This window comes from Bubalus bubalis, chromosome 16 (genome assembly GCF_019923935.1).
Source record: "Bubalus bubalis isolate 160015118507 breed Murrah chromosome 16, NDDB_SH_1, whole genome shotgun sequence".
NCBI classification, from domain to species: Eukaryota; Metazoa; Chordata; class Mammalia; order Artiodactyla; family Bovidae; genus Bubalus; species Bubalus bubalis.
In genome coordinates, this window is record NC_059172.1 from 34,847,707 (window position 1) to 34,919,795 (window position 72,089).

General features: G+C 38.5%; 3 protein-coding genes, 1 non-coding gene and 1 pseudogene across 4 annotated transcripts; 2 read left to right on the forward strand and 3 right to left on the reverse strand.

The window, feature by feature from the left end:
• Positions 1-21,516: 21,516 nt before the first annotated feature.
• Positions 21,517-22,521, forward strand: LOC112579457 (olfactory receptor 51T1-like). Its single transcript, XM_025265902.3, has one exon. It carries the CDS (start codon positions 21,538-21,540, stop codon positions 22,519-22,521), a length of 984 nt encoding a protein of 327 aa, XP_025121687.3. The 5' UTR covers positions 21,517-21,537.
• Positions 22,522-32,243: 9,722 nt separating this feature from the next.
• LOC102395170 lies at positions 32,244-33,180 on the reverse strand (annotated as a pseudogene).
• A 4,503-nt stretch (positions 33,181-37,683) lies between these two features.
• On the reverse strand, positions 37,684-37,790 carry LOC112579781. The gene has a single exon (XR_003104114.1). It is a non-coding gene; the product is annotated as a U6 spliceosomal RNA (small nuclear RNA).
• A 10,137-nt stretch (positions 37,791-47,927) lies between these two features.
• LOC112579458 (olfactory receptor 51A7) lies at positions 47,928-48,866 on the forward strand. Its single transcript, XM_025265903.2, has one exon. The coding sequence runs from the start codon at positions 47,928-47,930 to the stop codon at positions 48,864-48,866; it is 939 nt and encodes a 312-aa protein (XP_025121688.2).
• A 5,176-nt stretch (positions 48,867-54,042) lies between these two features.
• On the reverse strand, positions 54,043-54,984 carry LOC112579459 (olfactory receptor 51G2-like). The gene has a single exon (XM_044928972.2). It carries the CDS (start codon positions 54,982-54,984, stop codon positions 54,043-54,045), a length of 942 nt encoding a protein of 313 aa, XP_044784907.2.
• Between the last annotated feature and the right edge of the window lie 17,105 nt (positions 54,985-72,089).

Consider the following 72,089-nt stretch of genomic DNA (forward strand, 5'->3'; position numbering starts at 1 on the left):
TTGCCCCATGGGCATGGCTTAGTTTCATTGAGTTAGACAAGGCTGTGGTCCTAGTGCGATTAGATTGACTAGTTTTCTGTGAGTATGGTTTCAGTGTGTCTGCCCTCTGATGCCTTCTTGCAACACCTACCATCTTACTTGGGTTTCTCTTACCTTGGACGTGAGGTATCTCTTCACGGCTGCTCCAGCAAAGCACAGCCGCTGCTCCTTACCTTGGACGAGGGGTATCTCCTCACCGCAGCCCCTCCTGACCTTCAACGTGGGATAGCTCCTCTAGGACCTCCTGAGCCCGTGCAGCCACTGCTTCTTGGACGTGGGGTTGGTCCTACTGGCCGCCGCCCCTGGCCTCATTCGCGGGTATCTCCTCTCAGTCACTGCCCCTGACCTCTGACGTGGGGTAGCTCCTCCCGGCCGCCGCCCCTGACCTCGGACTTGGGTAGTTCTTCTCCGCTGTTTCTGTGCCATCACAGCCTGGAACTCTAGGCCACTGCCCCTGACCTTGGACGTGGGGTAACTCCTCTCAGCCGCGCTTAGTGCACCGGTTGCAGCCGCCACCACTGTGCTTATTGCCTTTGTGTGGTCAGTCATTAAAATGTCCACAAGCCCTTTCCACCACTTCTTAATGTCTCTTTTCATACCATTTCTTTACCTTCATAGGCATATTTACATTTTTTAAAAAATTTTATTGGAGAGTAGTTGATTTACAAAGTTGTGTTAATTTCTGCTATATAGCAAAGTGAATCAGTTATATAACACATATATCCACTCTATAACCATATAGATCATTATAGAGTATTGAGTAGAGTTTCCAGTGGTGTACAGTAAGTCCTTATTAGTTATCTCTTTTATAAATTATGACCAACCTAGATAGCATATTCAAAAGCAGAGACATTACTTTGCCAACAAATGTTCATCTAGTCAAGGCTATGGTTTTTCCTGTGGTCATGTGTGGATATGAGAGCTGGACTGTGAAGAAGGCTGAGCACTGAAGAATTGATGCTTTTGAACTGTGGTGTTGGAGAATACTCTTGAGAGTCCCTTGGACTGCAAGGAGATCCAACCAGTCCATTCTGAAGGAGATTAGCCCTGGGATTTCTTTGGAAGGACTGATGCTAAAGCTGAAACTCCAGTACTTTGGCCACCTCATGTGAAGAGTTGACTCATTAGAAAAGACTCTGATGCTGGGAGGGATTGGGGGCAAGAGGAGAAGGGGATGACAGAGGATAAGATGGCTGGATGGCATCACTGACTCAATGGATGTGAGTCTGAGTGAACTCTGGGAGTTGGCGATGGACAGGGAGGCCTGGCATGCTGCGATTCATGGGGTCTCAAAGAGTCGGACATGACTGAGTGACTTATCTGATCTGATCTGATATGTCAGTCCTAATTTCTCAGTTCATCCCTCACCTCCACTTCCTCCTGATAACCATAAGTTTGTTTTCTACATCTGCGGTTTTATTTCTGTTTTGTAAATATGGTCATTTATAGCTTTTTAAGATTCTACATATAAGCTCTCTATCATACAGTACTTGTCTTTCTCTGTCTGACTTAATGAGTATGCTAATCTCTGGGTCTGTTCATGTTGTTGCAAATAGCATTATTTCATTTTCTTTTTTTTTTTTTTTTGTGGCTGAGAAATATCCCATGGTATTTATGTACTACATCTTTATCCATTTCTCTGTCAATGGACATTTAATTGCTTCCATGTCTTGGCTGTTGTAAATGGTGCTCTACTGAACATTGGGATGTGTGTATCTTTTTGGATTATGGTTTTCTCTGGATATATGTCCTGGAGTGGGATTGCTGGATCATATGGTAGTTTCACAGATATAGATCTTTTGTGCTTTGTTTTGAATATTTTTATGGAAGCCCAGAGTGTTACACAATAGAGTATTACTCAGCCATTAAAAAGAATACATTTGAATCAGTTCTAATGAGGTGGATGAAACTGGAGCCTATTATACAGAGTGAAGTAAGCCAGAAAGAAAAACACCAATACAGTATACTAATGCATATATATGGAATTTAGAAAGATGGTAATGATAACCCTGTATGCGAGACAGCAAAAGAGACACAGATGTATAGAACAGTCTTTTGGACTCTGTGGGAGAGAGAGAGGGTGGGATGATTTGGGAGAATGGCATTGAAACATTTATAATATCATATATGAAACGAATCACCAGTCCAGGTTCAATGCAGGGTACAGGATGCTTGGGGCTGGTGCACTGGGATGACCCAGAGGGATGGTACAGGGAGGGAGGTTCAGGAAGGGGAACATGTGTATACCTGTGGCGGATTCATGTTGATGTATGGCAAAACCAATACAATATTGTAAAGTAATTAACCTCCAATTAAAATAAATAAATTTATATTAAAAAATAAATAAAATAAAATTCAAAAAAAATCACAAAATATGGGAAAAAAATTCTGAGGAGTCTCTACTCTAGAACAAGCTGAATATTCTCTAGAACAAATAAAATTTCCTATTCCTCTTCAGTCAAAAGTATATGCTAAACTATTTGTTATGATTTAAAGGTTAAAATGGTTTTCATAGAATTTTCCTAAATAAAGCAGACTAATGTGCTTCTGCCATATTTACATTTTTAACAGCAGAAAACAAAAGCCAGATATAAACAATTCTTATGAAGATACTTATTTTCAGGTATGATAGAGAATGTATGGAAGAAGTTTATCTACTTATTTTTAATTTGGGTTTTTAATTTTAAATTGGGTTTAAATTTAATTTGGGTTTAAATGTTTAATTTAAACCTATTAAGAAATATGTGTATTATAATCTTCAGGAGACTAACTTTATCATAAATGTGAAGGGTTGGTGTTTTATAACAGATATTTCTGTATATTTTTTAATATGAGTATGTGACTACATATAGAAATCTATAATTTTCTGTATATTTATATTTTACATAATCCTTTATGTGAACTATATACATGTATGTATGTCCATATGCCTATGTAGATATATATTACTATATATACATAGTATATATATATATATATAGTATACATATATATATATATATATAAAGATTTACATTTCTTTAAGCATCCCTTGCCATTATGTGTAAGGAGTTAAAGGATGAAATCCTTGTCCTCAAGGAGTTTCTAATCTGTGAGAATATTTAATGCTTCCCAATCTCTCTTGAAGTGCTGTTAGAGACAGAAATAGACATATACAAAATGCTTGATCTGAGTGTTTAATGGATGACTTGAGCTCCTCTGCAAACATCAGGACTTGCCTCATCCATATCTACAGAAACTGATGTCCCCTTTAGAATAGCTTCATTCAGGAATGCCCCCATATTATTCTTTTTTTTTTTTCTCTTATTATTTTTTTTAAATTTTATTTTATTTTTTAAACTTTACATAATTGTATTAGTTTTGCCAAATATCAAAATGAATCCTCCACAGGTATACATGTGTTCCCCATCCTGAACCCTCCTCCCTCCTCCCTCCCCATTCCATCCCTCTGGGTCGTCCCAGTGCACTAGCCCCAAGCATCCAGTATCGTGCATCAAACCTGGACTGGCAACTCGTTTCATACATGATATTTTACATGTTTCAATGCCATTCTCCCAAATCTTCCCACCCTCTCCCTCTCTCTCAGAGTCCATAAGACTGTTCTATACATCAGTGTCTCTTTTGCTGTCTCGTACACAAGGTTATTGTTACCATCTTTCTAAATTCCATATATATGCGTTAGTATACTGTATTGGTGTTTTTCTTTCTGGCTTACTTCACTCTGTATAATAGCCTCCAGTTTCATCCACCTCATTAGAACCCATATTATTCTAACAGAATTTCCTAATATCTGGAGTTCTACTTTATGAAGGGTATGCCTTTCCAGACCCAAAATGGTAAAATTCAGCAGAAAGAGTAGAGTCTGTGAAATCAGATGCACCTTGCTTGAAATCACCATTTTAATCTTCTGGAAGTTTGATCTTAGAGAAAGTCATTAATTTTCTTATTCAATCAACATTTCCTTGTTATCTATTACTAAACAACATCTACTGTTTAAGTCCAGCTGTTCCCTCTCCTCTCCATCTGCATTGATGAGCCCAATACACTTAGAGGAGATCATATAACCATTTTGAGTACTGTATTCTTACTTTAAATGTATCACCAAAGACCTCATGTACTCCCTCAGAGCTTTCAAATTATCATTTTTTTTTTATGTCTCTTCTTCTACTCCATTACATCTTTCCAAATTCTTATTCTTTGTTGATGACTTTATTACCTACATCATCAAGAAAGTTGAATTATCAGAAAACAGTATCCAGTGCCCTGACCACATTTACTCGTCTATTAACAGGGTCAAATATATGCTGATTTCTTTGTTACCTTGTATAAATTAGATGAATTATTCATCCTCCTTTCTAAAACCAATCATTCCATTTTTGTACTAGATCCTGTCCTTATCATTTACTCAGCAACATCATTTAGACACTTCTTTGTATCACCTTTTTATCATAAAGTTTTTACTCTCTGGTTGGTTATTTTTATCAATATCCTACATGATGTGATATTTTTCATCAGAAAGAAAGTGTTCCACTGGTATTGTCTCATTTCTTTGCTTCCCTTTAATGTAAAATCTCTAGAGAAAAAAATTAAGAAAAGATGGATTTCTGCCTACTTTAAAAGGAAGAGGTTGGTGAATACTCTCTTCAGAGGAAAAAAAAGAAATGCATAAACCTGGATAAATTATTTTTTAAAATGTAACAACAAAAGTTTCTAAGGCCAAAGTCAAACAACAGATTGAGAAACATATTTGAAAATCTTTTACAGCTTCATGTAAGGACACATTCCTTCACAACTGATTTAATAAGCAAATTTTTAAAAAGTAGTTTTACCAGGTTGGAGCTGGCTCAAAGCCAACTGCTATGGTCTCAGAGAGTAGAGTCAACTTGAGATGGAGGGAAAAAAATCCGAGGCTTTGTCAGCTATCAGCAAACCTGGCAGCAAACCTGGGCCAAAAGTGAGGCCCAGCTGCTTACGACTCTGAAACCAATAAAGTCTTGTACCAGCTTACTATTAGCAAAACTTTCATTCATCTAATTAAATTCAATCTAATTTTAATCCTGACAATGTACAAAATTCTTTTCTCAAATTTCCTTTTTCACAGACTTTTTCTCACTTTCTGGATCCAAATTAATTTGTCCCTTATTATCCTCATATACATAAGCAACCAGCTCTAGGACAAAATTATTTTCCTTTTTTTTTCCTCAACAAAAATATTGCCAGTCTTTATACTTTCTCTCACTGGCAACACATATCCTAATGCTTAACATACTGAAATGTTTCCCCTATCATTTAAGTAGGTTTAATTACATATTCTAATTTTTAACTTTTAAAGAACCTTAACAAAACCAAGAAACAAGTAACAACTGTTATATCAGTATTTTCTCATTGGTAAACTTAAGAACATATTCCATAGTCTCTAAAAGCATACACTTTTCTCATACCACAATTTCCCTTTGATGTAGTACAAGATGTGTGTTTAATGAACCCAAATATATTTTAAAGTTCTACTAATTAACCCAATGCTGAGGCTTCAAGCAAACCGGATTGTCGTGTATTTCAAGGACATGGTTAAGAGTTTACTTCAAGCTTTCTCTTAGGCATATTTTTGTTCTCACAGGGTTAGATTCTGAAAATAGTATTTTGTCAAGCTAGCTTTCTCTAACTGTGTATGCAAAAACTATAAGTTTTTAAATTTCAAAAGAGCTTCACCTTAACCAAGTTTCTTTGGAGTCTAAAGGATACTGTTGCTATACAATGTTTAATTTATTCATGATTTCATGGTTAATTTTTTTCTAATGAATTGACCCGGTAGTTCCCATTTTACAAAAGACAGCAATGACACCAGTCACACAAATGGAATATATACTTACACACCAGAAGACAGAACTGTCACAAGTCCCCCAGGAAGATGACCAAATAAACACTTGCCCAACACAAACAGTTCCTGACATGACACACGTCAGATCAATTGGCAAAATGCCCAAGTAACACTCAGCGTTCACAAACTGACCCTCAATGGTAGACTCATGTCAGATCAATTGGCAAAAATGTCCAAATAGTACTCCATGCTCACAGATGGTCCTTGACATCAGATACACATCAGAACCAATTGACAAAATGCCCAAATGACACTCTGTGCTCACAAACTGTCTTCGGTGTCAGATACATGTCAGAATCAACTGGCAAAATGCCCAAATGACACTCTGTGCTCACAAACTGTCTTCGGTGTCAGATACATGTCAGAACCAACTGGCAAAATGCCCAAATAACACTTCATGCTCAAAAGAGAAGTTTGCCTGGGTCCACACTGGGAGACTTACTGAGTCTTGGAGCTTCTCAGATGTCCAGATGTTCTTTCTGTTTCATCAAGGAAAAATGTAAGTTGGCAGCCAAAGATTCTGCTGGAAAGTGAAAGTAAAGTGAGATTTGAAAACTGGTTGATATGAATGTAGAATTATTCAGCACACTGGTAAACAGTCTGACATCTTTAAAATTAGACAAACACCTGTCACACTATCCGGTAATTCCTTTCCCTGATATGTACCCAAACATGCCAACACAAAGACTGTCCATCAATGTTTGTAGTGGCATTATTATAAATGTTTACAGTCAAACGCTGTAAACAATCCAAATATATATCAACTAGTGACTGGATAAATAAACATGCTTTATTTGTACAGTGACATACTGTTCATTAAAGGAAAGGAATGAATTATGAATATATTCAGCAACAGGAGTAAAACTCGTAACATTGCATTACGTGAAAGATATTGATAATATTACGTGATAATATATTGTATTAATATGTCTCCATTTACATGAAATTTCTAGTAAAGGCAAATTATATAGATAGAAAGTGTATCAGTGGTTTCCTGGAGCTAGAGACAGGCCCAGGACTGACAAACCACCATCAGGAAATATTTTTATGTGATTAAAATCTTAAAATCAGTTTGGTATGATAGTTTCACAGTTGTATAGATTTACTGAAACTATTCAAATTGTATATCTAAAATGGATAAATTCTATGGTCCCTAAGTTATACCACAACAAAACAAACAAGTAAGCAAATTAAAAAAATCAGTAATTAGGAGGCTATTGCTATACTACAGATGAGGGGTCATGGTGACTTTACTAAAATGATAGAGGTGAAGAGGAAGAGAATTTGAAGTATGTGGAAAATATTTTGGTTTGGACTTAATAGGAATTGGCAATGATAGAAGGAAGAAGGGGAAAAAATCTGTAGTTTTGATTTAAGCAGCTTAGTGAATTGTATGGTTAGTCTGATTTCTTGAAATTAACCAGCAAAAAAGTTTACAGTATTCATCATGCTAATTTTTAGCTTCCTATTTGATATCCAAGTGGAATTATCAAGTAGAAAGCTGATCCTGGAGATTAAGGCAGAACTAAATCAGTGTATAGATGGTATGTGAAACAATGGGACTTGATAATATCCTTCAGTAGAAGAATGGACCTAATAAGAGATACATTAACATTTAGTGATGTAGGAAGAAGATAAGCCATCAAAGGATACTGAAGAGTGGACAGAGTGAAGTAAGCCAGAAAGAAAAACACCAATACAGTATACTAACACATATATATGGAATTTAGAAAGATGGTAACAATAACCCTGTGTACGAGACAGCAAAAGAGACACTGATGTATAGAACAGTCTTATGGACTCTGTGGGAGAGGGAGAGGGTGGGAAGATTTGGGAGAATAGCATTGAAACATGTAAAATATCATGTATGAAATGAGTTGCCAGTCCAGGTTCGATGCACGATACTGGATGCTTGGGGCTGGTGCACTGGGACAACCCAGAGGGATGGAATGGGGAGGTAGGAGGGAGGAGGGTTCAAGATGGGGAACACATGTATACCTGTGGCGGATTCATTTTGATATTTGGCAAAACTAATACAATTATGTAAAGTTTAAAAATAAAATAAAATAAAATAAAAAGCTGAAGAAAAACATGGTGTCACACATAAAAAAGAAAACAAACAATGAGAAAAACAGAAAAGAAAGCAATTCAACATCCAGGCAATTTTCCACTGTATTGAATTTTGCTGAAAAGGAAAGTAAGATGAGGAATGTTTGGCAATAAGCAGACCATTGGTGACATACACAAAGATAATGTCAGAGGAGTGGGAAAGAACTGCCAGTGAAGCTGACTGTAGAGAAAATGGGAAGCAAGTGGGAAGAGGGACCACAGATCACAGCATTGAAAGGCTTTACAATAATGAAGCAGAAAAAAGAAACAAGATACTATGTGGATACAAGACTGAGCTCCACATTTTCTTTTAGTTTCTTTCCCTTTCTCTCTTCTTTCCTTCCTTCCTCTCTCTCCCTGCATCCCACCCTCCCTCCCTTCTTTTTTTTTTTTTTTTGACTGAATTGTAAAGATTAGGCAGTAAAGTATATCTGTAATTTGATACAGTTGGTGAAGTACCATTCATATGAGATTCATATTGATTTTGTATTTGAATGTTTGTCATCACAGGTTTGCACTAGGGAAAATTAGGTCCAATATGCCCAGAAGCCTGGGTCTGTATGGTCTATGCCCCTGGTGACATCTTTAGCAAAACTGATACTCTTGTCTCCAGAGGATCAGCCCAGAGGGGATTCCAGACTAGATGCTGCTAGTTTATAATCCCAGTTTTACTGCTGTGGCTATCAGTCAGCAGCAGAAGTGATTCTCATTTCCTAGACTGGATTTTCAGTAAGTTGGAGACCAAGACTTGGGTGATACTTTTTCTAGGATGCTGTCACAGAATGCAGGGACTGTAGTATATACAGTTTTTAGGGGAAAAAAAAAAAAAGGTCAGTGAACTCCCAGATGTTCAAGCTGGTTTTAGAAAAGGCAGAGGAACCAGAGATCAAATTGCCAACATCTGCTGGATCATTGATAAAGCAAGAAAGTTCCAGAAAAACATCTATTTCTGCTTTATTGTCTATGCCAAAGCCTTTGACTGTGTGGACCATAATAAACTGTGGAAGATTCTGAAAGAGATGGGAATACCAGACCACCTGACCTGCCTCTTGAGAAACGTGTATGCAGGTCAGGAAGCAACAGTTAGAACTGGACATGGAACAACAGACTGGTTCCAAATACAAAAAGGAGTTCATCAAGGCTGTATATTGTCACCCTCCTTATTTAACTTCTATGCAGAGTACATCATGAGAAACGCTGGGCTGGAAGAGCACAAGCTGGAGTCAAGATTGCCTGGAGAAATATCAATAACCTCAGATATGCAGATGACACCACCCTTAGTGCAGAGAGTGAAGAGGAACTAAAGAGCCTCTTGATGAAAGTGAAAGAGGAGAGTGAAAAAGTTGGCTTAAAGCTCAACATTCAGAAAACTAAGATCATGGCATCCTGTCTCGTAACTTCATGGGAAATAGATGGGGAAACAGTGTCAGACTTTATTTTTTGGGGGGCTCCAAAATCACTGCAGATGGTGACTGCAGCCATGAAATTAAAAGATGCTTACTCTTTGGAAGGAAAGTTATGACTAACCTAAACAGCATATTCAAAAGCAGAGACATTACTTTGCCAACAAAGGTCCGTCTAGTCAAGGCTATGGTTTTTTCCAGTGGTCATGTATGGATGTGAGAGTTGGACTGTGAAGAAAGCTGAGCACTGAAGAATTGATGGTTTTGAACTGTGGTGTTGGAGAAGCCTCTTGAGAGTCCCTTGGGCTGCAAGAGATCCACCTAGTCCATTCTAAAGATCAGCCCTAGGTATTCTTTGGAAGAAATGGTGCTAAAGCTGAAACTGCCATACTTTGGCTACCTCAAATGAAGAGTTGACTCATTGGAAAAGACCCTGATTCTGGGAGGGCTTGGGGGCAGGAGGAGAAGGCGATGACAGAGGATGAGATGGCTGGATGGCATCACCGACTTGATGTACATAAGTTTGAGGAACTCCGGGAGTTGGTGATGGACAGGGAGGCCTGGCGTGCTGTGATTCATGGGGTCGCAAAGAGTCGGACATGACTGAGCGACTGAACTGAACTGATATATATATATTTTCTTAGTAGAGAAATCCGAGAGGGCAAGGGCACTCCGCTCCAGTACTCTTGCTTGGAAAATCCCATGGGTGGAGGAGCCTGGTAGGCTGCAGTCCACGGGGTCGCTGAGTCGGACCTGACTGAGCGACTTCACTTTCACTTTTCACTTTCCTGCATTGGAGAAGGAAATGGCAACCCACTCCAGTGTTCTTGCCTGGAGAATCCCAGGGACAGGGGAGCCTGGTGGGCTGCCGTCTATGGGGTCGCACAGAGTCGGACACGACTGAAGTGACTTAGCAGCAGCAGCAGCAGTAGAGAAATAATACTTCTAACTATAAATAAGAGAATTAGGTGGAGAGTGTGTCATTTTACCGAAGGCCAATTAGAGAAGTAACAAGATCCCCCAAAATTTTGCCCTTCCCTCCTAAGTTCCAGCTCAAGGCCAATAGCAAATACATTTCTTCTCAAAGTGAAAGATTGGTCTATGGTTCCTCAGAAGACAAATCCAAGGGAACAGAACTCTGTTTCAGCCTGCAGCTTAGACACTTTAAGAGTATAGATTTCTCAGTCAGTCCTTCAGGGAATAGTTCTCCCTGACTGCCTGGTGGTAAAGAACATTGAATGCTACTTCAGTGTTCTTCAATGTTGTGAGTAGAAAAGGGAAAAATCTCATTTTCTACTTCTCCTCCACCTCCCCACATACTCTTCTTAAGCCATAAAGTTTCTGTCCTTTTGCTGTGAGGGAAGTTTACGTTTGATCTTCTCCACTGTCACTAGTACTGATGGAGACAGAGTTAATTTGAGTCCAGCTGAGGCTACATAGGTGAACAAGGTGAACAAGGTGACCCATCTGTAAAGCTTGTTTTTATTCAACCCAGGCACACATTCTACTCCTCTTTCTGATCTTGTTTTTCATGTGTTTTTTGCTAAGGGTCTTGGAAGGCAAAAAAAAAAAAAAAATCTCATTTTGAGCCTCTGATTATTATGACTTGTCTAGAACTTAGTAGGCATTCAACAAAGTCATTTATCAGTAAATTAGTTAAACATGAAAGCTTTCCTGGGTTCATCAGATCTTAAGGAATCAACAGGCTTACGTGCAAACCTCATCTTGAATTCTGGATGGCCTGTGTTAATCTCTGGGATGAATCTCCTCAGACGGTCAGTGCAGTGTTTGTTCTGTACTCCTAGTCCCTCAGAATCAATGTTCCTTAGTCCTCTCTTCCTCTTACTGATTTTCACTACCTATGATTTCTACTAGTGTATTATCCCTTCATCTCTATATTATCTAGGATCTGTTTCCAATAAATTCTTCACAATAAGCATCCATGATTAATGAAGAGTCACTGAGCACAGATCAGTAGAGTTCATGATCTTGAGCACTGCAACAATCGCTGCATGCAAGCCACTGATATTAAGTGATGGAATAAATTCACTGATGGATACAAAGATTTAGATAACATAGAATTTGATTAAAATATATCAGTAATATATAGATAGGTAGATATATCTATCAGTGTGTAAATAAATTCCATAGCCTATTGATATTTTTGAGATTAATTTTCATAGGTAGCCAAATATGACAAAGTTCAGAGAAAAAAAGATGCTCATTAATTATAGCTAAATTTTGAGTGTTAATTTGGTGCTTAACAAAATGCCCAATATCCCCAGTGAATACTCTTTTAACTATCCCACTCATTTTTAAAAGGTGAGGAATAAATCACAAAGATTCTTAAGTAACTTGTCTAAGGAAAAAGATCTATGATTCAAACACAGGTGGTTTCTCTCCAGAATCTTGAGTTTTAGTGGTACCTTCCTATTTAATTTCCGCAAAAAAGAGACAAAGACAGAGAGATAGGTAAAGAGAGGCAGAGGTTATGCAGTATGAAAGACTCTTAAATCCACTGGAGCTAAGATTTGGCAAGAAGTCAGCTAGAATGTTGGTATTCTCTAAATTTGCAGTCTGCATCGCTAATTTTTCAAATCTTAATAGAATTTCTTGGAATGATGAAAACATTCTACATCTGTACTTTCCAAATACAGCACTCATTGGCAACATGTAGCTACTGAATGCTTGAAACACAGTGAGGGCAACTAAGGTACTGATGATGTAATTAGCTTAATTAATATAAAGATAAATGGGCACAGGTATGTAGTGGCTTGGAGAAGGCAATGGCACCCCACTCCAGTACTCTTGCCTGGAAAATCCCATGGATGGAGGAGCCTGGTAGGCTGCAGTCCATGGGGTCGCTAAGAGTGGGACACGACTGAGCGACTTCACTTTCACTTTTCACTTTCATGCATTGGAGAAGGAAACGGCAACCCACTCCAGTGTTCTTGCCTGGAGAATCCCAGGGATGGGGGATCCTGGTAGGCTACTGTCTATGGGGTCACACAGAGTTGGACATGACTGAAGTGACTTAGCATAGCATAGCATCTAGTGGCTACCAGAGTGGATAGTGCAGCACTAAGCTATTGACTCTCAAGAAACTTGGAGCAACTCTTTCCTGTCTGCATTTATTCCCAAGCATCCAGAGTTTTCTACCCTTTGTGTCCAACCCTCGACTTTGTCTAGTGACTTTGCTCTTTCTGTGACTCGGCCTTCTGTTCCATTTTCTTTAATATGGATACTGAGATGGGCTGCAATAATATGTGAATTCACTTAATTTCTATGCAGAATTTTGCTTGTATTCATGTATGTGTATATATGAACACTTTTATTTTAGAAACTCATTATGAGATGCTCAGTAAGAGCATCACGGTTAAGAGCCATTATAGCACTGTTTTTTCCTTCAATCCTGAATTCTTATCATTTGTGGCTAGACTGACCCCCCAAAAGTGATATCTCAGCTGTGCATTTGGATACATCCTCTAAAGATAACAAGTAATTGAAATAGAAGATATTTAATTGTATGACACCAAGATTTTAATACTGATCTTTGTTACTGCAACTGTTAGGCACTAACATCTAGAATGATTTATAAGTTCATCTAGGTCTTACTCAGAATTACAATAGGAAATAGAGCTGCTGGAAACTCAAGGAGATTACTAAAGTAGCTGCAAGTACTAGGAATGCATAGAATGAGAGATCTCTATGAAAGAACAGGAAAACTAAGTCCAATTGTGTTCTCAACACCAAGGCCAATGACTTCATCAATCTGAGTAATGTTTGAATCTGTCTTTTGGGAGATTCTCCAGAGCTGGATTTCACCTGACTGGATCAGTTGTTAGTTGTAAAACTCATCGCAAGTTCTATCTGGCATTCTGTTCTTTCAGGTGTAACACAGAAATGGATCTCAGAATTCTTTTCTGGGTATACCTTAGGACAAAGAAGTCTAATTTCCATGGTGCACTGGGATGACCCAGAGGGATGGTATGGGGAGGGAGGAGGGAGGGGGGTTCAGGATGGGGAACACGTGTACACCCGTGGCGGATTCATGTTCATGTATGGCAAAACCAATACAATATTGTAAAATAATTAACCTCCAATTAAAATAAATTTATATTAAAAATAATTTCCATGAAGAAAAAGGACAGGGTCTGAATAAATGAGACTGAATGGGAAGATTGGGAATATTTCTGAAAAGGGGTTAAAGCAACTCTCCTCTGGCTCCTCTGGATATTAGTTTTCTTCTTCTCCCACAACAAATTACCATGAATGTAGTGACTCAGCATACATATATTTATTATCTTACAGTTCTGCATGTCAGAGAACCACACGGTTCTCACTGGGCTAAAATCAAGGTCTCACCAAGTCTGCATTCCTTTCAGAGGACTCCAGGGAAAATTCTACTCCCTTGCCTTTTCCAGCATCTAGGGGCTAGTCACATTCCTTGGCTCTTGGTCCTCCTCCTTCATTTCCACAAGTCCTGCTGAGTCTTTCTCAAGTTGTTGTCTCTCTGGTTTTCTGCAGCTGGGGAATTTTCTTCACTTTTGAGGACTCATATGATCAGATTTGACCTATCTGGGTAATCCAGGGTGAACTTCCTTCGGAAGCTGTTAACTTTAATGACATCTTCAAAGTTTCTTTTGCCATGCAAGCCACTTTGTTCACAGGTTTCAGGAATTAGGAAGTGAACATCTTTAGAGACTGTTATTCTGTCTATCATAGTGGGTCCTTATAAAATTCCGAGGAAAGCCAAATAATTCCTTCCTTCATCACCTGCTGTAATCTCAGGTCCTTTTAGTACCCATACACTCCTAGGAATGCAGATAGTCAGAAGTTTAGTCCTTGAAGACTATCTTTCTTATTCTGTCCCACGTCATGCAAGTAGAAAACTTGAGTCTCAATGAGGATTTTGTCTAAATCATAACAATTTAAGATTATAATTAAGATACATACAGGTCTTCATATATGTGTTCATGAACACTCCTTATGTCTTGTTTGTGCCTGATATTTCTTTTCTGGTTATTTGCATCAGTTTTTATGACCAAGATAAATATATAGCATCATTTTTTCCTTAGGAAGGAAGCAAGCAACTACTCCATATTTCTAGGTGAATTGTATTCCAATTAGCTTAGGTGTTGATTAAAGTTTTTAGTTGTTCTCCTAGATATTTTAGCATATGGTCGTCAGTAATACAATTGCTTCACGGGGGTGGGGATATCAGTTTCTGTATCAGACGGTGAACAGAAAATATTTGTCGCTGCCTCTCATGGTTACCATCTCAAAACTTATTGTCAGTGATTCTAATTGAAGCTGATTGGCTTAATGAGTTCTTTTCTTTTTGCCTAGTCAAACCTTTGATCCACAATGCTGTCATTCAACCAAACTATTAACAACCATCAGGCCTTTACCCTTACTGGGATTCCAGGAATGCCAGAGAAGGACTTCTGGTTGGCCCTGTCCCTCTGTCTTCTTTACAGTTTCACATTCCTGGGTAATGTCACCATCCTAGCTATCATCAAAGTTGAACAACATCTCCATGAGCCCTTGTATTATTTTCTGGCAATGCTAGTTGCCACTGATGTCAGCCTTTCATTGTCTTCCACGCCCACCACGATCAGTGTTCACTGGCTCAGCTGGTGCTCAGTAACCCTTGATGTCTGCGTCACTGAAATGTTCTTCATTCACACCCTTGGGGGAGGGGAATCAGGTGTCCTGGTGGCCATGGCCTTTGATCGCTTAAGTTTTCACAGATGCATAGCCATGCAACCACCACTGATACCTAGATACAGAAAGATTATATCATTCTCTCAAATTACCTCATGCTGCCCCTTTAGTCAACCCCTTTATCTATGCCCAACCCTGACAAGCTCTAATTTGTTTCCATGCATATAATTCTTGTTTTTCCAGAATGCCATGGGCCCTTCAGCACATAATCTTCCATGTCTGGCTTCATAGTGTAATGCATTTGAGATTCACTCATGTTGTTGTGGGTCTTTGTAGTTTATTTCTCTTTATTGCTGACTAGTATTCCATTGCATGCCAATCTTTAACAACTTATTTAAGAAAAATTCTCAGATTGTTTTTGCTCCATTGCAAACATGCTGACATATATTGTTGAATATAGGATATGTCTTCTTTTGTCTTTAGTGTTTATTTATATGTTCTGTAAATATATTTCATAACATGGGGTCGCACAGAGTCGGACACGACTGAAGCAACTTAACAGTAGCAGCAGCATACAATGGGTTTGAAGCAGGAGAGAAATATATTAAAAATAAAATAGCAAGTAAAAAGTATGATGAATTCAGTGAGCTAGAATAATAGGGAACTCTGTATAAATTTTTGATATAAATTTCAGCTTTATTTCTATCCAGAAGACTTTTCTGACATGCCCTTTATTATGTTAGAGTTTCTCACAGTATATGTGTTCTAATTACCTAATAGCATTGTGTCCCTGCTATTCTACATACTTCATAAGAACCATATCATGAGAGACCCTTTTTATACTACATCTGTCTATCTCAAGTATGTACTTAATATAGTTCATAAGATATGTTCTTTGTGAATTAATGAATGAGTGAAAACTCTATTTTATTAAGATTGATTTCATGCTGCCTAACTTCTCCGTCTCATTTAATTTTAGTAACTCTCATTTGAAATTTCCAGAGTCACTCATTTTTGCTGAGAAGAGCCAGTGGGAAAGGATGGTATTTACATATAAATCTAAACATTACTTGCTGTATAAAAAGTTTATGCTATAACTTAATCTCTCTAGATATACATTGGGATAGGTGTCTGCAACTTTGCCAAGTGCGTCTGGCTATGATATAATGAGACATGGTTGGAAAAATGTTTCAAGAAGGATAAAAAGTCAAGAATGATTAGATATGGCGCACACATGCTAAGTTGCTTCAGTTGTGTCTGACTCTTGGGGACCCTATGGACTGTAGCCCACAAGGCTCCACTGTCCATGGATTGTCCAGGCAACAAGTGGGTGGCCAAGCCCTCCTACAGGGCATCTTTCTGACCCAAGGATCGAACCCATGTCTCTTAAGTATCCTACATTGTCACGTTCTTTACCACTAGCACCACCTGGGAAGCCCGTTAGATATGGTAAGAATTATTAATATACTGCCTACTATGGAGAGACAGATTTTTGTCAAAATGAGGCTAAAATGAACTATAAGCACATAGTTGAGAATCAAGCAATCTATAGAACGGATAGATCGAGAACCATCTATTACAATCACATTTTCTGAAATATCAGTGGAAACGGTTGACCAGAGAAGACAGTATAACATATTATTTAAGATTAACAGCTTTAGAGTAAGATAGACATGGGAGAGGGCAATGGCAACCCACTCCAGTACTCTTGCCTGGAGGATCCCATGGATGGAGGAGCCTGGTAGGCTGCAGTCCATGGGGTCGCTAAGAGTCGGACACGACTGAGCGACTTCACTTTCACTTTTCACTCTCACGCATTGGAGGAGGAAATGGCAACCCACTCCAGTGTTCTTGCCTGGAGAATCCCAGGAATGGCGGGGCCTGGTGGGCTACCGTCTATGGGGTCACACAGAGTCGGACATGACTGCAGAGACTTAGCAGCAGCAGCAGACATGGGTGAATACCGGTTCTGTAACTAGCTAACTTTTCAAGTTATTCAAAACCTCTTTGAGTTTCAATTTCATCAACTGTGGAATAATGGAGAATAATACCTAACCCATAAGCAAGATAATAAATAAATACAACAATGTGTTTCAAGTGTTAGCATTATTTTTGGCAAGTGTGATGAGCTCACCAAATGCTAGTTTAATTATGCCTAGAATGGTAGGTGGGCTGCAGATGTAATTCAGATAATAAGATGGCTTCTTAGAAAGGGATCCTGAGTAAGAGGAGGAACACAGGAATGACAAGGAGGACAACAAGATTTGTTAGAAAGAGTACATATTGGAGCTGAGAACATAGGGATTACTCTCTCTGCACTCTCTTGAGCCTGCTCTGACATCAGGGAGCATCCCGGGCTAAGAATCTGTAGCCTAAGGCAGGGTGAAGAGGAATGGTTGCAGTTTTCTGACCCAGGCAGGCAGATTTTGAAGACACCCATTACTGTCAGCCCCCAGGGCCAGGGCTGTGCTTACAGCCCCTGATATATGGAATTTGCCTGGGCCTGGGAGCAGGGTTGGAAGCATGTCAGGGAGATGTGTCTGAGCTGTTGGAGAGGAACATAGTTTTATGGGCGCCATAACTCTTGATCCAACCAGTTCGTTCATCAGCCCTCTGTTGCCTGGTGACTCTACTAATCTTCCTATAAAGCCCCCACTCTTGGGAGCTGGCTTAGTCCCTGCTCCGTGGTGGGACTTAAGAGAAGTTGGTGCTATTTCCTGATGACTTGAGCAGGTAAGAATACATTAGTGGGTTGGAACAGAAGGGAAGGGATTAAAAAGTGAGAAATGCTAGGAGAAAGAGGGAAAGAGAAGATCAGTGAAGTGATGGAAACTATAAAATAAGGTAGGATGAAGAAACAGAGGGGTGTGATGGAGCCTTGAAGAAATTGCAACAGGAAAATGAAGGACATGAGGGAATGGGAGGAAAAAAGAGAAAAAGGGATAGAACTCATAACTCTCTGCCTGTGGTCACGATCATTTAGAAATCAGTCAACAATAATTAAAGATTTGTGTTATTGCATATCCTTGTTTACTAAGAGAAGAAAATCAGGCATTTCCAAACCTTTAAGAAACTCACACTCGAGGCAAAAAAAGGTGATGGTGCTTGCATATGTAACTTACCAATTGATATCAACCATACCTCATTATTGAGTCAAATGTAAGATCCAACCATCAAGTGGTACAGAGAAGTGGAGGCGAAGTTTCAGGTTAATATGGCCTGGATCTGTCGTGACAGGGTTCCAGATTGTGGAAAGAATAGATTTCAGTGTTGAGAAATGAAGGGAAGAAGGTGGGGATTGGTCTATACTTTACTGATGCCAGTAAGCAGTGATGCTGTCCTTTGGATCACTGCATTATTTAGTTGGGTGGATCTTATACAAGTCATTCAATCTAGCTTCTGTATGTGAATTGACAGATGTTACCATCTGCCTGACCTGTCAGGTCGACAACTGGTGCTATAAAGCACTACCTACTCTTCTTGTTAGTAGGTCGTAGGGAGAAAATCTTGACAAAACTAGGCACTGAGCTTTGTCCTATAACTTGTTCCAGAGTGCATGGGCTTACGTGAGCTGGAGAGAAAGCCTTCTCCTTCTCCTGCCTACATATCCCTATCCCACTGGAAACAATTTTTCAAGTAGTATAATGAACTGAAATGCATCTCCTTTCCTCCTAACCCCTCATATCATCCCATATTATCTTTTTGTCCTTTATGAGATACATTTCAAATAAGAGAAGATAATTGATGTCTGATTTTTGGTCATCTTTTGATTACATTCCCATTCTAAAATTCCTCTCTACATCCACCAGCACATGGAGGTATACACAATACAAATATATGTGGACATCCATGTATATTTTTATACTGATTGACTCCACAAATATTCTTTAAATAAGCCATAAGGACATTGTTCTGTGTTTTACTTATTTCTCATCTCTATACTTCCTCTAAGTCACATACTAGTATATAATAGAAACTGTTCTTTCATTTTTAAGGAAGAATATCACAGTGTTCAACTGTTTAACTTCTCTCATAAGCCTGATTTCTCGAATGGTCTATGGTTTAATAAAAAATGGTTTAATGGATTTTGCAGTTAGTAAATTTGGCTTTGAATTTTGAATGTGTATGTACAATTTTACCTTGTCAGTTTCATTTCCTTTCTCTAAAATAGAAGAATAAACATCTGTATCAATTTTTCCTGGTATTATATAAAATTACATATAAATTGGCTAACAAATGGTGACACATATAAAAGACTTTAATTCTTTTCCTTTTCTCTTAGCTTACTCTCCTTCTTCTCCCAATCAATAAGAGGATTAATTACTCTCCTTATGATCCCCATATCTACGGAAACAGTTTGCCCTCAAAACTTCCAGTCTCATTTTGTATTTCTCTCATCTAGTCTTTATCTATCTCTCTATTATCTATCTATCCGCCTGTTAATACATCTAATGAAAACTAGTTTATCTGAACTTTTATCACCATGCTTTGTCTCTGGAGAAAATATAAAGATGAACACATATGTTTTATGTCCAGAGAGCTAGAATTTTAGAGGAAGAAAGAAATGTGATCAACCAATAGGATACTAATGTAATAAAAAGCATACGTAAAGCACTGTTGAAAGACAGTCAGTAGATCGAGCCCCTTTATTGCAGAGAGATTCCAGGATGGTTATCACAGAAAAGGAATTCACTTTTAATATCTTTGCTTATCAAATTGAAAAGAAGTTGTCACTAGTCTTCCTGATTCTTTGTGTTTTATTCTCAATCAACTATAATATAATACTAAATATTATAGCAGAAAAAGCAATTAATTTTTTTCCTTTGGTGTAACAAGTAATTTTATCTGTAACCATCTAGAGTAGATTGAAGGATGGGAAGAAAATAACCAGCAATCCCTCATTTATCTTTATAAAACAACTGGAAGGATCTGTTACTCACAAATTCCTTGTATCTATTCTGTCACTGGGACAGAAAGCCTAGACTAGTGAAAAATAAGAATAAGAATATTATGATTGGCTGTATCTACACAATGGTTAGGCTAGGTATATCATTACTTTTTTTTTTTCTTGATAACTAAATGTCCCAAGTGAAAAATTAAAATGAGCAATGACATTAGAGCTTATTGAAACAGTCCTAAATAGAATTGCAATGCTTGTCTTAAATATCAATTACAGATTCTGCCTCCCTTCTGACATCATCTGTGTGTGTGCGTGTGTGTGTGTGTGTGTGCAGCTATTATTCTATGGGCTTTCTCACTCAGAGAACTACCTGATATTCCAGTTTATGATAGCACCTCATCCTGTCTGTCTCTGAGTGTCTATCTTTAAGCTCTTAGTCCCTACTTCCACTCCATTAATGCTTTTTACAGTCATTCATTTCATTTTGTTGAGGGCCTCTCACATTTTTTTATACAAGTATTTTGTCTAGCATTACCCACTATCCCTAGATTAGGATGCTTTAAATCATGTATTCTAGAATATGATTTGAAATTTTTCACAGGATTCATTAGGGCAATCTACTCACAGTGAGTTGGTTACAAGTTACATGGTAGAGACCTATGGGAAGGAGTAGAAAGAAGTACTAAAGTGTAAGATTGGAGAAAAGGAAGACAAGGTCTTTTTATTTCAGTAGACCAGGAACAGGATTCAGAGAAACAGAATTAGAGCACAGATGATGTGGAGTAGAGGAGAGAGGAATTAAGGAAGCTACTCCATTAAAGGAAAAGAAATAAAGAAGCTCTGATACCTAAAGGACATTTCTAATAGAGTCCACTAGGAAAGAATGGCTAATAACTCAGGTACAAGGGTATTTCTGGATATAAAATCCTAGCCCATCTTCCAGCAAGAGCATTATGAAGTATGCTTTCACAGATGCCCTTAAGAAGTGCCCTTAAGCACTTCTCCATTATTTCTATATCAACTCATATAGCTTAGAGACTTTTTTTCTTGAGTGCACCACACAGCATGTGGGATCTTAGCTCCCCAACCAGGAATGGAACCCATTGTTCCTGCAGCAGAAGCTCATAGTCTTAACTGCTGGACCACCAGAGAAGTCCCAGCTTGGAGATTTAATACTAAGACCCAACAGTTGTAATCACAGTTGCTGTTTTGTTGGTGTGTGTGCATGTGTGTGACATGTCTATAAGTATTTCCTACTTCAAGTCAGGGCTGGTCTGGGCAATAGGGTGGGATGAACCTAGAGAGACTGATGGTTTTAATTGGGATATGGTAGAGAAAGAAAAACAGGGCCAAGTCTGATAAGAAAAATTTAAGATACTGGAGAATTATGTGATAGGTATCATGATTAAATTAGAGGTTTTGAATACAGAGACATGTGTAATTTGGGAGGAGTTTATAGAAGAGTTAGTGCTTGAAAAAGGATCAATATGACAGATACTATTATTTTTATCTCTTTTTTCAGGGCATGTCCTCAACCCACCATGATGATTTTCAATAACACCACATCCTCCCCTTCAACCTTCCTCCTCACTGCATTCCCTGGGCTGGAACTCGCTCGTGTCTGGATCTCCATCCCTGTCTGCTGTCTCTACATCATTGCTCTCTTGGGAAATACTATGATCCTGTTTGTCATCTTTGTTAAGCAGCGTCTCCACAAGCCCATGTACTATTTCCTCTCTATGCTGTCAGCTGCTGATTTGTGTCTGACCATCACGACCCTCCCCACTGTGCTTGGGGTTCTCTGGTTTCATGCCCGGGAAATCAGCTTTAAAGCTTGCCTCATTCAAATGTTCTTTGTACATGCTTTCTCCTTCCTGGAGTCCTCAGTGCTGGCAATTATGGCTTTTGACCGCTTCATGGCTATCTGTAACCCACTGAAATATGCCACTGTCCTCAAAGACATGATGATCATGGTGATCGGACTATTCATTTGCATACGACAACTAATTTTCATCTTTCCCATGCTTCTAGCCTTGAAGAGTGTATCTTTCCAGGAAAGAAAGGAGCTTTCCCACCCATTTTGTTACCACCCAGATATAATCAGAGATACATATTCCAACCCCTGGATCAACAGCTTTTGGGGCTTGTTTCTTCAGCTCTACATGACTGGTACTGACTTAATGTTCATTCTTGTCTCCTATGTCCTGATAATCCGTGCTGTCCTGAGCATCGTGGCCCCCAAGAAGCAAAAAAAGGCTCTCAACACTTGTGTGTGTCACATCTGTGCTGTCACTATTTTCTATGTGCCAATGATCAGCCTGTCCTTTACACATCGCCTCCTTAGCTCTACTCCGAGGGTGATCTGTAGTATTTTGGCCAATGTGTATTTGCTCTTACCACCTGTAGTGAACCCTATCATTTACAGCTTGAAGACCAGGACTATCCGCCAGGCTATGCTCCAGCTACTTCAAACTAAAGTTTCATGGAGCCGTAATGTGAGGGGTCTTAGAGGATCATGGGACTGAAGGGGAGAAATTGTAAGTACATAAAGTATATTTAAGTAGTAGAGGAATTTATATCCACGTCATCCTCAGGCACTGTAGTTACTAAGACAATTTCAGTAAAATTATAGGAGTAGGAAGATGAGAATCCCCTAAATTTATCAAAGAGTTCAAACAAATAAACAATATTCAAAACCAAATTAATTGTGTATTAGTCCCTCAAACATTTGGGGCTTCCCTGGTAGCTCAGTTGGTAAAGAATCTGCCTACAGTGTGGGAGACCTAGGTTTGATCCCTGGGTTAGAAAGATCCCTTGGAGGAGGGCATGTCAACCCACTCCAGTATTCTTTCCTGGAGAATTCCCACGGACAGAGGAGCCTGGTGGGCTAGAGTCCATGGGGTGGCAAAGAGTCAGACATGACTGAGCGACTAAGCACAGCACAGCACAGCCTTCAAACATTTAAAACCACTATGTGGACTTTCGTGCATATTAAAAGCACAGAAAGACTTAACACACAGAGTGAAGTCATCTTCATCCATCCAGTTAAACAATTTAATTATCTGCTTAAAAATGATAATTCTAAGGACCAAAATAAATGACAATAATTTTATTTTTCATTCATTGAACAAAACCGTTTATTTCTGTGGTCAAATTTCCCAGTGGTAATTGAAGATTTTTGGTTGAGCTGGTAAACAGAAGAGTTACATGTGTGTGCAAAGGTTCACACATAGAAATTTGTAATTTAAACCTAGGTAATTATTGTACACTGGCTTCATTTCCTAAATCACCTCCAGAGACCACTGCCTCCTTCTGGATACATGCCCTGAATTTCTCTTTTTGTTTTTTCCCTTTATTTTTTTTCCTCCTTAACAAAAACGAAACTTTCCAAGTTCTGATTTGTTACAACTCCAATGAGTGCAATTTATAAAATCACACATTGCCTTTTATTATTTTCCCACTGCCTTGACAGTTTAATATAATTCTGATTCTGATTCTATGCCCCTCTTCAGTATCTACTGTACCTCAGGACTGAAACTTCTCTCTATTCACCTTGGTTTCTTGAGTTGTTAATTTTCTCCCTAACTGTTAGGCTCCTTGACCTTTTTGTGTACTTGTTACCATAGAAGTGCACAGTGGTTTTGATACTTTTTAATATGACATGTGTGGGTTACCTCTATTAACAATATTTATTTTGTGAAAAAGTAAAGGAGTACATCAAGGCTGTATATTGTCACCCTGCTTAGTTAACTTCTATGCAGAGTACATCATGAGAAACGCTGGGCTGGAAGAAGCACAAGCTGGAATCAAGATTGCCAGAAGAAATATCAATAACCTCAGATATACAGATTGCACCACCCTTATGGCAGAGAGTGAAGAAGAACTAAAGAGCCTCTTGATGAAAATGAAAGAGGAGAGTGAAAAAGTTGACTTAAAGCTTAACATTCAGAAAACTAAGATCATGGCATCTGGTCCCATCACTTCATGGGAAATAGATGGGGAAACAGTGGACACAGTGTCAAATTTTATTTTGGGGGGCTCCAAAATCACTGCAGATGGTGACTGCAGCCATGAAATTAAAAGACGCTTACTCCTTGGAAGGGAAGTTAGGACCAACCTATACAGCATATTCAAAAGCAGAGACATTACTTTGCCAATAAAGGTCCGTCTAGTCAGGGCTATGGTTTTCCAGTAGTCATGTATGGATGTGAGAGTTGGACTGTGAAGAAAGCTGAGCACTGAAGAATTGGTGCTTTTGAACTGTGGTGTTGGAGAAGACTCTTGCAAGTCCCTTGGACTGCAAGAAGATCCAAGCAGTCCATTGTAAAGGAGATCAGTCCTGGGTGTTCTTTGGAAGGAATGATGCTGAAGCTGAAACTCCAATACTTTGGCCACCTCATGCGAAGAGTTGACTCATTGGAAAAGACTCTGATGTTGGGAGGGAATGAAGATAGGAGGAAAAGGGGATGACAGAGGATGAGATGGCTGGATGGCATCACTGACCCGATGGAAGTGAGTCTGAGTCAACTCCAGGAGTTGGTGTTGGACAGGGAGGCCTGGCATGCTGCAATTCATGGGGTTGCAAAGAGTCGGATACGACTGTGTGACTGAACTGAACTGAACCTCAGTATAGAGTTGACAGGATATTGAGAGAATTCTCCTAACTTTTGTTTCACACAAAGGATTATGAAATCTTAATTCTGCTCAGAAATTCATGTGTAAGCTCAATGGACCAAACGGACACTCTGATCTAAGCCACTTATCTCCTCCCTCTAAGCCAGCTTCCTATTTCTAGTAGGCAGGGAGTTGTTGTTTAATCTCTAAGTTGTGTCTGACTCTTTGTGACTCCATGGACTGCAGCATGCCTGGCTCCTCTGAACTCCCCTCTCTCTCAGAGTTTGCTCAAATTCATGTCCATTGATTCAGTAATGTTATCTAATCATCTCACACTCTGCCATCCCCGTCTCCTTTTACCTTCATTTCCCCCCATAATCAGGGTCTTTTTCAATGAGTCAGTTCTTCGCATCAGGTGGCCAAAGTATTGTAACTTCATGGATCACAGCGTTGTCGTGGTGATGGGGCTTGCATAACTCAATGAAGTTATGAGCCAGGCTGCGCAGAGCCATCCAAGATGGACGGGTCCCAGTGAAGAGTTCTGACAAGCCGTGGTCCACTGGAGAAGGAAATAGTAACCCACTCTGGTATTCTTGCCTGGAAAACCAGACAGGGAACCCCACTCCCAAATTCTGGTATGTTTGCCTCAGCTTTCTGTTCAGTTCAACTGCTAACAACCCTGTAACTCTGCTTTGCCCAAACCCCAACCCATTTTTCTCTAACCATAAGTAATGATATCCACATATTGTTTATAGTGAATATTATCTGTATGATTTCCTTTTTATACAGAATATTCAGATTTTTTTTGATATCTCACTGGAATCACTTAAATGTCACACAAACATGTATGCCTGAAGCCAGTATTTTATGTGGAGAAAAATCAATGTATGAACATACAGAAAGTAGTGCAAATGGAAATAACATTTGTTTTTTTAGACTCCAAGATGAGCATCACAGCACAGAAGCTCTCTTGGCCTTGTGCATTTTGTGGGAAACCTTTATATTTCATCATACCACAATCAGTATTTCAGATTTCAATGTTCCATCTTCATGTTGCTGCCAAATGTCTCTTTGGTTATAATCCCTTCGATGGGATAGAATACAACTATTATGTAAAAGTTCAATAGTCCCAAGGTATAGACATAAAATATCTATACCTCATTACAGAAAAAAAGGATTAATAATGGAAGACATTTTTATTAATCAGGCAGCCTATTAGTAAGCCCAGGGGAAAAAAAAAATCTTAAGGAAAGAGACTTAAGTAAGAGAATTTTGTGAATTTAGGTAAGAATTGTAGGAATGGGGTGAGGCAGAAAAACTGTCACAGAACTGGGCATGTTCTAGATGAGGTTACACAGTACTCTTTGAGGACTCCAGGGAATGACATAAAATACCAAACAATGTTTTTCAATATTTATGTTTTTGAGTCCAGACATTACTCCGCCTAGAGAGGAAAGAGGGCTTATATAGCAGCTATGAAAGGCTGGTGAAAATGAAGAACTATGAAACAAGAAAGAAAAATATTTTTCTTTAAAGAGCATCACACTACGGCAGAGACTATCACTCTGAAACTGTCCTGTAGCAGAGCAGACAGCCCACACCACACCCTAAGCTAACCATCCAAACATTCCTTCACCAGTTCTTACCAATATCAATGACTTTTTAATTGCTTCTTTGGAAGAGATTTCTAAAATTTGTTTTCCTTTTCTTTTTTTTTTGTAGATCCACAACACTTCACAATTCATATATTTAAAAACATCTGGAAAAATACATATTATATATATATTTAAAATTTTCATAAGTCTGATACCCAAATGCATTAGAAGCAAACAACAAAGCTAACATGAACTGTTGTGAATATACTTATGGACATTATTTATTTCAATTGTGTGAATATTAACACATTTCACTTCAGTAATATAACTGTGTCAGAATACAGGATAATGCCCCAAGTGTTACAGGGCCTTTCTAAAGTATAAAAAATTCTGAGCTCTGAAGGTTTTAGGTGAGCAATTATAAAAATGTGTAATTGTTCTTCCAGTTTTATGATGGTCAGTATATAAAGCAGCCTGCTATATGTGTTAATCTTTCATTCCTCCGAAGGTACTTTTCATATTCAACTCAAAATTCAATTGCTCAATACCAAAATTGCCTGCTCAGTGTTGAAATGCTTTCATCAGTGTACTCTATAGTAGTTGCTATTAGTAGATGACTTTGCATTTTGGTGTTATTTCAAGCAATGCATTTAATATATTGGGGTTTTTCTTAAAAAATTATAAACGTCATATATATGTATATTTATAAATAATTAAACTTTTGTGAATGTGTTGGGAAATACAGAAAAGTATTTAAAAGATAACAAAAATCATTCACAATTCTACCATTGAGAAATATTATATGATCTATGACCTAAACTCTTTTTTTTTTTTTTTTAATTTAATTTTATTTTTTTTAATTTTATTTTATTTTTAAACTTTACATAACTGTATTAGATTTGCCAAATATCAAAATGAATCCGCCACAGGTATACATGTGTTCCCCATCCTGAACCCTCCTCCCTCCTCCCTCCCCATTCCATCCCTCTGGGTCGTCCCAGTGCACCAGCCCCAAGCATCCAGTATCGTGCATCGAACCTGGACTGGCATCTCATTTCATACATGATATTTTACATGTTTCAATGCCATTCTCCCAAATCTTCCCACCCTCTCCCTCTCCCACAGAGTCCATAAGACTGTTCTATACATCAGTGTCTCTTTTGCTGTCTCGTACACAGGGTTATTGTTACCATCTTTCTAAATTCCATATATATGCGTTAGTATACTGTATTGGTGTTTTTCTTTCTGGCTTACTTCACTCTGTATAATAGGCTCCAGTTTAATAAGCCAATGTAGTACACACACAACATATATTTATGAACCAGGGTAGTACTGTATATTTCAACATATATTTCTACTTGTAGATTTGCCTGATGTTACTCACTATTCTCCATTAAATCATATTTTATATTAGATTAGCTTCCTTTAGGAAGCTTTCCTCTGATTCTTCACTAAAAAAGGCAAACTGCCATTCTTTTATTTGTGCTTTCTTACATTCATGCTTAAACTTACTGTACTTTACTCAGTGAATTTAACTATTTGTTTGTTCTCCCTACCACCAGACTATAAGCTTGAGAGTAGGCCTATGTTTTATTTTCATTTAATCCTAAACATCTAATTTAGTGTTTAGCAAATACCACTTAGTTCTGACTGCTGAGCTGTATGGGTGAATAATATTTAATATTATTTGTATATCATGGTTTATATTATACTTCCTATTATTTAACATTTCAGTATTTTATAGCATTTTTATCATAGAAAATAATTCTCAAAATATATTCTTATAAATATATATTTGACCACACATAGAATTTGAATTGTTAAATTTAATGGATTAGTTTGTAGGCTCTGGAAACACACTGCCTGGGGTAGACTCAAGTTTCTAACACCATAGTTCTGTGTCCCTGGATAAGCTAACTGCTCAAAGCTTTAAATTCTTAATCCCCATAACAGGGGGGAACTCATAAAATCTACCATGCTCTTGCAAAAATTAATGGAGTTAATGCAGGTAAATATTTAGCCCAAAGTCTGGTACCTAGTAAATGGCGAACGTTGCATATATCATATTATTATCTTCTAAATTGTAATGATTTAAAAGCCATTCAAATATCTAATTGCTTTTCACTTTTCCTTTCAGCTTTTACATTTTTCTTATTTCTTTAGAAAATTGTTCCCATCCAGAGGTTAATTTATTTACTTAAAGTAGATTTAAAATTTAGCTTTGAACATACTTATTCATTTATCTTATTTTTGTGTGTGATTAAAGATCACAAACACATGTGTAGTTTAAATAGGTGCAGATTTTTTCTACCATAATTGTTTGAATAGTCAACCTATTTCAATATTGTTTTGATATTCCTTAATTATATATTAAGTTTTCATATCATGTATGGTATATTGAAGTGTGTTTTTTATATTTCCTTATTTTTCCCATTGATTTATTGACCAAACTACACAGAATTTATAGCTGAGTAATAGTTGTTATTATTACTAAGAGTCTTGTTACAATTTTTATTTATTACTATCATACTCTTCAGTTTAATCTTATAAATCTATTTTTGGAATTATTAGGTAAATTTCTAAATATGCTACTGGGAGCTTGATTGAAAATGTGTTAAACCTGTATGGTAATTGAGGAAAAGTGAGAAACTGAAATGTATTTACTCTTCTGATCAAGAAACATTTATTGACATGTTATGACTTGAGTTATTGTAAAGATTTGAATTTCTGAGTTGAGGGTAAACACTAAAAAGAGAATAAGTATTCTTTCTCATGTTTTTCATGACAATGTATTTGCTCTTTCTTGTGGTTAAACAGAACACTAACTGTTTTTTAGGACAGCTTCTTTAACCTAAAATGTATAGTTACTCCTTAATGATTTTGGCAATAGGTTTTCTATCATTCCAGATATTCTGTATGCCTGAAATTTATCATCATATTCTGAATTGTTAAGAGTTTTTACTGCTGTTGTTCAGCAATAAAATGTGTTGAGAGTTGAGAAATGTGTCAGACTACTATTCAGATGTCATTTCCATACAAGTGCTGGAGATATGCCATCAGTGTGATGGGTGCAGTTATTTTAAAGAAATGAATTACAAGGAAGAGAGGCAGACATGTGAACTAATAAACATAACATAATTGGAAACTGTTTGGGTCCTCAGAGAATTAATAGTACAAACTGGGAGGATGTACAAAAGGTTGTCCTTTCCTAAAGAATCTATAGACATGGAGACATCACTTGTTGAACAAGAACTCAGTGAAATTCACCTGGGGACATCAAATCTATAGTAATATTTAGCCATCTGAGAACAACTTCTTCAAATGATTTTTGGGAACATCAATACTATTAATTCTTTGTGATTTTGACACAGGAAGTAAAACATTGAAATTTATTAACAGTAATTTTCTCTCACTGCACAGTACAAATTGTTGGTTAGCTTATTCTAAATTTTATGCTTTCTATCTTTGTCCCCAACTAAATACTCTTGAGTAAAACATGAACAAAAACCAAATGACATAATTTATAGGAAATAATTTGAGGTAACCAATCATTCTTAGTTGGCTATTTAACTTTTTAAAAGTGCAACTATATATGCATGAATATTATTTTATATTCCTTAATATATGCCTAGTATGTCATTTTTTCTGTTAGCTCAAAATTATTTCTAGCATTCTTAGTGTAACTGAACATGCCAAATACCTAATACCAAAATACCAAGTATCTAAAAGCATTGAAATCATTATTTTAGAACATATATTTTAAGGCATCTAAGAATATCAGTGCTTTATTTTATTTTTTAAATTTACAATATTGTATTGGTTTTGCCATATATCAGAATGAATCTGCCACAGGTACACATGTGTTCAAAAAAAAAAAAAAAAAAAAAGAATATCAGTGCTTTAAAAATTACCGTGCTACTATTAATAGCTTTCCTATTTCTTACTAATAGCAGAACTGCCCCTCTGTTCTTTTAGTAAATATGGCTTTTTGGAACCCTGTTGTAAGTTAGAGGAAAAGAAAAGCAAACCTACTCTGTCTTAAAGAATATTATGAGTTTATTGTCAGTTCAAGGCTGCATGCATGCTCAACTGTGTCTGACTCTCTGTGACCCCATACATTATAGTATACCAGGTTCCTCTGTCAGTGGGATTTTCCAGGCAAGAATACTGGGGTGAGTTGACAGTTCCTCCTCCAGGGGATCTTCCCGATCCAGGAATCAAACCCATGTCTCCTGCATCACCTGCATTGGCAGGCAGATTCTTTACCGCCGAGCCACTTTGTCTCTATTTGATGGTTAAGGATAGAGCAAAGACAACATCACTAATTATTAGAGAAATGTAAATCAAAACTAAACTACAATGAGGTATCACCTCACACTGGTCAGAATGGCCATCATCAAAAAAATCTACAGACAATAAAAGGGTATAGAGAAAATGGAATCCTCTTATACTGTTAGTGGGAATGTAAATTGGTGCAGTCACTATGAAGACAGTATGGAAGTTCCTTAAAAAACTAAAATATAGTTACCATGCTTGCATGCCTGCTATGTTGCTTCAGTCGTGTCTGACCCTGTGAGAACCTATGTAATGTAGCCCAGCAGGCTCCTATGTCCATGGGATTCTCCAGGCAAGAATACTGGAGTGGATTGCCATGCCCTCCTCCAGGGGATCTTCCCAACCCAGGAATTGATAGTTACCATATGTTCCAACAATCCCACTCCTCAGCATATATCCAGAGAAAACACCAACTCAAAGAGATTCATGCACCCTAATGTTCATAACAGTACTATTTACAATAGCCAAGACATGGGAGCAACCTAAATGTCCATAGACAGATGAATGCATAAAGAAGATATGGTATATTTATACAGTGAAATATTACTCAGCCATTAGAAAGAGTGAAATAATGCAATTTGCAGCAACATGGATGGACCTGGAGATTATCATACTAAGTGAAGTAAGCCAGATAGAGAAAGACAAGTATCATATGATATCACTTATATGTGTAATCTATAAAAAGATACAAATGAACTTATTTACAAAACAAAAACAGACTCACAGACTTAGAAGACAGAGTTAGGTTATCAAAAGGGAAAGGTGGTGAGGATAAATAAATTAGAAATTTTAGATTAAAATGCACACTACTATATATAAGAGAGATAATTAATAAAGACCTACTATATAACATGAAAAACAATACTCAATATTCTGTATTAACATAAATGGGAAAAGTATCTGAAAAAGAATATGTAACTGAATCACTTGTCTGTATACCTGAAACTAACACCACATTGTGAATCAACTATGAAAAGTGAAAGTCACCCAGTCGTATCCGACACTTTGCGACCCCATGGGCTATAGTCCATGGAATTCTCCAGGCCAGAATACTAGAGTGGGTAGCCTTTCCCTTCTCCAGGGGATCTTCCCAACCCAGAGGTCAAACCCAGGTCTCCCGCATTGCAGGCAGATTCTTTACCAGCTGAGCCACAAGGGAAGCCCAAATCAACTATAACCCAAAGTAAAATTAAAATAAAAAATTAAAAAAAAACAAGTGCAAAGGGAGAAAATATATAAGCAACTCATATTTGAAAACAGAGTTTTTAAATTTAAATGGGTAATCAAGAATTTAAATTGAGTCCCCACAGTAAATACATGACTGAAGGCTGCAGGAAAGAAAATAAGTAACTGGTTTGGAGTAATGTCTTTAGACTCCAGCTCCTCTGATATTCATTCTCTATAAGGGAAAACAATCTCTACTTCCATTTTTACATCCTTGTGTTGTAAACACTGTAACTAAAATTCCACATCCATGTATTGGTTCATGATTTTAATTATATTACAAAATTATCCCATATATACCTATCAATGCCCGTGTAAGTCCTAAGCTCACAGACCTCAATGCCCAGACCACATGTTGTTGTACTGATTACAATCATGATTAGGAAAGATAAGAATGACCCATCCATAAGACTTTGCTTAGAAAGGTATTGTTTTATTCCCTGAACCTGGCTGACCCTGCCTCACTTTTCCCCATACCTTTATTTTAGACCAAATTTCCCCAGAACCTTCTCACGAATTTGCTGTGTCTTCACACAGTAGACAGTGGGATTCATCAGAGGTGGTACTAGCAAGAAAATGTCAGCAATGAGGATCATGGCCACTGGGCACTTGAGCTTGCCAAAGCAGTGCATGGAAGCTGAAGCGATGATGGGCACATAGAAGATAAGCACAGCACAGATGTGGGAAACACAGGTGTTGAGGGCTTTGAGCTGCTCCTTGTGGGATCCAATTCCCATCACAGTCTTCAGGATGAATACATAGAACACAGCAGTGAACACACTGTCTGTCATCATAAAGAGAGCAACAAAGAAGCCATAGAAAAAGTTGACTGTGTTGTCAGAGCAGGCAAGCTTCATGACATCTTGATGGAGACAGTAAGAGTGAGAAAGTAGGCTCTTCCTACAATAGGTCAATCTTTTAAGAGTGAAAGGAAATGGGAGCAATAAGAGCATGCTTTTAGTGAGGAACACCAGATCCATTTTGGCCACTCTGGCATTGGGGAGGATGGAGCTGTTATCTCAGGGGGTTGCGGATGGCCAAAAAGCAAACAAAAGACATGACCAGGAGCGCTGAGGACTCCAGATTTGTGAATCCATGGATAAAGAATTCTTGAGCAAAGCAGGCACTTGGGGAAATTCCTGTAGCATTGAGAGCAAAGATCAGCAGCATAGTGGGGAGGGATGAGAGGGACAGTCCCAGGTCAGAGACAGCCAACATGGAAAGGAAATAGTACATGGGTGCATGGAGTGAGGACTCTGTCCTGATCATGAAGAGGATGGTGCAATTGCCAAGAATGGCCACCAGGTACATGAGGCAGATGGGGACAGAGATCCATATGTGAACATGCTCCAGTTCTGGGATCCCAATCAGGAAGAAGGTGGTGATCTCCACCTTAGAAGAATTGAGAGTGTGCATGATAAATTGATTGGGAAGTATTTATTCCAAGATCTGAAATGGCACTTTCAGCATAGGTCTGTTATGCACTTCTCCCTTCTTTCAGCACTTTTGTCTGAGACATAAACAGAGAAAACACAGTTTTGAAAGACTTCTCATAATAGAATAAAAGAATAAAAGAATGAAATATTTCTTACAAACAGACTATTGATAATATAGTCAGATAATGTTAACTGACAAGGAGAATCATGGATGTCACACTTCCCCATCAGGTCCTGAGAAAAAATAAATTCCCCTTTTATTACTAGGTTTTGCCCCTCCCCATCTATAATATAATGAAACAATTTATACAGTCAGGCTGAACTATATGGTAGCTCTTTCTTCTTGATCCAAAATGAACATAGAATTAAGAAGAAAAGAAGAAAAAAAGCAAGAAATAGATTTTAGTAAAGCAGTTAGGAAGTGGTTTCTCCAATTTCTAGAGATGTTTACTCCAAACACTTTTCAGGCCAGGCTTCTAAAGCTGATTTCACTTGCAAGCTCTCTGTAGAGCTTGCTACCACTGTTGTAGCACCATCCACCAAGTAGAAACAACTGGGACATTGTAAAGGTACAAAATCAACACTTGCTCAGTCAGATCAAGAGAGGAAGATGAGAGACAGCTCTTAAGCTGAAAGAGGGAAAAAAAGGAATAAATATGTTAGAGAGATTAAAAAGAGAAAACATCAGAAACTATTACTCGGTGCTAGACATTCTTTAGATAATTTTTACCCATAGTTTCACTTTCAAAATATTTGTTCCATTTTTATGTGAACTTAAAAATAAATGTTTATACGTGAAGACTTATACACTTACTGGTGAACAGGAGATAGTAAAATAGCAGAATTACTTTGAGGATAAGAGATAGTTGGCAAAGTCCTGATCAGTCTGAAACATAATAAATCTCCTACTAACAATCAGTTCAGTTCACTTCAGTCACTCAGTCGTGTCCAACTCTTTGCAACCCCATGAATCGCAGCACGCCAGGCCTCCCTGTCCATCACCAACTCCTGGAGTTTACCCAAACTCATGTCCATCGAGTCAGTGATGCCATCCAGCCATCTCATCCTCTGTCGTCCCCTTTTCCTCCTGCCCCCAATCCCTTCCAGCATCAGGGTCTTTTCCAAAGAGTCAACTCTTCACATGAGGTGGCCAAAGTATTGGAGTTTAAGCCTCAGCATCAGTCCTTCCAATGAACACCCAGGACTAATCTTCTTTAGAATGGACTGGTTGGATCTCCTTGCAGTCCAAGGGACTCTCAAGAGTCTTCTCCAGCACCACAGTTCAAAAGCATCAATTCTTCAGTGCTCAGCTTTCTTCACAGTCCAACTCTCACATCCAGACATGACCTCTGGAAAAACCATAGCCTTGACTAGACGAGCCTTTGTTGGCAAAGTAATGTCTCTGCTTTTGAATATGCTATCTAGGTTGGTCATAACTTTGCTTCCAAGGAGTAAGCATCTTTTAATTTCATGGCTGCAGTCACCATTTGCAAGTGATTTTGGAGCCCACCAAAAATAAAATCTGACACTGTTTCCCCTGTTTGCCCATCTATTTCCCATGAAGTGATGGGACCAGATGCCATGATCTCTGTTTTCTGAATGTTGAGCTTTAAGCCAACCTTTCACTCTCCACTTTCACTTTCATCAAGAGGCTTTTTAGTTCCTCTTCACTTTCTGCCAGAAGGGTGGTGTCATCTGCATCTCTGAGATTATAAATATTTCTCCCGGTAATCTTTATTTCAGCTTGTGCTTCTTCCAGCCCAGCGTTTCTCATGATGTACACTGCCTATAAGTTAAATAAGCAGGGTGACAATATATAGCCTTGACTTACTCCTTTTCCTATTTGGAACCAGCCTGTTGTTCCATGTCCAGTTCTAACTGTTGCTTCCTGACCTGCATATAGATTTCTCAAGAGGCAGGTCAGGTGGTCTGGTATTCCCATCTCTTTCAGAATTTTCCACAGTTTATTGTGATTCACACAGTTAAAGGCTTTGGCATAGTCAAGCAGAAATAGACGTTTTTCTGGAACTCGCTTGCTTTTTTGATGATCCAGTGGATGTTGGTAATTTGGTCTCTGGTTCGTCTGCCTTTTCTAAAACCAGCTTGAATATCTGGAAGTTCACGGTTCATGTATTGCTGAAGCCTGGCTTAGAAAATGAGCATTACTTTACTAGCATATAAAGGGTCCCGTGCATTTGTTTCTCAAGTGTAGTGACTCATGTGGAGAAATTACTCAAGAATTTCAAGTAAATTTATTGTCTTGAGAGACAGTCCTATATGTTATTACTAAAAAGAATTAAAATTCAGGAATACTATCTCTAAGATGAATGATATCTCAGGCTCTTTGTATACCCTTTATTTAATTCTCAGAGAAACCTTGTGAAGCAGGTACTGCTATTATCTCTGTTTTATAAATTAAAAAAGTAGCTAATCATGGATAGATATGCATATATGTGCTGCATACTCAGTCGTGTCTAACTCTTTGTGACCCCATGTACTGTAACCCAACAGGCTCCTTTGTCCATGGAATTTTACAGGCAATAATACTGGAGTGGGTTGCCATTCCCTACTCCAGGAGGTCTTCCTGACCCAGGGATTGAACCTGCATCTCTTGTGTTTCCTGTGTTGGCAGGTGGATTCTTTACCACTGCACCATCTGGGAAGCCCCAGTCATGGATGGAACTAGAATTCAAACCCAGGTGTGTCTTATTCTCTGACAGAATACTAAGGACTGTCTTAGACTGCACCTTACAGTACTTTCCTTGCAGTCACATACGACTTACCTGGAGTAGCTAGATTGTTTCCAGGCCCCTCTTCCAATTAACATGAGGCCTTAATATCCTCTCACCTGCCCTTTCTTCCAAGACTAAATTAAGTCCTCTCCTCTGATTTGAGTCTAGTGACTAAGATCCTGTCATCCATGGCCTGACTTCTGTACCCATGTCTACCTTCCTAGTCTTTGCTTAGATGAATAATACACTTTACTCTTTCAGCTGATTAGTCTGCCTATTTCCCAATTCCTATCTCACATAGAGTTCCAACTCTATCCAGCATTTTGTCTAACTGTGCATGAACAACTGGATACTTTCTCAGATGAACTGTAGAAAGGTGAATTGAACAGTGGCAATGGATGGCTAAAAGCATTTTAGTGCATTTTTACATTTTCATAGCTTCTTCTCCAAATTTAAGTTAAAAGTATCTTCTTATCAGGTAAACATATCACCAAGAGAAGCTCCCCTACCCCCTTCCCCCCATTGCAATCTTTTTGTTTTTGTTTTTTACCTTTGAGCCCTTCCTATGTCAAAAATGTCATCCTTATTGAGCCACATTAGGCATTATTGACACTTATTCATCATCCTCTCTTAGGCCCAGTTCAGTTTTCATGTTTCAGACACACTCATGATACAAAGCCATATTATAAGACAATGTCATGTTAGGGCCCTACTGCACTTACCAAACAGAAATTATTTTAGGCTAGAGGCTTCTCAGCCTCAGTGTACCACATCTGTTGACCAACCTTCATCTACAGATCACTCTTTGAGCTGTCTTTTGAGTTTTGTACTTATGGCACACCAATTCCTATAGCTCTGCTATCCTCTGTAAACAAATGATTTCCCCGAGAAACTTCCTAGAAATTCCCAGAAGAGAGCCTGATACAGGATTGTAGTTTAAACTCACTGGTTCCCATAAGAACATGAAAAGGTCAGACTGAAATATTTCACAGGTTTTGGAGACTTAAACATATCAAGGAGAGCCTGCCTGAGAGATTAGAGAAAGCAGTTGAAGCTACCAATACATTATTTAATTCCAAATTAACTGATACATTATTTTAGGCTCATTACTTCTTAGTTTCTTTTTATTTTCTTACAGTCAATGAAGATGTTTTCCCTTTTTAATTTTTAAAATGTAAATTACATAGAGTAAGATGGATACATCTGGAGTGTACAGCTCAATTTCATTTTTATCTACACATGCAACAAAGTAGCACAGAAACAGGAAAGTGCCAAAATCTCCAAATCTGATTAAGAATTTGTCTTTTTCCAGAGAAGGAGAAATATCATATGACATCCCTTATATGTGGATTCTAAAAACAAATAACATAACTTACAAAACAGAAGGAGACTCACAGACTAAGAGAAAGAATTTATGGTTGCCAGGGGGAAGAAAGGGGGGAAGGGATAGTTAGTTTGGTATGGACATATACAGATTACTACATTTGAAATGGATAACCAACAAGGGCATACTGTACAGCACAGGGAACTGTGCTCAATGTTATGTGACAGCCTGGATGGGAAGGATATTTCAGGTGAATGGATACATGTATATGTATGGCTGAGTCCCTTCACTGTTCATCTGCGACTATCACAATATTGTTAATAGGCTATACCCCAATACAAAATTAAAAATTAAAAAAACCTGTCTTTTTCTTTTTAGTACTGTTACTTTTTCTTTGTGTATTTTGGGCCTTTCCTATTACATGTATAAACAAAGGGCTTGTTCCAAGAGCTTGCATGTCACCCTTGTTCAGGGGCTGATCTAATCTTCTCTGTATGGTTCCAATTTTAGTGTATGTGCTGCTGAAATGAGTACTTATATGCTTTTAGCAGTGCTTGGAAGTCAGAGTAGGTTGATGTAAGAGGATGCAAGGGGATTCAGACAAGGGTAAGGAGGCAGGAGTCCCTGATTAAGAAGGCAGTGCAGTGTGGCCCACAGGACCATGGGCTTTAGAATCAAGTCTGTTTTCACTCTTGTTTCCACCATTTATTTACATGCTGGGTGACACCTTAGACAAATCATTGTATGCCTTCTTTCAGATAGGAATATTAGCACCTACTTTATACGATTATTTGGGTATAAACTAATGACACATCTGCAATGTTTGACAGTACCTATAATTGATAGCTAGTATCTTAATAACAGCAAATTGTCACATAAATTAGGAGATGAGACTGATGCAGAGAGACGTATTTGATAGTACTATATGGTGCTCACACTAGAGGTGTTGGATAAGAGGGGTGGGAGGGAGGTCTAAGAGGGAGGGATATATGTATACTGATGGCTGATTCATGTTGTTGTATGGCAGAAATCGACACAACATTGTAAAGCAGTTGTCCTCCAATTAAAAACAAATTGAAAAAAAAATAGTACTGCATGGTTCTCATAGATGGGCCTCTTCAGGTGGAGAGACAGCAGACTTATATATTTGTAACTTTTGTACCCAAGTGTTAACATTTCCCAGGAAAAAGTGTATAAATAACTTAATCAGAAAAATCAGAGTATATTTACAACTAACTTTGAAAATTCCTAAAATAGTTTAATACTAGAGTTGGGGTACATTTTCTATAAAGGGTCAGATAGTGAATATTTTAGGCTTCTTTAAAATTTAGGGTCATACAGTCTTTGTTGCAACTACTCAACTTGACATTGTAGCACAAAAAGTTATATATAATACTTACACAATAAACATAGATGTCTTCTGGTAAAACCTCATTTATGGACACTACAATTCAAATTTTGTATAAGTTTCACATGTTATAGATATTTATTTTATTTTTTTCCTGGCCACTAAAAAAGGTAAAGCCATTTGTAACTCATCAGTTGTATAAAAGCAAGTTGTAGACCATACTCGACCTGAGAACCATTGTTTGCTGATTCCTAGTTTAAGTGAAGAAAATATTTTCAGATTCAAAATAAAGATAAGGGCTTTACCATGCAATTAAGACATGAAAATCTAATTGGCTTTGAAATAAAGTAACTTTTTTTTTCATTGTAAGCAACAGATATTTTAATTGTTTCATATTACCTTTACATATATTCTTTTTTTTTTAATTTAAATTTTGGAACATTCCACTTTTTCTGCTTATCTTGGCAAATCACACTGGAAGAGTAGACAGAAATTAATGAAATCGATTACTTTAAGGAGTGGGGGAAATGAGTAATGGCAGTCAGGGAAGGAATGACATCTATGAATACAACTTTTATTATAGTTTTGACTTTTGAAATAATTTTATATATTCAGAAAATTAAATCAACATGAGAGGAAAAACTCAATTCAAAGAGAAGCATTTCAAATGAATAAAAATTATGGGGTGAAGGGAGGAGGAGCAAGTGAAAACCTATTCCACATAACTCCTGAAGAGAATACTTTGATCGTATACATGCATTTAAAGACAAAAAGGACATACAAACCTTGAAATCTTTTTAATCTTTTGGCCACACCACATGGCATGTGGGATCTTAGTTTTCCAACCAAGGATTGAATTCGTGCAGAGTCTTAACCACTGGACCACCAGGGAAGTCCCTACAAATCTTGAACTCTTAATAGGTTTATTTTTCAGAGTACAAATATATAGCAATTCCGAAACTATTTTGTGTATATTACAGAACTAAGGAAATGAGTAAATATTTCAATAATTTTGAAAGTAAATATTTCAGTTGGGAAGCCAAGGAAGAATAGTGCAAGGCAGGATTAGAACTGGAGGCATAATTATGAATTCATAATTTCTAAAATACATGTTTTTGAACCTCTTATATGGCACCTGAAAGGATCTATAAACAGTGACACACTGGTAGCAATGAATGCATGCAACCAGCATTCAGATCTTGATTTTGAAATACCAGTTCTCACTGAAAACAAAGAAAAGAGTTCCTTGAAGACATGGCTGATTTCCAGTCTGGAGAAAAGAAGATAAAAGATGAGTTTAGAACATCTTGTTGTACCAGAAAAGAAGGAACTGCTCAATAAAATTATGGGAGGCAGGTCAAAAGGATATAGGAGCTGTCTGGATGGGACTCCTGCAGATCAAACCTCAGGAAATTTGAGTATCAAAATAAATGATGGTAATGAACCCACTGAATGAGAAATCATGTGTCGTATACACGCTACTATGCAAAAAATACATAACTACTAAGGACCTACTGTATCTACAGGGAACTCTACTCAATACTCTGTAATGACCTACATGGGAAAAGAATGTAAGAAAGAGTGGATAAATGTGTATGTATAACTGATTCATTTTGCTGTATAGCAGAAACTAGAACAACATTGTAAATCAACTGTATAGCCATAAAAATTAATAAAAAAAACAAAAACAAAAACAAAAACAAAGGGCTTCCCAGGTGGCCCTAGTGGTAAAGAATCCACCTGCCAAAGCAGGAGACACAAGTGATGTGGGTTTGATCCCTGGGTCAGGAGATCCCCTGGAGAAGGAAATGACAACCCTCTCCAGTATACTTGTCTGGGAAAGCCTAAGGACAGAGGAGCCTGACAGGCTAGTCCAATGGGTCCCAAAGAGTTGGACATGACTGAGCACATATGTATAATATTAAGATTGCTATGACATCTTAATGAACTGATGCTTTTATCATTGCAAAATGTTTCCTTTTATCTTGGTGATGCAGTTCACTTCAGTTCAGTTCAGTCTCTCAGTCTTGTACAATTCTTTGCGACCACATGGATCATGGCTTCTGGTCCCATCATTTCATGGGAAATAGATGGGGAAACAGTGGAAACAGTGTCAAGCTTTATTTTTGGGGGCTCCAAAATCACTGCAGATGGTGATTGCAGTCATGAAATTAAAAGACGCTTACTCCTTGGAAGGAAAGTTATGACCAACCTAGATAGCATATTCAAAAGCAGAGATATTACTTTGCCAACAAAGGTCCATCTAGTCAAGGCTTTCGTTTTTCCAGTGGTCATGTATGGATGTGAGAGTTGGACTGTGAAGAAAGCTGAGTGCCGAAGAATTGATGCTTTTGAATTTTGGTGTTGGAGAAGACTCTTGCAAGTCCCTTGGACTGCAAGAAGATCCAACCAGTCCATTGTAAAGGAGATCAGTCCTGGGTGTTCTTTGGAAGGAATGATGCTGAAGCTGAAATTCCAGTACTTTGGCCACCTCGTGCGAAGAATTGACTCATTGGAAAACACCCTGATGCTAGGAGGGATTGGGGGCATGAGGAGAAGGGGATGACAGAGGATGAGATGGCTGGATGACATCACCGACTCGAAGGACGTGAGTTTGAGTGAACTCCGGGAGATGGTGATGGACAGGGAGGCCTGGTGTGCTGCAATTCATGGGGTTGTAAAGAGTCGGACATGACTGAGTGACTGAACTGAACTGGACTGCAGCACGCCAGGCCTCTCTGTCCATCACCAACTCTCGAAGTTTACTCAAACTCATGACCATTGAATTGGTGATGCCATGCAACCATCTCATCCTCTGTCGGCCCCTTCTCTTCCCACCTTCAATCTTTCCCAGCATCAGGGTCTTCTCAAAGGAGTCAGTTCTTTGCATCAGGTGGCCAAAGTATTGGAGTTTCAGCTTCAGCATCAGTCCTTCCAAAGAATAGTCAAGACTGATTTCCTTTAGGACAGACTTGTTGTTGGATCTCCTTGCAGTCCAAGGGACTCTCAAGAGTCTTCTCCAACACCACAGTTCAGAAGCATCAATTCTTCAGCACTTAGCTCTCACATCCATACATAACTACTGGAAAAACCATAGTCTTGACTAGACGGACCTTTGTTGGCAAAATAATGTCTCTACTTTTTAATATGCTGTCTAGCATGGTCATATTTTTTCTTCCAAGGAACAAGTGTCTTTTAATTTCATAGCTGCATTCACCATCTGCAGAGATTTTGGAGCCCCATAAAATAAAGTCTGTCACTGTTTCCACTGTTTGCCCATCTATTCCCCATGAAGTGATGGGACCAGATGTCATGATTTTAGTTTTCTGAATGATGAGTCTTTTTTTTTAATTTTATTTTATTTTAAAATTTTACATAATTGTATTAGTTTTGCCAAATATCAAAATGAATCCGCCACAGGTATACATGTGTTCCCCATCCTGAACCCTCCTCCCACCTCCTTCCCCATACCATCCCTTTGGGTCGTCCCAGTGCACCAGCCCCAAGCATCCAGTATTGTGCATTGAACCTGGACTGGCAACTCGTTTCATACATGATATTTTACATGTTTCAATGCCATTCTCCCAAATCTTCCCACCCTCTCCCTCTCCCACAGAGTCCATAAGACTGTTCTATACATCAGTGTCTCTTTTGCTGTCTCGTTACCATCTTTCTAAATTCCATATATATGCGTTAGTATACTGTATTGGTGTTTTTCTTTCTGGCTTACTTCACTTGAGTCTTAAGCCAACTTTTTCACTCTCCTCTTTCACTTTCAGCAAGAGGCTTTTTAGTTCCTCTTCACTTTCGGCCATAACGGTGGTGTCATCTGCATATCTGAGGTTATTGGTATTTCTCCTGGCAATCTTGATTCCAGCTTTATCCAATCCAGCATTTCTCATGATGTACTCTGCATATAAGTTAAATATGCAGGGTAACAATATCCAGCCTTGATGTACTCCTTTCCCAATTTGGAACCAGTCTGTTGCTCCATGTCCAGTTCTAACTATTGCTTCCTGACCTGCATACAGATTTCTCAAGAGGCAGGTAAGTTGGTCTGGTATTCCCATTTCTTTAAGAAGTTTCCCAAGTTTGTTGTGGTCCACACAATCAAAGGCTTTGGCATAGTCAATAAAGTAAAAGTAGATGTTTTTCTGGAACTCTTTCTTTTTATATGATCCAATGGATGTTGGCAATTTGATCTCTTGTTTCTCTGCCTTTTCTTACTTTAAATCCCATATGCCCTGGAATTTATGGTCACATTCACCATTTGTATTGGAATGCATGACATTTTCCCCATCCTTTTACACTAAACTTATCTTTGTCTTTTTATTTCCCATACAATGTATGTAGTCAGAATGTTTTTTAATCTTGTATGACACGAGTTCTTTGGAATCTTTAGCCCAATATAGTTAATACAATGATTAATACTTTGATTTTATGTTTGTCATTATTTTATGTTTCCTCATTATGTCATCTGTTTTCTCTTCTCTGTCACAACTTTACTCACTCACTTCTTTTGAATCTTTAAATCAAATCAGTTCAAGTAAGTTTTGGTATTCCATTTTATTTATTCAGTTGACTGTTTGGCTATACTTTTTTGTTTCTGTTTTTTGTAGTTGCTCCTTGGGTTATGGTATGCAACCTTAACTTATCAGAGTCCACCCATGAATTAATATATTCTACCCCACCCAAAAATCCTACTACTGGGCATATACCCTGAGAAAGCCACTATTCTAAAAGACACAATGTACCACAATATTCATTGCAGCATTATTTACAATAGCCATGTTGTGGAAGCAAAATAGATGTGCATCTATGGATGAATGTATAAAGAAGCTATGGTATATATATACAATGGAATATTACTTATTTATAAAAAGAACACATTTGAGTTAGTTCTAGTGAGGTGGATGAACCTAGAATTTGTTATATAGAGTAAAGCGAGTCAGAAAGAGAAAAGCAAATGTCATATATTAATGCATATATATGGAATCTAGAAAAATGGTACTGATGAACCTATTTACAGGGAAGAAACGGAGACACCCATGTAGAAAATGGGCTTGTGGATACAGTAGGGGAAGAAGAGAGTGGGACAAATGGAGGAAAGCACTGACATATATACACTACGTATGTAAAACAGATCCCCAGTGAGAAGTTGCTGTATAACACAAGGCAGCCTCCAGCCTGGAGCTCTCTGATGACCTAAAATGGTGGGGTTGGGGGAGGGGAGGAAGCCTCAATGGAGAGGGGGTATATGTATGATTATGGCTGATTTGCATTGTTGCACAGCTGAAACCAACACAAAATTGAAAAGCAATTTTTCACCAATCAAAACATAAATTTGAAAAAACAAAATAAAATATTTTTTATACTACCCCATAGGTAATGTAAGAAACTTTTAACAGTATACATTTGTTTATCTCATTTTGACCTGTATGCAATTATTGCTGAGTACATATTTCTACCTTTGTTACAAATCTCTCAATGTGCTGTATTTTTTTTTAACCTTAAAAAGTAAATCCTCTTTCCTAGCAAATGAGAAAGGATAAAAATATTTTATGTTTACTCACATATTCACCCCTTTTAATATATGTCATTCTTTTCTGTTTAATCTAAGTCTCCATCTTGTACTATTTTACATCAGCCTGGAGTGCATATAATTTTGGAATACTTGGATAGAAATCTAACAGGAAGTGGCAGAACATGTCTATTTCAAGGCTTGTCTAATCACATTTGCCAAAAATGGGTCAAATTAGTGAAATCACTGATAAACTATCTTATAGTTTATAAAGTGCCTTCATAAACATTTGATATTTTGTGTATTGTTTTTCCATTTTGTCGATGATTAAACTGAAGTAAAAGGTAGGTGGTATAATCTCAAATTAGAACTCAAATATTTTGATGACAAATAGCCTATTCTTTTGCCTATATTGCTTAGTCTCTGTGACTGACACATATCGAGCATCCTTCATCAATATGATTTCCAGCATACTTTTAACTTGAGTAGTTTTCTAATTGTATTTTGCCTCAATTGGTCTCTAGCTCCTATTGGGGTTCCTGGGTACCAAAGAGTTAATGTACTATGTCAAACCCTTTCTACTTAAGTTTCCTGGGAGATTACAGAGAGCTGCCTACTTTTTTTATTCAACCCAAGGGGCTGCATCCCAGAGGGAAATAGAAGTAGGTGCATCTAGATAAATTAAATGTTAAAGTTGAAATTTCTTGCTCTTGTCATTCAGGGATATACTGAGCATCCAGTATTGGTATGTGCAAGTAGTTAAAACTCCTCTTGAAAACCCAAAGCTAAGGCTTTGTGAAACACTTCATATCTGAAGAAATGACTATGGGGAGGAAGAAGTAGCTTGAGAGAGAGAGAGAGACTTTGTGTGTGTGTGTGTGTGTATAAAGGGAGTATGGATGGGGTTGTGTGGTCTGAAGGTTAAAAATAATTTTATTAAATCTGATATTAGCAGGATCCCATTTATTGGATAATATGAAAAGTAATAACAAACCTTAATGTCAACTGAAAAAATAAAAAACCTTCTTTGGCCAGCCCTAGGACTTGATGTGAAGAAGAAATGGTTAGGAAATTTTTGTTGAAATATTTAATAGTAGCTGATACTTAGTAATATATTCAGTATGCAAAAACTATATCAGACTTTCTAAGATAACTATGTTAGATAGATATTATTGTTTACAATATTTAACAGAAAAGTAAACAGCAGAAGCTTACCCAAGTTCACACAGCTGGTAATCTGCAAAGATGAAACATATACCCAGATATTTCTGTATCATACTTGAGGGTTTATTTTTTACCTTAAAGAATGGAAATTCTAAGAAATCTAGGCAATGTTTGAACTGATGACCATCTCCTTGAAATATTCCATGGGAGTATACTCTATCCCACTCTCTTAATTTTTCTTCCTGATGTCCGGATGTTCTTGAGCAAGATGCTCTCAACAATCTTGCTATTCTTCAGGGCTCAATCTGAGATTTCAATTTTGTATTTTGCACAGTTTCCTAACAGATCTCATCTATTCCAATGACCATAGATATCAACTACTGTTCAATATTTCTGATTTGATGACCAATATTTCTGTTGAGCTGTTTTTCCTGAAGTTCAGACTCTGTATTCAAAAGCATAGTGTGTAAGAACAAGTTTAGCACTGAAAATGTACGTGAATGGACTGAGCATAAATATCCCTTGTTTACCACTACAAAAGAAAGGGAGATGGCACGAAGAAATGATTCTATGTCTTATATTTGTTCCACTCGCATTCATTCTTTGCATGCCTCCTAAGAAACTTTCATATTCTAGAAACTATGTTGATGGCAGATATGTGAAGACAAATAAAATCCCATCTATGTTTTACAGTATTTAGCAGTCCGTGTATATGATGGGGGTTTGGTTGGGTAGGTATACATGAAAACAGTACCTTATAAAAGTATAGAAGAGACTATAGTAAAAACTGCACAGCTGAAATATTCCCCAGAAGACCAAAAGCAATACCCCTAGCCAAAAAAAGCAAAAAAGGAAAGGGTTATATGCTTTTGGGAAATGAGGATTTCCTCCTGGGGTGGAAGGGTCAGCATAAAATTTGCTAAATAGGCAAAGTTTGACAGATTACATACAGAATGAGGTTTACAGCATTTGAAAATCTACTACCATCTCCAAAATGCACTTTCTTGGGACTTGATAGGAGGCTTGCTGCCATGGTGGGAGATAAATAAGATCTGTCCAACTGCTTAGGGGCTCCAAGTCGGTGGGTGAGGCTCTTTTACAAGCTGACAAAACAGAACTGCATAGAAAATACCCCAAAATGTTCATATATAATATGAACAAAGGGCTGCTGGCTATTTATTACATTTTCTTGGTTATCTTCTAAAGAATTACAAAATAAAATATCAATTCACAATCAAACTTCAGTTTAGCCAAATGATTTCCAATGTCCCCTAAATTTTCCCTTGGAGACTGATGATTTTTCATCTGTTGCAATTTGAACTTTAAAATAAATTCTCTAATGAGGTTAATGCCTCACATGAACTCTTGACTTCTTTTGTCTCTCCCTTTATTTTTGTGTTTTGCCATTATTTTTGTGCAATTGAAATTATTACTTTAATAAGTTGTATTTACATATGCATGTATTCATTGTGCTTACCGAATACAAATGTGATTTATAAATGGTTAGCTTAAATATGTGTATTTCTCTGGTAATTTATATCAATTATCCAACACTGGGATATCTTAAATCTCAAAAGTTTCATAAGCTGCAAGACTGTATATTTTACCTTTGAAAACATAATCTGTGAACTCTTTAATGACATTGATCAGTTGATAAGTTGTGTCCAATTCTTTGCACTCAGGCTGCCCTGTCATTCACTGTCTCCCAGTTTGTTCAGATTCATGTAAGAGACTTTAACAATAAAATCAAAATTTAGTTTAATGCATAGGTGGAGTTAAAATTTTTACCTTACAAAGGTAAATGGAATGATTGGGATATTTTTCATTTTGAATTTCAATGACTAATTCAGTCATTGATCAAGAGAAACAAGATGAATATGATACTAATGTATGGCTTCAACATTTTTTCTTGAAATAATAAATAATAACTTGAAGTATGGGCCAAAGGTGTTTGAGCTAGAAACTATCATATTTTGTGTAGGAAAATGAAGGCATTACAGATACATAACTCCCAAGGGTGTATCCATGTTCCATTTCTCCTAGCTTTTCATTTTAAAACCACTATATCATCAATATTAATATATTACAGATACTTGTTCATGATTTTTTGAGCCCAGAGTGGTGTTTATGCTCATGTATAAAATAGAGTAATAAATACCAAGATCATAAATTTAATAATTAAATTAGTTTATAAATTTACTTTCTAGCATTTGCTATTCACCATAGTGTAGATATCTACAGGGATCTCTGTGCAAGAGAACTACTGAAGATCATGTGGAAAAGCTGTAGAAAAGATTCTGAGTATCTGTCAGTAACTCAAACAAAGCAGCTCTGCTTTGACATGAGTTTCATATTTGGCTAGAAATGTTGGAAAACCACCTCTTTAGGATAAATTACTGTAAGTAAAATTCCTATGTTAGAGGACATGAATATGTTTAAGGCTTTTTGACAAATGTTGGCAGTTTCTTTTTATTAATATTTTATCAAATATATGCTTCTGTATATAGTGTAAGAAAAACCGCTCATCTCCCTCTGCTCCTCCCCACTCCTGTCCAGCACTGAGCTTTATCCAAAAGTGTTACTGCTTTTTGCTTATGTGATTTCAGATCTGGCTAAAGAGTTCATATTCCCACTTCTCATGGCTGTTCTCAATAACTCTGAGGTGCAGCTTTTCCTTCTGATTGGAATTCCAGGATTGGAACATGCCCACGAGTGGATCTCCATTCCCATTTGCCTCCTATATCTGGTTGCCATCATGGGCAACAGTACCATTCTCTTTATCATAAAGACAGAGCCCTCACTTCATGAACCCATGTATTATTTTCTTGCCATGTTGGCTATCTCTGACCTGGGCCTGTCCTTCTCCTCTCTCCCTACCATGCTGAGAATCTTCTTGTTCAATGCCATGGAAATTTCACCCAATGCCTGCTTTGCTCAAGAATTTTTCATCCATGGATTCACAGTCATGGAGTCCTCAGTACTGCTGGTTATGTCTTTGGATCGCTTTCTTGCCATTCACAGTCCCCTGAGATATAATTCTCTCTTGACTAGCAACAGAGTTGCTAAAATGGGACCGATTTTAGCCACCAGGAGCCTTCTCTTAGTGCTTCCATTTCCTTTCATGCTAAGGAGATTGAAATATTGTCAGAAGAATGTCCTTTCTCACTCATATTGTCTTCATCAGGATACCATGAAGCTGGCCTGCTCTGACAACAAGATCAATGTTATCTATGGTTTCTTTGTTGCTCTCTGTACTATGCTGGACTTGGCTTTCATTGTTCTTTCTTATACACTGATCCTGAAGACTGTACTCAACATTGCATCTTTGGCAGAGAGACTTAAGACCCTTAACACCTGTGTCTCCCATTTCTGTGCTGTACTCATTTTCTATGTGCCCATCATTACTCTGGCTGCCATGCACCGCTTTGCCAAGCACAAAAGCCCCTTTGCTATAATCCTTATTGCAGACATATTCTTGTTGTTGCCACCCCTAATGAACCCCATTGTGTATTGTGTAAAGACTCAACAAATCCGGGAGAAAGTCTTGGAGAAGCTATCTAACATATGTAGGAGATAAGATGAGGATGAGATGTTGGATGGCACCACCAATTCAATGGACATGAACTTAGGCAAACTCCAGGAGATAGTGAGGGACAGGGAGGCCTGGTGTGCTGCAGTCCGTGTGGTTGCAAAGAGTCGGACACAATTTAGCGACTGACCGACAACAACAAGAGACAAGAATTGAATATTTAGGCAATAAACTGTTGACCAGTATTTATTGGCATCTACAATATATTCAGGACTTTCCCCGATGGCTCAACAGGTAAAAGAATTCACCTGCAATGCAGGAGACATGGGAGATGCAAGTTCAATCCCTGGGTCAGGAAAATCCCCTGGAGAAGAAAATGGCAATCCACTCCAGTATTCTTGCCTGAAAAATCCCACGGAGAGAGGAGCCTGGCAGGGTAGTGTCTATGGCATCACAAAGAGTTGGACATGGATGAGCAACTAAGCACACACAGTGGATTCAGTGCCACAGCATTTACCATTTAATGGAAGACTGGGGGAGAGTGAAGAGCTGTGCAGTATGGAATTTATTATAAAGTCAGGAATACATTATGAATAGAGCATTTAATTTGACAAATAGTGATGGAATATTTATAAGTAGTATGAGGGAACCAGATTTTGGTACTTTTAAATGTCTTCAGAGGAGTCTGAGCCTCAGAATTCTCACAGGAAGTTGCAGTTCATATCTTCCCTTTTCCCATCATTTCTGGGTTACATATGTTACAAAGTTTAACAATTACAATATTAGATACAAAGGACTTCATCCTAGGTCCCTCAGAGCATTGTAAACTCTCAGGTCAAATCAGATCAGTCGCTCAGTCGTGTCCGACTCTTTGCGGCCCCATGAATCGCAGCATGCCAGGCCTCCCTGTCCATCACCAACTCCCGGAGTTCACCCAGACTCATGTCCATTGAATCAGTGATGCCATCCATCCATCTCATCCTCTGTCATCCCCTTCTCCTCCTGCCCCCAATCCCTCCTAGCATCAGAGTCTTTTCCAATTAGTCAACTCTTCGTATGAGGTGGCCAAAGTACTGGAGTTTCAGCTTTAGCATCATTCCTTCCAAAGAAATCTCAGGGTTGATCTCTTTCAGAATGGACTGGTTGGATCTCCTTGCAGTCCAAGGGACTCTCAAGAGTCTTCTCCAACACCACAGTTCAAAAGCATCAATTCTAGATGTCCATGAGCAGATGAATGGATAAGAAAGCTATGGTACATACACACAATGGAGTATTACTCAGCCATTAAAAAGGAATACATTTGAATCAGTTCTAATGAGGTGGATGAAACTGGAGCCTATTATACAGAGTGAAGTAAGCCAGAAAGAAAAACACCATTACAGTATACTAAGGCATATATATGGAATTTAGAAAGATGGTAACAATAACCCTGTGTACGAGACAGCAAAAGAGACACTGATGTATAGAACAGTCTTATGGACTCTGTGGGAGAGGGAGAGGGTGGGAAGATTTGGGAGAATGGCATTGAAACTTGTAAAATATCATGTATGAAACGATTTGCCAGTCCAGGTTCAATGCACAATACTGGATGCTTGGGGCTGGTGCACTGGGATGACCCAGAGGGATGGTATGGGGAGGGAGGAGGGAGGAGAGTTCAGGATGGGGAACACATGTATACCTGTGGCGGATTCATTTTGATATTTGGTAAAACTAATACAATTATGTAAAGTTTAAAAATAAAATAAAATTAAAAAAAAAAACAGAAAAAAAAAAAAGCATCAATTCTTCAGCACTCAGCCTTTTTCACAGTCCAACTCTCACATCCATACATGACCACAGGAAAAAACATAGCCTTGACTAGACGAACCCTTGTTGGCAATGTAATGTGTCTGCTTTTGAATATGCTGACTAGGTTGGTCATAACTTTCCTTCCAAGGAGTAAGCATCTTTTAATTTCATGGCTGCAGTCACCATCTGCAGTGATTTTGGAGCCCAGAAAAGTAAAGTCTGACACTGTTTCCACTGTTTCCCCATCTATTTCCCATGAAATGATGGGACCGGATGCCATGATCTTCATTTTCTGAATGTTGAGCTTTAAGCCAACTTTTTCACTCTCCATTTTGACTTTCATCAAGAGGCTTTTTAGTTCCTTTTCACTTTCTGCCATAGGGTGGTGTCATCTGCATATCTGAGGTTATTGATATTTCTCCCGGCAATCTTGGTTCCAGCTTGTGTTTCGCCTAAATCAAGGAATCTTTTCTGACAGTGACCTTAAAACATCAGCTTTGCCTAGCATTCCTTTCCCCTGTATCTAATATCAAATTATTGCTTTCTAATTTTCCACTGGTTAATGTTTACTCACTTAGCTCTAGCCATACTGGCACTGGTCTTTTTGTTTTTCCTACCTTTCAGTTTTGGGTTTTTTTTACTTTGTCTTTGTTTTTTTTTTTTTTTTTTTTTTCCAACCTCAGACCATTGACATTTATTCTGCATTTTTGGAATGCTTTTCCTTTCAATCATTTCATATCTCACATAATTTAGAATTTTATTGAACCCCCCCATTTGGTTTCCTTCAGACCACTTGTTTCCTTCAGACCACTTGGTGTTATCTGAAATGGTTACTCATTGATTTTTCTATTGTCTGTGTCTCTCAGCTCTGTAACAACCTAGAGGGGAGGGATGGGGAAGGAGGCAGAGGGATAGTCAAGAGGGAGGGACATAGGTATACCTGTGGCTGATTCATGATGATATTTGGCAGAAACCAACACAATGCTGTAAAGCAATTATCCTCCAATTAAAAATAAAACAAACAAACAAACAAAATACAAAAATATAAACCAAGAACAAAGTCTTTAATATTTTGCCCACTGTGTTTCTAGGATGCAGACTCTGCCTAGGGAAACACACACACACACACACACACACACTCAACAAATTCTTGTGGACTGAGGGAATATTCCTTCACTCACACATTTTGGGCTTCCCTGGTAGCTCAGCTGGTAAAGAATCCACCTGCAATGCAGGAGACCCCAGTTCAATTCCCCGGTCAGGAAGATCCACTGGAGAAGGAAATGGAAACCCACTCCACTATTCTTGCCTGGGAAATCCCATGGACAGAGGAGCCTGGTGGGATACAGTCATGAAGAGTTGGACACCACTGAATGACTAAGCATACTTGGACTATGTAAAAAGCCTTGTGGGATAGACATTGTTAGATCCATTTTAATAGAAAAAGTTCCTAAGTTCACAGTTAGAATGCAGAACTTTCTCAAAACTGACTCCAAGTTTATTCTACTGACCAGTATATCACAATAACTCTTTAATTCATTATATGATATAAGAGAACATGACTCCCACTGAAGGATTGAAATTGCCTGTAGATGGCATACATATTGTTTCCAGATGTGGAGTTGTAATGTATGCTTCAGTATTTTTAGTGGCTCTGTGGTTGTTTTGAAGTTTTGTGGGGGCTTCCCAAGTGAAACTAGTGCTAAAGAACCTGCCTGACAATGAGGGAAACACATGAGCAGTGGGTTCAATCCATAAACCACTCATGATACTCAAGGACATATTCTATTTGCTGTCTATAAGTAATCTTGGATCTTTCAAGTGATATCATCTAAGGTTTCCACATAGCTGTCATTGAAAACAGTTTTCTTATGCCAGACTGGATGAAGCACTGGTTGGCAGTGGGGCATGACACATGAAATGTTAAATGCCAAATGTGATAGGTAGCCTTGAATGAGACTAACTTTAGTGAGAGAGAACAGCCTCCACATAAAGGTCCTAGTAGAGAATTCTATCCTTGGCCCTCTGTCACTCTCTTTCTAGACCCTGAACTAAAACTATGCAGGAACACAACATCCTCATGCTTCCCTCTAGATGTTCAAAACTACCCTTGGTAGTATCTTATCCAGGCCTGCTTTCCTTGCAAATATCTCCAAGTCAAAATTACAAATACTGTTCAGACAAGTATTATTCAAAAAATCCATTAAAAAAAATCTGGAGCAATGTAGTAGAGCTGCAGTGCGCAAATAGGAGCGTGTAAGGAATTCTCTCCTTTTAGTTCATTGGCTTATAACGATAGGGTCAGTGCCTCCACCTCAGTCCACTTACCACCACCCACCCCCACGTTATCTACTCTTCTCTGACTTGCTAGGGAAGAGCAATGGCAATAAGAACAACTTCAGATATTTTCCTGAAGACAGGGTCCTCTCCCTCACCTCTGTGTCAGGTTAGCAAATGCTGTTCTCTCAGGCTGGACCATCACTTTCCAGTTTGCCTGTCTAACTTCAATACATCCCTGAAGGCTGCCTTCTATGCCAACTCAAGGAAATCTTTCATTCCATTTCTTTCTCTAGCTGGAGGAAGAAATCTTTCTTTTAGCTTCTATATCAACATTTTTCACTTTAACACAGTTAACATATGGAACACAGTTAACGTATGGTTAACAAAGAATAACAAAAGGTAGTGTCTTTAAAACATACATACAAACAAACAAACAAAAAAAAACAGATATTCATTTAACTTAAAAATCTGCAATTTGGGCTGGGCTCAGAGTACATTGGTTGTTTCACCAGGTGCAAGTGGGAAAGACAGGAAGGTTGGGTGTTAGAATAATTTGAAGATTCATTGACACTAGCAGCTGATAATGATCCAACCAAGTCTGAGGCCTCAGCTGAGTCTATTGGCTAAAACACCTAAATGTGACCTCTCCATGTGGTTTGAGCTTCTGCTCAGTATGATGGCCAGGTTTCAAAAGCAAGCACTGAGTGACAGCTATAGATACATATCGAAAGAGAGACAGAAAAAGAGGGAGAGAGAAAGAGAGTGAATGTCAATGAGTAACATACCACCTCTTATGACCCAGCCTCATAAGTCTTATAGCATTGCTACCTCAACATCCAATCCACTGAGCTGCTGAGTCTGACCCAGTTACAAGGGGAGAAGCAACATACTCCAACCCCTGATGGAGGACTCAGGCATTTCTGGAAGAGAATTGGGGATGAGAGGTAACCCTGTGGCCTTCTTTGGAAAATACAAGCCACCATGTCATATTGCCATGTATTTCCTTGATACCACAGTGAGGGTTCCATGACAGCTGTGACTTCTTATTTGTTCAGTAAATAAATAACAATCCTTCCACTTCATGCACATTAGATATTATAAAGAATAGAAGAGTAAGGGTACATTTAAAAAACAGTGCCTCCAAGATTAGACCCAGCTAGGAACAAAAGGCATGGGTCACACGATCACAGATCTGTTTGGTCTTCACACTGTAGACGATGGGATTCATCAGAGGAGGGAAGAGAAGATACACAAAGCCCAGAATCACCTGGACCAGATGGGGTGCCTGCTTCCCAAAGCGGTGGATGACAGACAGGCCAATCATGGGAGTATAGAAAAGGAGCACAGCACAGATGTGGGAAACACAGGTGTTAAGATCTTTGAGCCTCTCGGCCCTGGATGCAATGGACAGCACGGTGCGCAGGATCAGGGCATAGGAGAAGAGAATGAGCAGTGAGTCTATACCCACTGTAGAAACAATGACAAATATGCCATAAATGCTGTTGGCTCTGATGTCTGCACAGGCCAACTTCATCACTTCCTGGTGGAGGCAGTAGGAATGTGAGAGGACTGGGGAGCCACAATATGGGAATTTTTTGAGCATAAAAGGTAAAGGAATAATGAGTGCTACACTGCGACCCAAAGAAGCCAGGCCGATCCTGCCAATGACTGTGTGGGTGAGAATGGAAGCATAGTGCAAGGGGCGACAAATGGCCACAAAGCGGTCAAAGGCCATAGACAGTAGTACAGAGGACTCCAGGAAGGACAAGCAGTGAATGAAAAAGAGCTGGGCAAAACAGGCATCATGGCCAATGTCTCGTGCCCCAACCCAAAAGATGCCTAGCACTGTAGGGAGGGTGCAAAGAGACAGACCCAGGTCAGTCAGAGCCAGCATGGACAGGAAGAGGTACATTGGCTCATGGAGCGAGGGCTCTGTTTTAATGATAAGGATGATAGTGCAGTTGCCCAGGATGGAGACTATGTATATGAAGCACAGTGGGATGGAGATCCAGGTGTGCATGTGCTCCAGGCCAGGAATGCCACTCAGCAGGAAGGTGGAGGACATGCTGCTGCTATTCTCCAGGGACCTCAATGGCATTGTGTGTGGAAGGAAGGGGAAAGTTGGGCTTCCCTCAAATTCCTGAAATGAACTGAGGAAAAGCTAGTGACTGTACCTAGGAAGATATTTTTTTTAAAAAGAGAAAGGTTAGAATCAAATAGATTTAACTCCTCCAGAGGTCATTTCCTTCCAGTCCCTGATTTCCTCTCAATGTTTTTGTTTTTGTTTTTTTAAAAGAGAAAATATTCTCTTTGAAATTTTTTTGCCTTGCTTCTTCAGGCTAAGACTTGTGAAACATCTTCACTACAGTGCATATAATTCACTGTAGCAGATATCTAAGTTGGTTCTACTTAATTTCATTTACCTCTTATGAGTAGGTCTTTGAAGAAACACTTCCTCATATGCCTCTTTTCTGCTGGGGCTCTCACTAATGTTTCAACTTTTCTTCCAGCTTCTCTTCTTTTCCTTCTTAGTTCCTTTCCTATTGCATTATCTTTTTTCTTCCTTCCTTCTCTCCCTTCCTCCTTCCTTCCTTTTCTCTTCCCTTCCTTTCCTCTTTTTTCCTTCCTACTTTCTGTTTAATTTCCAGTTGTGTATAATTGGTAAACTTAGATACCTTCTCACTTTCTCCTTTGATCTTCCTACTTTGGAAGCCTAGCTTGATCCAGAAAACACATAAATGATATGATACTCAGCTCACAGAATTCCAGAGAGATAACTGGAGGGTACAGGAATGGCTGGCTGTAAAGTTAATATTGGCTGCTGGGATAAGAAATCAAAGCTCTGATGCTCAAAATAGTCAGAAACTGCCATTCCTTATAAGTCTATAAATTCAACTACTGTGAACCTAGGTGGGAGGAGACCCTGGCGCACCATCGACCATGGCCATGACCCCAATCACAAGGCAGAGTCCAAGTGCATCCAGAGAGCAAAAGGCAACAATGCTGGGGCTTATTCTGTCGATGAGAAGATGAAGACTTAGAAGAGGATAGTTACTGGGTGGAAACCATGTGTTAATTTTAGCCTCCTGACTTCCAGGGCATTGATCTTTCCACTAATCCCACTACAATGTGAACTCAAAATGGGTGAGGGTTTTGCTTTGTTGACTTCTGTCAAGACAGTGCTTAGAAGGTACCTTAGGACACAGAAAGTACCCAGCAATTTTTTTTTATGAAAGAGTAAGAGCTCAATTTTATTTAGCTAGCTGTTACTAACTTCATGCACGTTTTATCTCCTTAAAAAAATCTGTGAATAAAGTTCTATTAAGAGTACCATGTTACGGGTGAAGAAACAGAGGTTTAGAAAAATTTGACATTTCTAAGCTCAAACTCAAAGTAAAATGGCCAAAATGGGATTTGAATCAAGATCTAATTTTTCTCTAGATTTCAAGCTCAAAATCATGGCTACTTACAACACTGTACAACACTGTCAACTATCAGCAACTAGCATGAAATGAAGGCTTAATGGACCTTCAAAAAGAAGGTACTGACTCTTTCATTGAATTAATAAATAAACTTCCTGGAGAAATACACACAATTGTATACACAGACATTTTCTTTCTTGCTACCAGTGAAATGAACAGTAAGGGTCATGAACTCACTGTTCGCTTGCAGGTCAGGTTGACTCTCAGTGTTCCTCAGTTTCTTCTTTGGCCGTGATCAGTGCTCAGCACATTATTTATCAAAGAATTCAGAAGAGCTGCAGTAAACTTACACATCAAGTAAGCTATGTGGTGACAGGCAAGTTACATGGTGGTTAACAATGAAATTCATAAAAGCTAAGGCAGAAAATATTTTGACATGAAAATGAGGTAGGATGGTGAAGAAGAAAGAACACATTTTTTGGACATCTGCTATATGCCAGCCACTGCACAAAGAACATGGCAAGTGAAATAGCATTTAGACCTTAGAAAAGCTTTGCAAGTTAATATTATTGCCTCAAATGGCAAATAAGGCAAGAGAAGCTTAGAGAATTTGTAATGTGCCTCGAGTCTTACAGCCAATCAGCAGCAGAAATGGGATTCAAGCTTAAATCTCTGGAACTCCAAGGCACAGTCTGGAAATTCAGAAGTGTTTGGTTAACAAATCCAGCCTGAGACAGCCTGGAATGGGTAGAGATTAAATGAAAAATGATAAAGAGAAATAGCAAAGGTCTGGGTGCCTACCTCCATTTAGTCAAGATGGACTCTTTGGAATCAATGCTTGTACTTCAGAATTTAAGGGAGCAGAGCAGAACAGGAATCAGAAAGAGGATTTTTGAGAAAAAAAGGAAGTACAGAACTTGAACATAAAAGAAAATTCAGAATAGTGAAGCCAGGAGATCTCTGCTTGGAAAAGATTGGCTGAAGAGCTCACTGCTGAATCTGTGCCAAGCCTTGGAAGCACAGAGGGCAACATAACAGGGAGGAAAAATAAATAAACAATTAAAACCCGCACATTGTGAGCCCTACGGTAACTCCCCCAGTGGAGAAGCAGCGCAGATGCCTGCATCCATCATTAGCAAGCAGGGGCTGGGCAGGGAGGCGCGGCGCGGGCTGCATCGTAAGGATCTGGCCTGAATACCCCGAGCGCTATCTGAGCGAAATAATTTGGGCTAGCAAACCAGACTGTGGGATATCTACCATGCAAAAAGCCAGCCCTAACCTAAGACACTGCCAGGCCCGTGCACGGAACAAAGGACTGAACAGAGATAGCCGGCGGAGGACCATCCCCCTCCAGTGATAGGCAGCCAGAGCCGGAAGGGGACAATCGCGGCCCCAGAGAGACATTACCTATAAAACTGTAAGCAGGCTTCTTTGCTAACTAAAACTTCTTGGGGGTCTGGACGGTCAACATCTGCCTGAGAAGGTGCGCCAGTGCACACCTAGATAACCGAGCGGCGGTGAGGAGATAAGTCACAGCAATCACATGCACCAAACACCTCATCACCTGAGCTGCTCGGATCTGGGAAGGGCACAAAAAACAGGCCCAACCGAGAGTCTGTGCCTCTGAGGACTACCCGAGTGCCTGAACCTGAGCGGCTTGGACCTGGGAAGTTCAGACAGCCCAGAGCCAGCCACGGATGGTTCCCGGTGGAGCAACCTAGAGCCTGAGCAGCGTGGGCAGGGAGGCTACACGCGCCGTGAATGGGGGGCAGACGCAGTGTGGCTGAGGCACTGCGAGCACATGCCAGTGTTATTTGTTTGCAGCATCCCTCCCTACCACCCCACAGCGCGACTGAACAAGTGAGCCTAAAAAAAAAAAAAAAAAAAAAATTGTCCTCCACCATCCTCTTTGTGTCAGGGCGGAAACCAGACACTGAAGAGACCAGCAAACAGAAGAAGCTATAACAGAGGGAACCACCTTGGAAGCTACAGGCAATAGATTAAAACCCTGTGGTTACTACGGACTAAATAGGAAGGGGCCTATAGATCTTGAGGAATATAAATTGGACCAAGGAACTAGCCAAAAATGAACTGAACCTGCAATACTCACAACAAAACTGGAGAAAGTCCTAGATATATTTTTACTATTTTTACGATCATTCTTTCTTTCTTTTTTTAATTTTTTTAATTAAAAAAAAATTTTAAGTCCTCTATTATTCCTTTAATTTTCACTTTTATAACCAATTACTTTGCAAAAAAAAAAAAGACTCCATTTTTTTAAAAAGCAAACTTCATATATATATTTTTTATAATTTTTTTGACCTTGTTTTTTTTTTTTTCCTTCTTTTCTTTAACATTGTATTTTTGAAATTCCAAACTCTACTCTAGATTTTTAATTTTAGCTTTTTGGTATTTGTTATCAATTTTGTACCTATAGTTTTTTTGTTTTTTTTTTTTATAATTTCTGTGACCCTTTTTTATTTTTTCTTTTTCTCTGTTTCTTTCTCTTCTTCTTTTAAATAACATTGTATATCTGAAATTCCAAACTCTACTCTAGATTTATAATTTATGCTTTTTGGTATTTGTTATCAATTTTGTATCTGTATTTTCTTTATAATTTATGCGACTTTGTTTGTACTTGTTTGTTTTTTTTTTCTCTCTTTCTTTTTCTTCTTCTTTTTTTAACATTGTATTTTTGAAATTCCAAACTCTACTCTAGATTTTTAATTTTTGCTTTTATGTATTTGTTACCAATTTTGTACCTTTAAGAACCCAATCTTCAGTACCCATTTTTCACTAGGGAGCGAGATTACTGCCTTGACTGCTCTCTCTCCCTTTGGACTCTCCTTTTTCTCCACCAGGTCGCCTGTGTCTCCTCCCTAACCCCTCTCTACTCTACCCAACTCTGTGAATTTCTGTGTGTTCGAGATGGTGGAGAACACTTAGGGAACTGATTACTGGCTGGATCTCTCTCCCTCCTTTTCACTCCCCCCTTTTATCCTCCTGGCCACCTCTGTCACCTTCCTCCTTCTTCTCTTCTCTGTATAACTCCATGAACAACTCTGAGCAGTCCAGTTGTGGAGTGCACATAAGGAAGAGATTACTGGATAGCCCACTCTCTCCTCTGTTGATTCCACCTCATCTCATTCGGGTCACCTCTAACTCCCTCCTCCCTCTTCTCTTCTCCATATAACACTGTGAACCTCTCTGGGTGACCCTCACAGTAGAGGAACTTTTCATCTTTAACATAGATGTTTTATCAATGGTGCTGTATAGAAGGAAAAGCTTTGAAACTACTGTAAAAATAAGACCGATAACTGGAAGCAGGAGGCTTAAGTCCAAACCCTGACTCCAGGGAGCTCCTGACTCCAACGAACATTAACTGACAGGAGCTCATGAAATGCCTCCATACCTGCACTGAAACCAAGCACCACACAAGGGCCAACAAGTTTCAGGGCAAGACATACCAAGCAAATTCTCCAGCAACAAGGAACACAGCCCTGAACGTCAAAATACAGGCAGCCCAAAGTCACCCCAAAACCATAGACATCCCGTATCTCATTACTGGACATTTCATTGCACTCCAGAGAGAAGAAATACAGCTCCACCCACCAGAACACTGACACAAGCTTCCCTAACCAGGAAACCTTGACAAGCCACCTGTACAAACCCACAAACAGCGAGGAAATGCCACAATAAAGAGAACTCCACAAACTGCCAGAATACAGAAACGACACCCCAAACTCAGCAATTTAAACAAGATGAAGAGACAGAGGAATACCCAGCAGATAAAGGAACAAGATAAATGCCCACCAAACCAAACAAAAGAGGAAGAGATAGGGAATCTACCTGACAAAGAATTCCGAATAATGATAGTGAAATTGATCCAAAATCTTGAAATCAAAATAGAATCACAGATAAATAGCCTGGAGACAAAGATTGAGAAGATGCAAGAAAGGTTTAACAAGGACCTAGAAGAAATAAAAGAGAGTCAATATATAATGAATAATGCAATAAATGAAATTAAAAATACTCTGGAGGCAACAAATAGTAGAATAACAGAGGCAGAAGATAGGATTAGTGAATTAGAAGATAGAATGGTAGAAATAAATGAATCAGAGAGGATAAAAGAGAAACGAATTAAAAGAAATGAGGACAATCTCAGATACCTCCAGGACAATATTAAACGCTAAAACATTCGAATCATAGGGGTCCCAGAAGAAGAAGACAAAAAGAAAGACCATGAGAAAATACTTGAAGAGATAATTGTTGAAAACTTCCCTAAAATGGGGAAGGAAATAACCACCAAAGTCCAAGAAACCCAAAGAGTCCCAAACAGGATAAACCCAAGGCGAAACACCCCAAGACACATAGTAATCAAATTAACAAAGATCAAACACAAAGAACAAATATTAAAAGCAGCAAGGGAAAAACAACAAATAACACAGAAGGGAATTCCCATTAGGATAACAGCTGACCATTCAATAGAAACTTTTCAAGCCAGGAGGGAATGGCAAGACATACTTAAAGTGATGAAAGAAAATAACCTACAGCCCAGATTATTGTACCCAGCAAGGATCTCATTCAAATATGAAGGAGAAATCAAAAGCTTTTCAGACAAGTAAAAGCTGAGAGAATTCAGCACCATCAAACCAGCTCTCCAACAAATACTAAAGGATATTCTCCAGACAGGAAACACAAAAACAGTGTATAAATTCGAACCCAAAACAATAAAGTAAATGGCAACGGGATCATACTTATCAGTAATTACCTTAAACGTAAATGGGTTGAATGCCCCAACCAAAAGACAAAGACTGGCTGAATGGATACAAAAACAAGACCCCTACATATGTTGTCTACAAGAGACCCACCTCAAAACAGGGGACACATACAGACTGAAAGTGCAGGGCTGGAAAAAGATTTTCCATGCAAATAGGGACCAAAAGAAAGCAGGAGTAGCAATACTCATATCAGATAAAATAGACTTTAAAACAAAGGCTGTGAAAAGAGACAAAGATGGTCACTACATAATGATCAAAGGATCAATCCAAGAAGAAGATACAACAATTATAAATATATATGCACCCAACATGGGAGCACCGCAATATGTAAGACAAATGCTAACAAGTATGAAAGGAGAAATTAACAATAATACAATAATAATGGGAGACTTTAATACCCCACTCACACCTATGGATAGATCAACTAAACAGAAAATTAACAAGGAAACACAAACTTTAAATGATACAATAGACCAGTTAGACCTAATTGATATCTATAGAACATTTCATCCCAAAACAATGAATTTCACCTTTTTCTCAAGCACACATGGAACCTTCTCCAGGATAGATCACATCCTGGGCCATAAATCTAGCCTTGGTAAATTCAAAAAAATTGAAATCATTCCAAGCATTTTTTTCTGACCACAAAGCAGTAAGATTAGATCTCAATTACAAGAGAAAAACTATTAAAAATTCCAACATATGGAGGCTGAACAACACGCTGCTGAATAACCAAAAAATCACAGAAGAAATCAAAAAAGAAATCAAAATTTGCATAGAAACTAATGAAAATGAAAACACAACAACCCAAAACCTGTGGGACACTGTAAAAGCAGTCCTAAGGGGAAAGTTCATAGCAATACAGGCATACCTCAAGAAACAAGAAAAAAGTCTAATGAATAACCTAACCCTGCACCTAAAGCAACTAGAAAAGGAAGAAATGAAGAACACCAGGGTTAGTAGAAGGAAAGAAATCTTAAAAATTAGGGCAGAAATAAATGCCAAAGAAACAAAAGAGCCCATAGCAAAAATCAACAAAGCCAAAAGGTGGTTCTTTGAAAGGATAAATATATTGACAAACCATTAGCCAGACTCATCAAGAAACAAAGGGAGAAAAATCAAATCAATAAAATTAGAAATGAAAATGGAGAGATCACAACAGACAACACAGAAATACAAAGGATCATAAGAGACTACTATCAACAATTATATGCCAATAAAATGGACAACGTGGAAGAAATGGACAATTTCTTAGAAAAGTACAACTTTCCAAAACTGGACCAGGAAGAAATAGAAAATCTTAACAGACCCATCACAAGCATGGAAATTGAAACTGTAATCAAAAATCTTCCAGCAAACAAAAGCCCAGGTCCAGACGGCTTCACAGCTGAATTCTACAAAAAATTTAGAGAAGAGCTAACACCTATCCTGCTCAAACTCTTCCAGAAAATTGCAGAGGAAGGTCAACTTCCAAACTCTTTCTCTGAGGCCACCATCACCCTAATACCAAAACCTGACAAAGATCCCACAAAAAAAGAAAACTACAGGCCAGTATCACTGATGAACATAGATGCAAAAATCCTTAACAAAATTCTAGCAATCAGAATCCAACAACACATTAAAAAGATCATACACCATGACCAAGTGGGCTTTATCCCAAGGATGCAAGGATTCTTCAATATCCGCAAATCAATCAATGTAATACACCACATTAACAAATTGAAAAAGAAAAACCATATGATTATCTCAATAGAGGCAGAGAAAGCCTTTGACAAAATTCAATATCCATTTATGATAAAAACTCTCCAGAAAGCAGGAATAGAAGGAACATACCTCAACATAATAAAAGCTATATATGACAAACCCACAGCAAACATTATCCTCAATGGTGAAAAATTGAAAGCATTTCCTCTAAAGTCAGGAACAAGACAAGGGTGCCCACTTTCACCATTACTATTCAACATAGTTTTGGAAGTTTTGGCCACAGCAATCAGAGCAGAAAAAGAAATCAAAGGAATCCAAATTGGAAAAGAAGAAGTAAAACTCTCACTCTTTGCAGATGACATGATCCTCTTTATAGAAAACCCTGAAGACTCCACCAGAAAATTACTAGAACTAATCAATGATTATAGTAAAGTTGCAGGATATAAAATCAACACAGAGAAATCCCTTGCATTCCTATACACCAATAATGAGAAAACAGAAAGAGAAATCAAGGAAACAATTCCATTTACCATTGCAACGGAAAGAATAAAATACGTAGGAATATATCTACCTAAAGAAACTAAAGACCTATATATAGAAAACTATAAAACACTGGTGAAAGAAATCAAAGAGGACACTAACAGATGGAGAAATATACCATGTTCATGGATTGGAAGAATCAATATAGTGAAAATGAGTATACTCCCAAAGCAATTTATAGATTCAATGCAATCCCCATCAAGCTACCAACGGTATTCTTCACAGAGCTAGAACAAAGAATTTCACAATTTGTATGGAAATACAAAAAACCTCGAATAGCCAAAGCTATCTTGAAAAAGAAGAATGGATCTGGAGGAATCAACCTACCTGACTTCAGGCTCTATTACAAAGTCACAGTTATCAAGACAGTATGGTACTGTCAGAAAGACAGAAATATAGATCAATGGAACAAAATAGGAAGCCCAGAGATAAATCCATGCACATATGGACACCTTGTCTTTGACAAAGGAGGCAAGAATATACAATGGATTAAAGGTAATCTCTTTAACAAGTGGTGCTGGGAAAACTGGTCAACCACTTGTAAAAGAATGAAACTAGAACACTTTCTAACACCATACACAAAAATAAACTCAAAATGGATTAAAAATCTCAATGTAAGACCAGAAACTATAAAACTCCTAGAGGAGAACAAAGGCAAAACACTCTCGACATACATCACAGCAGGATCCTCTATGACCCACCTCTCAGAATATTGGAAATAAAAGCAAAAATAAACAAATGGGACCTAATTAAACTTAAAAGCTTCTGCACATCAAAGGAAACTATTAGCAAGGTGAAAAGGCAGCCTTCAGAATGGGAGAAAATAATAGCAAATGAAGCAACTGACAAACAACTAATCTCAAAAATATACAAGCAACTCCTACAGCTCAATTCCAGAAAAATAAATGACCCAATCAAAAAATGGGCCAAAGAACTAAATAGACATTTCTCCAAAGACGACATACAGAGTGCTAACAAACACATGAAAAGATGCTCAACATCACTCATTATCAGAGAAATGCAAATCAAAACCACTATGAGGTACCATTTCACACCAGTCAAATGGCTGTGATCCAAAAGTCTACAAGCAATAAATGCTGGAGAGGGTGTGGAGAAGAGGGAACCCTCTTACACTGTTGGTGGGAATGCAAACTAGTACAGCCACTATGGAGAACAGTGTGGAGATTCCTTAAAAAACTGGAAATAGAACTGCCTTATGATCCAGCAATCCCACTGCTCGGCATACACACTGAGGAAACCAGAAGGGAAAGAGACACATGTACCCCAATGTTCATCGCAGCACTGTTTATAATAGCCAGGACATGGAAGCAACCTAGATGACCATCAGCAGATGAATGGATAAGAAAGCTGTGGTACATATACCCAATGGAGTATTACTCAGCCATTAAAAAGAATACATTTGAATCAGCTCTAATGCGGTGGATGAAACTGGAACCTATTATACAGAGTGAAGTAAGACAGAAAGGAAAACACCAATACAGTATACTAAGGCATATATATGGAATTTAGAAAGATGGTAACAATAACCCTGTGTACAAGACAGCAAAAGAGACACTGAGGTATAGATCAGTCTTAAGGATTCTGTGGGAGAGGGAGAGGGTGGGGAGGTTTGGGAGAATGGCATTGAAACATGTATAATATGTATGAAATGAGTTGCCAGTCCAGGTTTGATGCAGGATACTGGATGCTTGGGGCCGGTGCACTGGGATGACCCAGAGGGAGGCTATGGGGAGGGAGGAGGGAGATGGGCTCAGGATGGGGAGCACGGGTATACCTGTGGCGGATTCATTTTGATGTTTGGCAAAACTAATACAATAGTGTAAAGTTTAAAAATAAAATAAAATTAAAAAAAAAGATTGGCTGAAGAGACTTCAATAAGATGACTGTGCTAAGCTCTTCTTAGTTAAAGTATCTTTAGAGTATTCATCCTCAGGATTGCCGAGAATTTTATTGTTCCTGACTGGACAAAAATCAGCTGTCCAGGGTAGAAGTGGGTTGCAGATTTAACAAATGGCCTTTCTGCCCCAGTTGCTCTGCATGGAGATCATTCCTAGAGGGACTTAAACAATTTCAGTGATCACTTCTAATTCCATTAGTCATATGTTGTAGCCATTCCAGGAAATGTCCTTTTATATCACAGCCTCGCTTTTCTCCAGAGGATCACATTACTTCCTACCACTCTTTGCTTCTTGGAAATAATCTCTGACTCTTCTAACCTTGTGTTGAGGCTAAGAGGTAGATATGGAACCTATAGTACCTTAACTCATCTCATTCCTACACCTCAGTTTTGCCTACTTAACTGGCCTGTCTCCCCAGATCTCAGCAATATTCCTACTGTTACCACATGTGACCCAACTCTCTGAGCAGGAAACTAAGGAACTAAGCAGATATGAGAGAGGTGTTGTAGGGCTAAACCCAGACCTGAGGTTGCCTACTAAGTCAGCAAGATCTGATGGCAACAGTCACCTCCTTCGGCAGGCACCCTTGACAGCCTTTCCTGTCATTTTCAGCCCCTTCTCTCCTCTCTGTCTCCAAAGCCCAGGCTGAGACTTTGGGGGTCTCTTCTTGGTTCTATAGTTCAGCACCAAACACCTTCTCATTATATTGACTCCTTACATACCAAGGCTGGATCCAGAAGTTCCAGGCCTTATAACAGGGCACAAGGCTCTGGGGACATGGTGAGACTGGAGGGTGGATGTTTAACTTCCTGATTTTTATGAAACTGCATGAGGCCCCCATTGCAAAACTTTTAAGGATATTTAATCTATTTCCTGCTAGGATTGGCTCCCCAGCCCTCATTATCACATACCCTGGGGATAGAGAAAGAGAGAAGAGAGTGTCCCTGTGAGCTATCTAGATGGGAAGTCCAGAGGATATTATGCACTGCAACTAATTTTAAAGATCTGGTAAAAATTTTGAACAACCCTCACAACTTCACAGAAGCACAGTGGGTGTAGATAACAGTGTCTTGTTAATAACATATTCTAACTCTATAGTTTATGCACATCACATGTACATCTTTAGTGTACATCTTTAGTTTATTTCAGTCACTCAGTCGTATCTGACTCTTTGTGACCCCATGGACTGCAGCACGCCAGACCTCCCTGTCCATCACCAATTCTCAGAGCTTACTCAAACGCATATCCATCAAGTTGGTGATGCCATCCAACCATCTCATCCTCTGTCCTCCCCTTCTCCTCCTGCCTTCAATCTTCCCAGATCTGGGTCTTTTCAAATGAGTCAGTTCTTTGTATCACGTGGCCAAAGTGTTGGAGTTTCAGCTTCAGCATCAGTCCTTCCAATGAATATTCAGGACTGATTTCCTTTAGGATGGACTAGTTAGATCTCCTTGCAGTCCAAGGGACTCTCAAGAGTCTTCTCCAACACCACAGTTCAAAAGCATCAATTCTTCAGCACTCAGCTTTCTTTATAGTCCGACTCCCACATCCATACATGACTACTGGAAAAACCATAGCCTTGACTAGATGGACCTTTGTTGGCAAAGTATTGTCTCTGCTTTTTAATATGCTGTCTAGGTTGGTCATAGCTTTTCTTCCAAGAAGCAAGCATCTTTTAATTTCATGGCTGTAACCACTATCTGCAGTGATTTTGGAGCCCCCCAAAATAAAGTCAGCCAGTGTTTCCCTTGTTTCCCATCTATATGCCATGAAGTTATGGGACCAGATGCCATGAACCTAGCTTTCTGAATGTTGAGTTTTAAGCCAACTTTTTCACTCTCCTCTTTCACTTTCATCAAGAGGCTCTTTAGTTCTTCTTCGCTTACTGCCATAAGGGTGGTGTCATCTGCATATCTGAGGTTATTGATATTTCTCCTGGCAGTCTTGATTCCAACTTGTGCTTCATCCAGCCTAGCATTTCTCATCATGTACTCTGCATACAAGTTAAATAAGGAAGGTGACAATATACAGCCTTGATGTACTCCTTTCCCTATTTGGAACCAGTCTGTTGTTCCATGTCCAGTTCTAACTGTTGCTACTTGACCTGCATACAGATTTCTCAAGAGGCAGGTCAGGTGGTATGGTATTGCCATCTCTTGAAGAATTTTCCATAGTTTGTTGTGATCCATGCAGTCAAAGGCTTTGTCATAGTCAATAAAGCAGAAGTAGATGTGTTTCTAGAACTCTCTTGCTTTTTTGATGATCCAACAAATGTTGGCAATTTGATCTCTGGTTCCTCTGCCTTTTCTAAAATCAGCTTCAACATCTGGAAGTTTATGATTCACATACTGTTGAAGCCTGGCTTGGAGGATTTTGAGCATTACTTTGCTAGCATGTGAGAGGAGTGCAATTGTGTGGTAGTTTGAGCATTCTTTGGCATTGCCTATCTTTGGGATTGGAATGAAAACTGACCTTTTCCAGTCCTGTGGCCACTGCTGAGTTTTCCATATTTGCTGGCATATTGAGTGCAGCACTTTTACAGCATCATCTTTTAGGATTTGAAATAGCTCAACTGGAATTCCATCACCTCCACTAGTTTAGTTCACAGTTATGTTTCCTAAGGCCACTTGACTTCATGTTCCAGAATGTCTGGCTCTAGGTGAGTGTTCAAACCATCGTGGTTATATGGGTCATGAAGATCTTTTTTGTATATGGGTGTGCATGTTGGTATATATAAAACCATATGTAACATTAATTTTTTTTAATTTATTCTATTTTTTGGTTAGTTTTTATTGGAGTATAGTTGCTTTACAATGTGTTACTTTCTGCTGTACAGCATAGTGAATCAGCCACACACACACACAGATACACACATATGTATCCTACTGTTTTAAAAATTGTGTTCCTATTTAAGTCACCACAGAGCATTGAGTAGAGTTCCCTGTGCTATACAGTAGTTTCTCACTAGTTATCTACTTCATACATCACAGTGTATAGCTATCAATCCCAATTTCCCCTTCATCCCACCTCTCCTTTCCCTCGTTGGTATCCATATGTTTGTTTTCTATGTCTGTGTCTCTATTTCTTCTTTCCAAGTAAGTTCACCTGTATCATTTTTCTAGATCCCACATATAAGTGATAATATACAATATCTGTTTTTCTCTTTCTGACTTACTTTACTCTGTGTCAGTCTCTAGGTCATCCATGTCTATGAAATGACACTATTTCATCCCTTTTATTGTTCAGTAATATTCCATTGTATATATGTATCACATCTTTTGTATCTTCTGTTGGTGGACATTTAGGTTGCTTTGGAAATATTCCAATTGTGTTGATGCTTGTTCTTGGGGTCCCGTGTAACCCCATATGCTCCTGACTCCTGCCCATGTTCAGGGACTCCATCTCCTCTTCCTGCCTCTGATCTATTCTAAGTTCTTGTTCCTATACATCAAGGAGCTAATTGGAGAAACTAGTCTATTCTGGTACCTTTGTGGGAAGATGAGTTTCAGCAAAGGGTGGTTAAACATGAAGAGGAATTTTATGTGTTAGCACAGGGTTGTGAAGAGTTAATCATCTATTTTGGGACTCTTAAAGGCTGATAGAGAAGACATTTAGAGAGATGAATGGGGGGTCATTTCAGTGTTATTATTACCCACCCAATTATCATCCACCACATTGGATCTCTTTGGGGAGTACAAAGGTATAAACATTAAGAACTGCCCCAGAATCCCCAAACCAATTCACTGGCCTGTCAGGTCCTTTTGGAATATGATTTTTCTTGCAGCCACATTCCATTGATTTTTCGTCAACTACATTGTTGACACATTTTGAGTGTCATGAAGCAGTGTTTTCCAAATTATAGTCTCCAGATAATTAGGATCTGAATTGCTTGTGATGTTGGCTAAAATGCAGATTTCTGGGCCTCCCCTCTATTGTACAGAGTTAGAAATGGACATTTATGACAATGAAAGAAGTTTAGGGATTTCATATATCCTTGTCTTTATGATTTGTTTTCAACACTGATTCCAAAATATCCTATTCTTTCTGTAATTCAAAATCCATCTTCACTTTTAACATGGAATTTATTCCAAAACAGAGTTATACCTCTTGTTTTAGTTTCCTAAACTGCCCTATGAAAAGACCAGACTGAGTGGTTTTAAAATAAAAAATTCACAATTCTGGAGGTTAAAAATCTAAGGTCAATGTGGCAGCAGGTCTGGATTCTTCTTATTCTCTCCATTTGCAAGTGACCACTTTCTCTCTCTGTCCTCACTTGACTTCTCTTGTGGACATGAAAATCCTTTGTGTCTCTTCCTTTTCTTGTAAGGGGACCAGTCATATTTGGTTAAGGACCACCCCGAAGGTCTCATTATAACTTAATTACTTCTTTAAAGACCTTGCCCTTGAATACAATTACATTTTGAGGTACTGAGGATTGGGACAAGTTAGGGACAGAGGATACAATTAATTCTGTAGTACTTGTTTGGGCATACATCCTACCACTCATTTTTTTCATCTAGTTAATAAATATTTTAGAACAGAAAAAATGCCCCCCAGGCAATGGCACCCCACTCCAGTACTCTTGCCTGGAAAATCCCATGGACAGAGGAGCCTGGTAGGCTCCAGTCCATGGGGTCGCTAAGAGTCAGCATGACTGAACGACTTCACTTTCACTTTTCACTTTCATGCATTGGAGAAGGAAATGGCAACCCACTCCAGTATTCTTGCCTGGGGAATCCCAGGGACAGAGGAGCCTAGTGGGCTGCCGTCTATGGGGTCGCACAGAATCAGACATGACTGAAGCGACTTAGCAGCAGCAGCAGCAGCATACACAAGTAATATTTGTTTATAACCTCTGAGTCCAAGCACTGAGAAGAGAGAGTGTTATTAATGGATGCATATTGACAGAAAATAGGTCTCCATCTCAGGTGTTATGGAGAGAAAGAAAGACAGATAAGGGGGGAGAGATAGGGAGAGAGAAGGACTAGATTAATCTTTCAATAGCTTTGATTAGAAGGAACATAGAGTTTGATTGTAGTATAGGGAAGACAATACTGTCTGCTGTAAAATCTCAGTTTTTCAGCTTCTGCAAAGGAAACACAGGACATGATGTGTTGAGAGACAAAACAAAAGCTCATATTTTCTAGCCCAGAAAAGAGTGTGGAGTTGGGGGAGGTAGAGAGAAAAGAGAAGAGTCAGGTGAACATTTTGTATCCAAAGATGCTACCTTGATGAGAGACAGAACTTAGAGAGATTGCAGGGTACCTAAAAGGAATATTATCGGACTGAGACAAACTCATGCTAAATGAGTGTTTTTTTTTTTTTAATAATTTTTTTAGTTGTTGTTATTGAACAATGAGAAAATAAACAATAAGATTAAAACATGAGTCAAAGATCTTAACAGGCAATTCAACAAAGAAAACATTTAGAAAGCAAATTAGCATATGATAAGGTTCTCCATATCATATGTTCTCAGGGAAATTCAAATTAAAACAATGATACACCGCTGGGTACCTATTTCAATGGCCAAATCAGAAACAGTGACAACACTAAATACTGGTAAGGATGCAGAGCAACAAGAACTTTCATATATCATTGGTGGGAATGCAAAAATGGAACAATGACTTCAGAATATAGTTTGACTAAACCTACTCTTAGCATAAGATCCCAAACTTGAAAGCAATCAGAATGTTGCTGAGGAGGTAAATGGATTAACTGTGGTACATGCAGAAAATGTAGGGATAGTTATGCAGATTCAGAGAATAGACATGGGAATACAGTGGGGGTGGGGCAGGGGAGTGAGGTGAATTGGGAGATTGGCATATATACACTGCTGTGTGTAAAATAGACAGCTAGCAGGAACCTGAGCATAACACAGGAGACTCAGCTCTGGGCCCTGTGGTGACCAAGATGGAGGGGATGGGGGAGGGGGGAGGTCCAAGAAGGAGGGGATATATGTATACATATAGCTGATTCACTTCATTATACAGCAGAAACTAACACAGCATTGTAAAGTAACTATACTCCAATTAAAAAAATAAAGTACAACTCCAAAACAAACAAACAAACAGGAAAAGAGCTGTCAAATCATGAAAACATGTAGAATATTTAAATGTACATTATTATGTGAAAGAAGTCAATCTGGAAAGGCTACATGCTATATGATTCCAAATATATAATATTCTGCATAGGACAAAGCTATGGAGACAGTAAAAAGCTCAGTGGTTTCCAGAGGATGGGTTTGGGGAGAGGGATGAATAGGCAGAGTACAGGGGAATTTTTGAACAGTGAAAATACTTTGCATGATACAATAATAATGGATGCATGTCATTGTACACTTGTCTAAAGCACAGAATGTGCAACACCAAGAGTGATCACTGAGGTACTGTCATGCTGACCACCATATGCAAGATAAGGGTCTAGGAGGTGAGAAGTGGACAGTATCCATGCTTAAACCTGAATCCAGTGCCTGTAGGCCATAAATGTAGGTGACAGTTATACCTGAACAGGTCAGGTTTGTGTTATCCTGGTGCATACAGCATCTTAGGAAGAAGGGCAGGGAGAGGATAAGAGTCAGGTTCCTGGCCCCAGAGTCTACCTATTGGACTCTGGAAACAATAAACAAAGAGATCCATCTCAGTGAATGAGAAATGACATCCAGTAGATAAGGTTGTGGTAAGAACTGAAGACGCCCAGAAGGAGAAACTATACATGAAGAATTGCTGGGTGAAGTGGACATCTATAACAACATAACAGAGATTAAACCATAATAGCCAGGGCACTAAGGAGTGTAGAAAAGGCCAATCAAATTCCAGGAATGCCAACAGTCAATAATTT

Excerpts from the sequence above, each read along its gene's own strand:
- LOC112579457 (XM_025265902.3), top strand. The coding sequence starts at position 21,538 with ATGATGATTTTCAATAACACCACATCCTCCCCTTCAACCTTCCTCCTC.
- LOC112579458 (XM_025265903.2), top strand. The coding sequence starts at position 47,928 with ATGGCTGTTCTCAATAACTCTGAGGTGCAGCTTTTCCTTCTGATTGGA.
- LOC112579459 (XM_044928972.2), bottom strand. The coding sequence starts at position 54,984 with ATGCCATTGAGGTCCCTGGAGAATAGCAGCAGCATGTCCTCCACCTTC.